The sequence below is a fragment of the Diabrotica undecimpunctata genome, chromosome 6 (assembly GCF_040954645.1).
Source record: "Diabrotica undecimpunctata isolate CICGRU chromosome 6, icDiaUnde3, whole genome shotgun sequence".
Classification (NCBI taxonomy): Eukaryota; Metazoa; Arthropoda; class Insecta; order Coleoptera; family Chrysomelidae; genus Diabrotica; species Diabrotica undecimpunctata.
This window is the reverse complement of record NC_092808.1, coordinates 26,216,376-26,277,323: the sequence shown is the minus strand read 5'-3', so window position 1 is coordinate 26,277,323 and position 60,948 is coordinate 26,216,376. Positions and strand designations below refer to the sequence as shown.

The window sequence follows — 60,948 nt, the reverse complement described above, 5'->3', positions numbered from 1 at the left end:
ATATGATTATTTTTGTCTCTTCTACTTGATGATTTTATGCGTCTGTTTACATTTGCTATCTTGTTTACAGTTTCTGTTGGATTTGAAGCATTGTTTCTAATATTTCTTCCTTCTTCTACTAGGTTCAGTGTCTCATCAGTCATCCAGTGTTTTTCTTTCCTTGGGGTTTCTTTGGGGTTTATAATATTTATTGCGTCTATAATCCACGTCTTTGTATGTTCCCATGTTTGATTGGGATCGCCAGTAATGTTTGGTGTGTTACTATGTATTAGTGTTTCTTTGTATTTTTCAGGCCCTTTAGGTATATATTTAATTGTTTTATTTGTTTCGGTTTTTTTACGAAATTTGATACGGAATTCTGATTGTAACAGTTTGTGGTCTGTTCCGCAATCAGCCGCTGGTTTTGTCTTTACGTTGACTACTGAACTTTTCCATCGTTTGCTGACAAGAATATAGGTAATCTATTTGGTTTTTATATCTTCCTCCCGGTGAAGTCCAAGTTGATAGCCTACGCGGATGATGCTGAAACATGGTGTTCATGATACTAAGTTGAGTGTTGATGACAAATTTTAATAGATTTTCTCCTCTTTCATTTCGTTCACCTATTCCAAACCCACCAACTGTTCCTTTTAGCAGATCTTCTGTTGTTGTTTTGCCTATTTTTGCGTTCCAATCACCCAATATTATGACTGGTTCTTTTTTTGGGTATATTAGCGAAGTTATTAGTACATGGATCTTTGTTGGCTGTCCATCGAGAGTAATTTTAATTAGGCGGTCATTTATTGGAAGGTATTCACACATTTTGCCAGGTTCTTCTGTACCAGTATTGCTACGCCTTTTTGACCAGTTTTATTGGCTCCCGACATGAATATTTTATTTGGATTCCCAGTGACCCTGACCTTCTCAGTGGGTTTCTGAAACTCCACATATGTACTTTTTCTCTCATAAGCTCTCGTTCTAAGTAGTTTTCCTGATTCTAACAAACCTCTAACGTTCCATGTGGCTATACGGTGTTTTGTACGTAGTTTTATTTTTGGGTTTCTAGTCACCAATTTTGCAGATGTAGCCTGGTTGCCCACATCCATCTGCCCGGTCGTCCATTTCACACCCGTCGACCCGGACTCGACTTGGCGCCTGTTGCTTGCCGGATCGCATAGCACTCTGTTACTTTCGTTTGTCATTTCATAACGTGCTCTGGAATATGTAATCAAGTGGTTTTCCGTTTGCCTGCTTAATCCTTATGCCGTTGACACCATCAAAGCTTGTCAAGAACCATCTCCCGTCTATGACGCTCGATGTGGTCGTTCTAATAACAGGTACTACCTCTATAACACAACTCTACACCTCTATAAGAAACATCTATATAGAAATAACGGGTGAGGGGGGGGGGGTATATACACTCTGAAGAAAGACTGAAAAGATAACAATCAGGGTAGTAGGTACGATGCCAAGATAAGGACCTACAGAAGAAGACGACAGGAAGACTCCAACCGAAGACCAGGAATCCGAAAGGAAAAATATCCAGAAGCAGGCAGTGCAAGAGCGGGACGTCGGAAAGAAGAAAATGAGATATTAAATTTGAAATGTAAATATTATTAGGGCAATAAACGTTTTTATTTTTATTTTATTATGAAAAGATAAATATGACATCATATCAGAGTATATATCATATTCAATATTGGCGGGAACATCGATGATATCGAAAGAAAAACGATGTTTTCGATTGTATAAATAAAATTACAAAACATTAATTAAGTAATACTTTTACAGCGATAAATAAAATATATTTTTTTTTATTTAAATTAATGTGTCTCGGCTGCAAAGACCATTGACACAAAATAAAATATTAAACAGTACTGTATAATATATAAGATTTATTATAAATGCATCAACGTTAGATATTCAAAGATATTTCTGAAAGTATTGGGTAAAGTGAATAAATTTATGAATACTTAAGTATATTAAAAGTCATAAGGGCCTTAGAATATAGCCACTGTTATATTCTAATAAATAGTTATGATCAATTTGTGAATCGTCGATTTGGAAAGGAAAGGTTAGATTAGAATTACCCACTAATCTTTTACAATTATCCAATCAAAGATACACGAACATGCATTTTTAAAAGGGCAAGAAATGGTTATCTTTTCTGTAATACGCAGACGCAGAATAAATAATTTACTCTGAATTACTTCGGGTTTTGTGGTTTTTTATCATCAATATGTTTCTAATATCGTATCGATGATAAACTCGTATGTCATCGATTATTTTCACAAATCGTTGAATGTGTCAAATGTCAAACACAATAAATGTCAATTTTAAACTGAACTGAAGCCTATAGGAACCCTAAAAAATAATCCTAATTGTAAGAACAAATTTAATAACATTAACTAAATTTAAACCTATGGACAGAACCAGAAAATATATTATTGAAAAAAGTGAAAGTGAAAGGATTAAAGTAAATAGTGAAGGTATTGTGTTTTTTTTTTAATTTGAGACTCAACTTCATCATTTGTTATTCAAATTTAACGAAAATATCAATTCTTGCTAAGTTAAGCCCAGGTTTGGACTGATTATTTAGTACTGAAAAAAGCGGTAATGAAAGATGATGCATACTTTTCCATTGATTTATTGTTTTAAATGGAAGTTATCTTCATTATTTACAATAATGCACAAGGGATGTGGCCATGGAAATATAGAATTGAAAGAATGGAACTCACAATTGACAAAATAAAAGGAGAATTTAGCAGTACTGTGCATACTAAATTGGGAACAGAATCATAATAATATTGACTTTTAAATAAGAGAAGTCCTCACAACATTAAGTCTAGTTAGTCTTGGGACTTTTTTCCTAAGAATACTTTAGAAAAAAAATTATACTTTTTGTTAATATTTTGGAAAAAAGGAAAAAAATTGAAGTTTTACAAATGAAAATTAAATAGAATTGACAAGGAAAATATATTATCTAAATGTTAACCTATACTGGCTACTGACAAAATATTTTTGCTATTAAATGTATCATTAAAAAAAATTGGTGTGGATAATACACAAAGCCAATTACTCCAAGATTAACAATTTAAACATTAATGTTGAACTATTCCATGGTATCAAACAAATTAAAATAGATTGATTCCAATCTTTACTTAAAAATTACACAAATTTAACTAAAATCACCAGTTTTTTTCAGTATGATCTTTTTAGGATTGTAGATTCATACATGATACCGGTGGTATTCAGATCTGAATTTAAATGATGAATATATAACTCAGAGAAATATACTGTTTAATTATAAATTATTTATTTTTGCAAATTAGAATTGAAATGACAAAATATTAGCCCAGTCTTCAGAGAGTTGACCACTGAAATTCATATGAACAAGCTGAATTTTGCCAAGAATATTAATTTTGAGACCCTAAAATAGATGCAAAAAAGTTTACCACTTTCACCCCACAGACTTCCCCCTAATGCAAAAAAATCAATTTACCAAAAATCTATATGCTGTAGAAAAAAATTTTTCAAATAAAAAATGTAGCTGAGTTAATTTTAAACAAAAATGTTAATTAGAACTTTTTGTGTAGGATGAATGGTTCTCTCAGAAATAACACTTGAAGCGACCGTCGATTTTGAATGTCAGTTACATGCCTGAAATCAATGATCAAAAAAAATTTTATCAGCTCGACGGTAAAAATTTGAGACAGTTTTTATAAAGGAGTTATATAAATAAATGTGGCGCTATTTTTGCCATTTTTTATGATTCTCGTGAGATCAATAAAATTAATGACTTTCATTGACCAGTTGTAGTAAAATTTCCATTTTTAGAGATCAATTTTTTAAATCTATGACATGAAATTTCAATTTTGAGTTGTGGCAACAAAGATGAGGCATTTTAAATATGAATAAAAAACGCAGAATTTAATGCTTTACATTTCAAAAGATTGTACGTCACGGAAGATGCTTTAAGAAGACGGTTTTGGGTGTATTTTATAGCAGATATTTGGTTCTTTTGAAAAACATACTAGGTTAATTGAAAAAAAAGTTTTAAACATTTTAGATTGTTTGTTATGTGAACGTTTAAATCCAGCGTTTTTTAAGCATATTTCAAATGCCTCACATTTGTTGCCAAAACTCAAAACTAAAATTGCATAGTATGAGGTTTTGAAGGTAGGCTCTAGTAATCGAGACTTTATAGTGGCCAGTCAATATAAGGGATATATTGTATTGATCTCATGAAAATCATAAAAAATGGCAAAAATTGCTCCATAACACTTTATTAAAATCTAAGTTTACTTGCAGCAAAATACAAAAATTGCGTAAGAAAGCTGAATTCTACCTTTAAAACATATCTTGATTTTTGTCAATAGAACACTTAAGTCAAAAGATATTGAATTTTTACCGTTGAGCTGATTCAAATTTTATTGAACATTGATTTCGCACACGCAACGGGCATTCAAAATCGACAGTCTCTTCAAGTGTTATATCTGAGAGAATATTTCATTCTACACAAAAAGTGCTAATGAATATTTTTATTTAAAATTATCTTATCTACATTTTTTATTTAAAACATTTTTTTCTATGATGTACGGATTCTTGGTAAATCGAATTTTTTACATTTTTACCCCTCTACTACGGGAGTTTTAGGGAGAAGTCTGGAGGTAATAGTGATAAACTTTTTTGAATCTTTTTGGGGTCCCCAAAATTAACATTCCCAGCAAAATTCAGCTTTTTAGTATGATTTTTAGAGGTTGAGTGGTATTTTTGTCTATGACGACTGGAGTATATGGGTTCTACAATCCATACCCTACGAGAGCTATTTAAATAGGAAAATATTTAAGGTAGTGGATAAGTCAGAATTTGGATTCTGTAAAGTAAAGGATAGAACCTCTATAGTTATATTCTTAAACTTTTGCACATTTTAAGATACCAGAGTATGGTATCTGGGAGCATAATGACATAGAAGCAGTTTTACCTAACATAAAGCTTCTAAATGTACCAAACTTCCTGAGAAGAACTGGGCTTCTTGAACTACTCTAACCACTGAAAAATCACCAGAGTTAATTATTTATTTATTTACAGGATTAACCCCATTGAAAAAATTGTTAATACAGTATATATCTTTATTAAAATATACAAAAAAAATTTGCTAAATTTAAACAAGAAAACTTTTTTTCGATCCCAATAAATTTGCAATATGTACCAACAATACAATAAATTGATTTGACAACTGACTAACAATCAATTAAGGAACAATCCACTGATACTTTTTATTCTAGACAGTCAATGTTATTAAATTAAAACTGGTATTTTAACAAAGAGATTGGTATCCACTACACTTAACTTCACCCTAGAAACAAGAAAATGTTCAGTATTTCATTACCATTCATAATGTTTAATGTTGTTTCAGTAGGTGTTTGTAATGCATAATTGGTATTTTGAAATGGTAATGGAAATATTTGATTGAATCATAGAGGGAACTTCAGGACAATGTAACAACTGACTATTTTAAATACAAATTGCAAATCTATGCAGCCATAATATGTTGTATGTATTATATGTTTCTGCAGTAGTAAAAAATGACTGCTTTTATAGTGTAATCTTTTGATTATGACACATGTAATAATATCCTAGAGTCTGCAAACAAATGATGCGTAATTCTTAATAGTATACACATTTATAAAATTTAAAGATGCAAGGCAATTGCATCATAGTCCAGTAAAATTACAACATTTAATGCAATATCTAATAATTATCTTTTTAAATTTTTTCACGTGCTATGGAAATGAGGTATTTTATAAGTTATACATTTAATATAAATGGGTATATATATAATTTAATTGTAAGTTGTTTGTGTAGTGTTGTCATTGTCAGTGTATTGCAATGAGCATAAGTTCTGTTGTGGCTGCAATAATTATTGTCGTGGCGTTAAAGATGTTAATGGGCAGCGCGAAACTGAAGGAAACATTGGTTTCTCTCATGTCTCTTCAGTGCGAAACGAGTATGCCGATGCGATGGTACGAAGAGACCAGTTGGCTTATTCGAAGACCTAGTTCAGGTTGAGGCAGAATTACTACAGCTAGAGATGACAGCTTTGTTGTTTCTAGTGCTTTGAGAAACTGAACGGCCACAATTATTTTTCTTCAAAATAGTAAGCACAATATCTCAAAAATTTATGCTGGACTCTTTCTATGGTACCAATATTGTTCTAAAAATAGGGTGACCAAATAACTGAACTTTATTCGAAAATAGTTCTAACTAGGCAACAATATACTAATCTTGTTGAATCAATGGGAAATACTTGCAATTCCTAGTAACGAAACCAAGAAATTTAGTTCCTTTATTGTTTTCTGATGAATCGACATTCTATCTTACAGGCTCAGACAAACATGTAAGACATTAGTCTTTATAGAGAATGGAACATTGACTGCGCATAGGTACCTGACACTGCTTCTAGAAGACCGTGTTTTACTGTTTATGGTTATTACTGAAGACGACGCAACTTTTAGGCACCATAATGCACAGTCCCTCATTACTGCTATAGTTACTGCGTATCTTGACGAGATTCAAATCACACGATTTGTTTGGCCTGCTCGCAGTCCAGATATCAATCCGATAGAACATTTTTGGATGAAATTGACGATGAAATCCCTCAGACATTCAAGAGAGCTTCGCGAGATATTCGTGCAGGAGTGGAACAATCTTCCGCAGAATGTAATACAAAAAAAATCTGACCCAAAGCATGTCCCATCCTTTGCAAGCTTAAACAAGTTCCTTAAAAAGAATAATAATTTCTAGAGTAAATTCAAATTACGAGGTGACCCTAATTTTATGCTCGGTAGTATATATAAAAATATGTTTTTAATTTTTTCAATTCTGTACCATTTGATCACATGATGTTATGTACATTTTCACTATACAGGAGAGCCTAAAAGCCGTTTATGGGACTTTGTGTTTAAGGTTTTACCTATGTCGTAGCAATTTTCTCAGAATATAAATAATATATAGTAGTTAATTTGATATGTTATAATTTAATCTATGATCCCTAAATAGCTGAACAAGAGTTTAAAAATAAAGAAAAATTTGAAAAAACCAATTATCATGTTTTAAACAAATGATTATTGTTAAAGGATATCACTTATTATCTTCGTATGTTGGAATAATTTGACTATTTTTTTTTAATTAATAACACTTAATTACGACAAATATATTTATTTATTAAAAAATTTTGCACACAAAATGACAATATATATAAAAAATATCTTTCATATTTATTATTTATTATTCATCGTTTTCGCTTTCGTCGCTATTACTGCCAACGTCGTTTTTCGTAATTGAATGTGGTAGGTTTTTATAAAAGGGATGATAAAGTGGGTCTATGAAAGGCAATATACTTAAAATGTCCTTATATTTTTCTTGGCTTATTCGAATTTGCTGTTTTTCATAGGCAAAAGAAACGATAATGTTTGACGAGTCGTAGTTATTCATTTTTTCTCTTCCAAGATCGATAATTTTAAACGGTTCATTTTCAAGTACTCTGCGCTTATAAAATAGTTTTCCAAAGGATTCTTTGCGGATTTGTATCCAAAATATTTGGTTCCAGGAAACGCTTTCATTACCTTCATCTTTCTTCTTTCTCACGAACAAACTAGATTTTAACATATCTGAAAAAGAGAAGAAATCTTCAGTTTTCATTTCATATACCTTATATTTCTGACTACTAATTCTCACCAAATTATACCAGTCGTGAGGTAGACTAATTACCCCATCGAACTGTTTCCTCTTTCTCTCTATATTGGCATGATCTAAGTCGCATTCTAAATGCGTATATCCTGGAACCAAATATTTGTGATCTATTGTTGTTACAGAAGGTTTATTGTTAAATACGTAAGTATAGAGCAACGGAATAATCTTAATACGGTTTTGTCCTGGGCATGTATCGGAATAGAATATGATATGCTCTGGCAACTGTGTTTTTCTACAAATTGTCTTTTCTGATTCTGTGACAATTATTCTGTACCGGTCCGTATTCCATTAGTTCTTGATCTTCGCAAACTTCTCTGAAACCGTCTTTCTCCACGCTTCCGTTTTTTAAATGGTACTTATGGCTCACTATCGTTTGGATCATTTAACGAATCAGTATCACTCGACTCTTGCGATTTAGATATCGTCCAAGTCCTATCTAGAACAGAATAGTCACTGGAATATTGATCATAATCTTATAATACACACTTTTTCGTGTGTTTATATTCGTCATGCATTTAGCAGCGTCTGTCCAAACGATAACGAATGTTGTTTTGATTATTTTTGTACAATAAACACAGAATGACTAAAAATGAAGTTATCACCGTCTGACCAAATGGTACAGAATTAAATATTGCGATGTTAATCAATAGTTACATTAGTTTACATTTTTAACTGATATTACTCATATGGTAATATTCAAGCAAAACCTAATAAATTTATGAATAGACATATACAGAGTTGGCTACTCAAAAGAGTCTACCATGATATTTGGGAACATTCATTGGATTTTGTGAGAATGCTTCAGGTCGAGTTTTATTCCAAAGGGGTCACCTTTTAATGCTATGTCATTTGTCAACCCTTAATTTCAAATAGGGAATAGACCATGTGTGGCACATCATTAGACAGTTATTTCGCTGGAGAATTCAGGCATCTATGATTTTTTTTTCATATTTACTCTGTTCCTGTGAAAAACTATCAATTTATTATAAGTGTTGCACCTCTTAAAAACCAAATGTAATTCCTATGTTTTGCTAGTGTTGGTGACCATTTTTTTCTGTTACATCAAAAACTACATTGACAGAAATTTTCAAAAAGTGTAGTTATTTGAGTTGTGTTGGTAGAATTTAACAGCGATATTAAATAAGTATTTTTTAAATTCGTTTGAAGTGGTCAAATTGCAAAATGCATTGAAATTATTTCTACATTTTTTGAAATTTAAAAATGTGTAAGGAAAACAGTGAAATTATTTAATCAACTTTATCAAGAAAAGCAACTTCATTACTCATACATATTAAGTAAAACTATAGTTAATAAAACAGAAGTAGCAATTTTAGGTCATGTTAATTTGGAAAATACTAAAAAAAAGCTGAAGAATCTGTTTTTCGCGTAATACTGTCCACGGTGTACTGTACAGATGAAACATTACAAATTTCATTTATACAAAATACACTTGGTACAGGAAATAAATGAAGATGGTCCAAACAGGTGATTACAGTTTTGTGAAATTACGATTAAGAAAATAAATAGTATTCCAAACTTTCTATTTAATATTTGTTTTTCAGATGAATGTTTTGAAAATTAAACATGGGTAGAAATTGATAGGGATCATATGGTTGGGCTATTCTTTTTACTTTTAGATTTTAACTGAAATATTTGAGGACGTTGTTGATCCCTTTTGACGGATATAATCGTAAATAATAACAGGTATTCAGAAGATGATTTTTTTCCAACAAGATAGAACTCCGCATTATAGCAGAGACGTAAGGCAATACTTTAATGAACAGTTTTCTATGCAATGAATTGGACGAAGAGGTTTTTTTGAATGGCCAGCAAGATCCCCAAATTTAACCTCCATGGACTTCTTGCTGTTGAAGCATTTCAAGGGTTATTAAAAAGCAAGATTTATAATACCATTCCTGCTTCATTAGAAGAACCAAAACGCCGAATAGTGCATGAATGTAGTTTCGTAACCTCTGAAATGTTTCAAAGTGTTAGTCATAACTTTGCAACAGCGACTTTATAAATGGTGGTGTAAATGTTTGGACGTTGGACGTTAAAATTAAAGGTTTGGGATATTGGAAGGGAGGGGATTGATAAATGTCAGATATCTATATCCTTACAAGGAAATGAAAAAACCACCTGTTTTAGCATTCTCACAAAATCAATGAATATTGCCAAATATCAGAGTGGACTCTTTCGAGTGGCCAACCCTATACTTATTTACATGTCTCCAAAGAAAGATCTCAACAGTTGAGTTGGGCAAAACAAAACTGAGACTCTTAGGTTCCTTAAGTACAACGGCATGTATATGTATATTGAAGTTAGTTGTTTATCAGAATAAATGTATAAATCTTTAATTACATAACAACATTAAAGTGCATCACGCAGTGGCGACCATAGTTCAGCTGAATGTAGGAGATCTATTCTCGGCACCGACAACGAAATTGGAGGCACATATAACAGACAGAGTCATGTCTATATAAAAAGAAGAAGAAGACAAAACCTTTGTCTGTCTCTTTGGTCTAGTGTTTATCGACACTATTTACCTGACACATAGTTAAATATGCAATCGGAATCGGAACAATCCGAAAGGATCTCTCCAACTAAAATGCCATACATTATTATTATAGTGTATCACTATCAGTAATGTATCCCGAATTAAATTTCTTTCATTTTTAACTACATTTACAAATTATTGTTCATATACCACCCGAACACATTATTCAAGTTAGTCTCTAATTGAATCAGTTGCTAATATTTATTATTTTAGGACTATAAAGCGGACAAAATACTAATTGATTAGAAAAATGGCATGTAGCTGGAAATTGGAAAATACTAAAACAAAGCAAGTAATTGACATTAAAAAGTCTGTATTTAAAATAGGAAGACATCAAGATGCAGATTTAAAAACAGAAAGTACTGTTATTTCCAGGGAACATGCAGAAATTTTACAAACTGAAGATGGTCTTCTATATGTTAAAGATAATAAGGTAATTCAATTTTTATAATAAATTTTCCTTTACTAGACAAGTAGTTTCAACAATTCCATGTATTGCTGTAATAGATTTTAATGGCAAAATATTTTTGACCATGATAAACATAATAAACGAAAATCCGTTATCAAGCTTAAGCACTAGAAATTGTATCGGATACATCAATAGAATCTTCTCAAGAGTAAGAGATCCATCAGATACAATTATGCAATGGAATCTTAATAGATTCCACGCCTGATTTGAACTTTTCAAAACTCTGAAGAAATCACAGAAGAAGCAGAATCATAGATTTTCAGAATCATATATTTTCCACCTATATTTATCACTAGAGTAGAGGAAATGAGTATGTAGGCGCCATCTTAATTTGATATTCAGAAAATAGAAAGCACTGTGTGTCTCTTAACTCCAAATTTCTGTTATTCAATTTATAGAGGGTGTTATCTTCGTAGAGGTATATATTAACATAGATCGAGCATACCGGCTGCGTGTGCCGACGACAAGATCCCTTGCGATTGTTCGATCTGTTTCCCTCTAGCTTATTGAAAGTCCTCACTCCCCCTCTCCCCCACCAAAAAGAGAAGATGCTATACTTACGTCTCTGGCTATCTTATTTATTTAAAAGGCATGCAATTAGTTCTATTTTCTGTCATTAAAGATAGATGACGCCATTAATGTCGTGCCTATCACTATATAAAATTGTCTAAGTAAAATATGATAAATAGAATATTAATTTTTTTATTTTTAGAGCCAAAATGGTACTTTCATCAACAGCAAAAAAATAAGTCCATTGAAAAACGTCCCATTAAAACATGGAGATAATATAGTATTTGGAATATTCGCCGTCATGAAAAAACCAAATTTTTCAGGACCTTATTTGACCTATAGGGTGCTTAGAGAATCTGTAAGTATACAAATAAAATATTTAGGAACTGATGCAAGACATTAACACACCACTATTCGATAAGTTTAAATTTTTGATTTTTTTATTTTTGATTATTATTTAAGAGCGTAAGCGCAAAATTTCGGGCCAATGCTTTTTAAATGCATTCATTTTTTTCGAATCCTGAGAAAACAAACAAATATTTTTGAAAAATTTAAACGCAGAATGAAAAATTACATTATTACCTAGGGCCGAAAGTCCCTTAGAATAAACAAAATTTTTTTTAATGAGATATTTGAAATTAAAAATCACGCTAAATTTTCTCTTCTTTTTCACCACCTGTAACTTAATAAAATAAGTTTTCAGGGACTTTCGGCCATCAGTAATAATGTATTCTTTCATTCTGCCTTTAAATTTTTTAAAAATACTTATTAATTTGCTCAGGATTCGAAAAAAATGAGTGCATTTAAAAAGCATTGGCCCGAAATTTTGCGCTTACGCTCTTAAATAATATTTATGTACGGTGAATGTAAATTTTTTTATTAAATGACCACACTCTAAGGTATGGTACATTATTTTGATAAATAGTTTTCGTCTAGCGGCCACAGCTAGGTCACCGTGGCTTTTTCAATTCTGATGGGTCCACACAAGTTTTTTTTTGCTCAAACAATTGTTATAAACAATTGAATTGGCTCTAGCTCGTAAACCAAAAGAGAAATATTTTTTAAATAAAATTTGTTCCTTAAAAAAATACAAAGAAAATGGGGTTTACTAAAGTTTAAATTTAACATTTTTAGGTACAAGATAACATTGCAGATTATACAATGAACGATGATGACATTCAAATCATAATATCCGACGATGAGGATGATGACTTATCTAAGAGCCAGATTTTTCAAATTTCGGAAAAAATAAAATCTGAACCAATATTTTCCGATGAATTTCTTGATCCATACATAGATATAAAGGAGGAAGTCAAGGAAATGGACTACTGCAGTCAGTTCTATCAAAAGGTAGATTTAACGGAGAAAGATCATTTTGACAGTACATCTGACCTCCTTCAGATATTGGTAAGTTAAACAGTATGCGAAACGTTTTATTATATTAGTGTTATTTCTAAACATTTTGTGTTGCATTCAAAAAATATAAAATGTATACAAAAACAAACAAATATACATATATCTGTAATCTAATAATAAATTGAGGAAAATCCAGGAAAGAAATATGAGGTTTATTTACTTTAACATATTCTAGAAACAAGATTCTATTCATCATATCTCGGTCATAAAGAGTATATCCACACGTGTCGCGTACATAATACTGAAGCGGATACATTTGCCTTCCACATTGGGTATCACTTATAGGTGGTTGAAAATGGGAACTGAGCAATTACTGGGCTGGAGATAGGGTAAGCAAACAAACCGAAACGTTTGAGAACGGCCACTCTTGGTATGGTTGGAGAACTGGGTCGTAAGTAAGTGAATAAAAGAGGGACTAAAAGGGGTAACTACAAAGGAAAAAATCAAAAAATTACTTACATAGATTTCCTGGGCAACACACACAAGAAGTTTCCTAAACTATTTGAAAAGGACGACGTTTACAAGAATCTTCTCGCTGAATGGAAAGAAAGGCTTTTCTTTCCTAAAAAATATTAGAAGGTGAAAATCTTTTTTAAAGGAAATAATTCTACAACTGCTGGTTTAGAGAGAAAATTACATATTTATTGTGACTTCACATTAACAGTTATTACAAATAAAATTAGCAAAATTTAAAAACAAAACACACCCACACATCCCACACACAAGCTGCAAATTGGTCTGAAGTGACCAGGGAACACAAATAGACAATTATTTGGAAGTTTTGGAAGGGCATTTATGTGACATTAGACGCAGGATGTGACATTTGACGTAGGAAGTGGCATTTAACACAGAACCTAACATTTATGTGACATTTGACACATGAAATTTAACGTATGACTTGTCATTTATGTGATATTTTACGCATAACGTGACATTTATGTGACATTCGACGCATGACGTGACATGTTACATTTGACTAGAACGTGACATGTATGTGACACACGACGCTGGAGGGGATATTTATGTGACAGGTGACGCAGGACGTGACATTTGACACAGCCCTCCTACTGTAATTTTTTTGATTTTTTTGTCTTTGTATTCTATACGGTATATATTTTTCAAGTCTGTCAAGAAACACCTCGTACGTCTGTACGTTAAGCCCTTTAGGCACTACAAGCTTAATGTCCCTTTGGAAATGCCTTCATGATTGATTTTATTATGTCTTTGTGTTCTATACGTTATATTTTTCCACCAATACCTCACACGTCATCATTATGTCTTTGTATTATATACGTTATATCTTTTCCAAAGACACCTTACACGTCATCCTAAGTTACGCCGCTTGGGCGCTATACGTTTAATGTCCTTTTGGCATGCTCCAATACACATGACGTATAGTGCATTCAACCCAGAACATACCATGCTTATCTACTCGTCCCTTTTCTTCGAGAGGCAAAGAAAACTCTTAACCAAAATAGACTACGCGGATGATCTAGTTATCCACGGCAAATTTAATGGCACAGTTAGAAATAGTTTACAACGGTTGTCTTCCGTAAAAAAAATTAGAAATTGCAACGTACTATACTGCAATATGAGGTGTAAAGGCACACATCAAATGTTGACAAACGATTGACAATTTTACGGGATATTTATATTTATGTGTCGCATGATGATCACGAGGAAGATATCCAACAAGATGGATCGACCAAATACAGGAATGTGCAAAAGACCTTTGCACGAGTTAAAGAAATGACCAGAGGTAGAGATCTTTGGAGACGGGCAGTACACTACTACACTCCATCTGGAGAGCATCTAAACATTCTGTATATATATTTCGTACCTAAGACCTATTGGTCCTTTGCGGTACGCGTTCCAACTACTTTTTATTAAAATCAGAAAAGGAGACTGATTTTAAAATATTTGTTAATGTATTATTAAAGAAAACTAAATCAATGCAATAGGAAATAAAACAAAATATATTTAAATGAATAATAAAAATTTTTAAATGTTTAAAATATAATATTTATGCGAAATGTCCTTCGGCATGTTTAGTTGCATTTGTTTGATTTGCTGCGTCATTGGACGAAAGATTGTGACGCCTTGTTAACCTTTTTTAAAAGGTTTATCTTTAGGGGGTCGTCCAAATGGTAATCTATTTGAACCTTTAGTAACTCCCAACTTTCTTCGACTGATTGAAGTTGGTTGCACTCTTATATTGGCCTTGTGTTCAAATCGCCTTGTCGAGGAACTTCCTACGGTGTTTAAAAAACTTTTCCAAGCCGTTTGGGATTTAATGTTAGATTAGATTTAGATTTAATCTTTCGTGCACTAATTTTAACATTGATGAATCAAAGCACGCGGTGTTCGTGTGTATTAAGGTATAAAAAAATTGCTTATTACAAGCTTAAATTTTTATTTGAGTGATTAGTGATCACTAACTGATTTTTCATACCATCTTTATATCAGTTAGCCCAAGACTCCAGAACAGATCAGAGGTAATGTAAGTCGAAAAAACTTCACCAGCTACAGGGGGTCATGTAAGATGCCCCCATCTTCAGTTTTAATAATCAATAAGTTAAGTCTATTGCATTTACCTTGATAAAACCATGAGGATTATATTCTAATACGGATGTCCTTCGAAAGTTTTTTTTTAAGTGGCCATACAATGTTTTTTAACAACTTTTTATTTAACTGATGATGGAATGATTTAATTCCGAAAAGATCTTCTTAAAATAAAAATTTAAGCTTGTAATAAGCAATTTTTTTATACCTTAATACACACGAACACCACGTGCTTTGTATTCAACAGGTATACTAGCCACTCCTGGATATTTCCACTTCATGGTTTGTTCCAGTTTCACTTTTAATTGATGAATCAGTTCCAAATGTAACATTTTCTACAAAATCTACTGCAATCTACAAAAGAAACTTCTTGTTGTTGAGTTGTTTTATTTTTGTTTAAAAGAATATCTTCTCTGGTTATTTTCATCAATGTTATCAATGCTGGTGTTAATATAATGTTCAGTAATACTTTAACTGAATCCTGAAAGCCCGCTATAAAATGAAAAAGGTTGAACTTTTTCGCCAAAAGCTAATTTATCTACTTCATATCGATCTTCATGATTAGTAGCTAGAACGTTGCAAAGAGATATATTAAAAAAGTTTGGTCGCAGCTTCCTGCATGCAAAATGCATCCAATATTCTAATTTCGCAGCTGCAAAATCCTGTTGCTATATCGACTTCGTCAAGCACACTATTATTTTGCCTAATAGGAAATTTGTATAACTTTTTAGATAATTTAATTATATGTTCCTGTAGTAAATATAAAATTTTTTAATTGCCTTCTAATCTTGAATTTAATTGGATTGCTGAGTAATCTTGAAGCTGCATATCTATAATTTGCAAATTTTCGAAGCCGTCTTTTATAATATTCTTCCAAGGCAGTACAGCTAATGTCATTAAAAATGCCATGAAAGCGAAACCTTCATAGTAAAAGAAAGAAATAATGCCTCGCTAATATATACCATTCCATATATGAATTTCGCACCAAAGTAACATTCCATATACGTGTTTGCCACCTCGCCGTCTATTGGTTGAAACATAACCGCGTGCCACAAAGGACCAATAGTAAAGTTCTAGATGCGAAATGTATATACGGAATGTTTAGATGCTTTCGGAGAGTCAGGACTGAAGAGAGATGCGTCGTACATATACGTTGCAATGATTACTACATTCCCTATTCTTTACAGAGATAACAATGCGTTAGCAAATTCGCGTATATCAACTAATTTGTGTAAGATATATATGATTAACTATAACCATTTTATTAATTACTAAGAGAAAGTGTAATAATGATATATTGACATGTTAGTTTTTATTTTTATGTATTTTAATCAATTTATATTTAATTTAAGGCGCTTTATCTAGTTATTTGTGGTGTTTTAGGAATCAGAAACAGCAAATAGTAAGGAAACTGTAACAGATATAAAGATTGAGCAAAATATTTTAAATAAATCTGATGAAAGTATTGAGCAAAATATTTTTGATCAATGTGAGAAGGAACTTCGTGTTGTCTTGGCAAATCTTCCTGTGCCAGAGGAGGTAATAAAGGTTGATGATACTCCAGATGAAGTACAAACGTCAAATGCTTCAGAATCTGGTCTGGACGAGTGTACACAAGTAAATGGGCACGAACAACAAAGTGACAAGAAACTTCGCGTTGTTTTGGAAAAGATTGCTGCACCAAAACAAATTAAACCTCCCTTGGTTGAGCCTCACTTTCAAGAAAGCCCAAGGAATAGAAATAAAAATCTTGATAGAAAATCTTTAGTTGATAGTAATCAGGAGCGAATAAGTCCAAGAGATAGAAAAAAAAATCTGAAAAGAAAATCTTTAGATGACAGTAATCAGGAACCATTCAAAAAAGTAAATAATAATACATCCTTAGAAATTGCAGAAATGAGAAAACAAAAATTGCGTGAGATTGCAGATAAGGCTGAAAAAAAAGCACCTTCGCCAAAATCCGCCAAAGGAATTGCAAAAGTAAAATCATCAGAAAGTAGAGGTTCATTTCTTATACAACCTAATAGTGTCTCTTCATCGACTAATGTTTCTAAATCTAAGGATCCTAGACTGAATAAACTGGAATCTAAGCCAGATAATAATACTACTATCCGTAAACCAGAAACAAAAGTACAAAATAATAAAGTCAACAATCGTTTGACACCAGTAACGCAGAATATTACTCTACCAGAAAAAGAGAAGGTTGGCGTGATCTATCAAATATCGAATCGTAATGCTTCAATGGCAATTCCAACGAATGTCAGAAGACACTATGACTTGAGCGACGACATTAACGTGATGCTGTATTGGAACGTGACCTGGCTTCTGGAACAAAGCAAAGGAGTGAAAAGTCCCCCCGTAACTAATAACAAACCCGCAATTAGGATACCTTCAATATTTCGTGATGTTCAGCATTACCTAGATGTAATGAAACCGTGTATACTATTAGAAGCTTGGCAGTTTATTTTTCAAAGCACATTTTGGAAAGATGAGGAAAAGTAAGTGATCGATTAATTCATTTTCTTTGTATGGTATTTTTTGTCTAACGTAGTCTTAGCGCTTTATATGACATAACACCTGTAAAGGTACTTCTTGGTAACATCTTCTTGATGTGCCTATCCGTTACGAATGTTGGCGATCATCATGGCAATCTTTATCTTATCTGCAGCAGCGCAGAAAAGCTGCACAGATGTTGTATTGAACCAGATTCTGAGGTTCTTTAACCAAGAGGTTGTTCTTCTTCCTGGACCGCGTCTTCCAAATATTTTTCCTTGCAGGATGGCTTGAAGGAGAGCATATCTGGATTTATTTCGCATATGTCCGAAGAATTGTAACTTTCGAGATTTGATGGTGGTCAGTACCTCTCGGTTCTTATTCATTCTTCTGAGAACCTCCTCATTTGTGACTCAGTCAGTGCACGGGATCTTAAGTATTCTCCAATATAGCCACATCTCAAATGCTTCCAGTGTTCTGCACATATCTTCATTCAAGGTCCACGATTCAACACCATAAAAAAGGACACAGAAGACGTAGCATTCTTACTTTTGTATCAAGAGAGAGGTTGTGACTCTTGAAGAAAGCCCCTATTCGATTGAAGGTTGATCTAGCTTTTCCTTTTATCTTTTATATTGGTAACATATATTGCTTTAATTGTAGAATTATGCATTACCCATTAAAATGGCTATGTTGTCTGGCATATTCTCACTTTCTGAGCTTCATTGTGTATCCATCTGTACGTTATAGAGAAAATCAGTCAGTAATTATCATGATATATACCAAAACAGCAACGTATGTGTGATAGAAAAAAATATCTATCTATCTATACAAGGATTTTTACAGCTGTCGCCGCCTTCCTTCTTTCAGCCAACGTCTCCAGTTCTTTCTGTTTTGCCATTCTCCATCTCTAAGGTCTCGTCTTTCCATGGCCTCGTCCACTTCATCCCTCCATGATCTTCGGGGTCTACCTCTTTTCCTCCTTCCTATTGGGCTCCAATCCGAAATCTTTGCTATCCACCTTGTATGATCTGTTCTTCTCACATGCCCATACCAAATTAAACGTTTTTCTACGATGTAGCTGAGTATGTCTTGTTCTATTGCATTTTGCCAATAAAATGGCAAAAGAAAAAAATATTTCTTTCATTTTTAATAATTTTTTCTTCCACAACCCGGCCTCTACTGCATGTATCTTAATATATTTCCATTACTCTCTAATACGGACCCTAGGTACTTAAAAATATTACTTTTCACAAACATTTCACCATCCAGAGATATTCTTTTATTTCTAGTAAATATGCCTCTTTAAATGAACATTAAAAATGATTTTGTCCTACTCTTTTTCCTCAAGAGCTTGTCTCCACTGTCCCAGTTTTTGTTCTAAATCGCTTTCACTATTTCCTACTAATACTACATCATCAGCATACATTAATCATCAGGGAATGTTACTCTCTAATCTCACTGTTTTCTCTCTAACACTAATGAAAATAAATAAGGACTGATCACTGAGCCTTGGTGCAATCCTACTTTCACATGAAATGTACCCCCCTTTAAGATAGGCAAAATGCCCTCACTCCCAGAATTTAATTTTTTTTACATTCTGATTAAAAAATTAGCTTCAGCGCAATTTTAGCCCGCCTACACTCTGATTTTTTTCAGATTTTTCTGTGAGGTGCGTCATCCCCAAAAACTCGAAATTTTTTTTTTTAGGGGTGTTGAAGGAATTCCTCCATTTTATAGATTTCAAAATAAATCAAATCACGGTTTTTTATAGGTTATTATATATAATTTGAAGTAAATGAGTCCTTTAAATGAATATAAGTGACATTTTTGTAAATATTGAGAAATCCGCATCGTTGAACTGTAAATCTTTCATTTTATTTGGAGGTAAAAAAAAAATGACGATTTGGATCACCATTACGACACGGATGTCGATGAATCATATTCATATTGAATCATATTTAAAGGCTTCCAGCCTTCTCATGATAATTAATGTCCAGGCTTAAACTCCATACAGACGTACTGACTAAACGTAGCCTTTATAGATTTATAGATATTTTGTTTCCATTTATTGTACAAGTTCCTAGCCTGTTCTATTTGTGTTTTTATTTCTATAGCTGGATTATTATTTAGTACTACTCCTAAGTATCTGAATTTGTGAATTTGTTCTAATTGAGTGTTATTTAGGTCAATGCGACAACTCTCATCGGTTTTACGAATCACCATTACTTTAATTTTTTGAAGATTTATTGTCACTTGCCCATTGCTTCACTTGCAATAATAACTTCTATTAGAACGGTATCGTCTGCATTCCAGATATTCTTAATATATTTACCGTTTATTTTTATACCAATTTCGGCGCCGTCTAGTGCTTGTTTGAATATGCATTCAGAATACAAGTTAAAGAGCAATGGAGACATGACACAGCCTTGTCGGACACTCTTTGTATACGGATGCTTTTAGTAGTGTGGTTGGAATATTTTAAGGTTGCTTCTTTGTTCTACTAAAGGTTTTGAATTATGTGGAGATCTCTTGTGTCTAGCTTCATTTTTTGTAGTTCATAAAACAATTTTTCATGCAGGACTCTATCAAAAGCCTTCTGGCAGTCGATGAAACAGAGATATACCTTTTTCTGGCGATCGAGGCATTTCTGAATGAGTGTTTGGAATAAATACTATTTATTCCGACTTTGACGGGTCTGTCAGAAGTAAACAACGTATGCTTGGCAACAATGCAGACGAAATATACAGCGTAACTTTGTTGATACGCTAGCAGGTGGCGTTGAAAGCAAACATAATAATTTATTGATAATTTGTTGTATTTCTCACGCGCGGTACCTATCGTTTTATTATTGTAATATATGTTATGAATATCTTGAAAATATGAAAATTTTTATCGAGAAAGCTCCGAAAGAAAAGGGTAATGTGCCTGTCAATTTTAACCGATTGTATCTCAGGAACCACTGCTCTTAATTGAACTTCTTTTCTTTTAAAAGAAGTGTCTTGCCGAGTATTTTCCTTCACCGTTTTCTGAATTTAACTTAAACTAATAGTTACCGAGATATTCTATTTGTTTATAAGCCAAAAAATTGTTTATAACTTTAAAACATTCCTGAGGCCGCCCAAATAATCTGCTTTTAAGTCTCTAAAATACGCTAGATAGGTGAAGTGCTTTTTTGTATTTAAAAAAATTGTCAATTTTGTATATGGTCTAGTTTTTGTTGTGCAAGATTTTAAAGTTTCAATTTAAAAAAAAAAAAGAGATTGCAAAATTATTATGTGAAATCCATTAAATCCATTTTTCTTTGTAATGATTGTATAAAAACTTTGTAAAAAAGCTACAAAGCCGGATATCTTTCCTGCTTCAATTTCGCGGTCCTCCTTTTCAATATTTTTGATGCTAGACAGAGAAACTCCTGAAAATCCAACCAAAAAATTTGAAAATATTTACTATTTTTTTTTTATTAGAATATTTATCAAATTACCTCTTATACTTGCCACACGCTCTTGCACTTTGAAAGTCAATAATAGGTTTATCAGCAGCTGCTTCTCGAGCGAATTTTAACACTAAGCGTATTATTTTACGAGCTTGAGCATTCCAAATTTATCGCTTCACTTTATACTGTTGATACATTTTTTTGGATTAAATGAACAATTACAAGATTCAAAATCACTATTAGTAAAAATTGAGATTTTACTCGTCAAAAATACTTGTCAACGTCGTGAATCACTTCTACAGTTAAACTATCTACATAATCAGCTAAACGGTTCTCGATCAACTATTCATCTTCTTCTAAATGTGCCTATCTTCTAGAGATGTTGGCGTCCACATTGACCCATCTTATTCTATTCACAGCAGCTCGAAATAGATCAGTTGACGTTAGATCAGTCCACTTTCACAAGATTGACCAGCCAAGATATACGTCTACGTCCAGGGCCTCTCTTACCCTCAATCTTGCCTTGTAAAATCAACTGTAGAAGTCTGTATTTATTACTACGCATTAGTTGACCAAAGTAAGCCAATTTTCTGTTCTTTCTCATATATTGACTAGCACGAAATCACCTTTGGTTCTTTATTTATGAATATTTTGCGCAGTCTCGTTTCACTTGTTTTAAGGATGAATATTTATTTAGTAATCTAATTTTGAGTATACTTTGTAGACAAATTATATCAAAAGTTCGTGTACAACATACCAGAAGATGTGAGAAGACAGTGACTTTTGATTGCGTATGTAAGTATTTTTGTTTTGTTATTATTGCTGTTGCTACAATAGTAATTTAATATATTTTTTTCTTAAGCCCGTTGCAAATCATTAACGCAAAAGCATTCATATTCGTTCACATATTACCACATAGTCGAAAATGTGATCGTGATATTTTGGTAATTTTAGAATTAACTTGACTTATGTACACCATATTGTCAGTAAAATATATGAATTGGTACTTCCCTGTGAGAGGTCGTTCTTTTGAACTCTCCACTTACTGTCTGTACCCTCTAGCATCACGATAAACGTCTGTTTTTCAGCAGAGTGCACGACCTTAACTAGATGGTGGTCATTGAGAGTATAGTACAATTTGTATAGAATTGTCCTGCCATTTCTGTGTCATAAGCTGCTTTCCGATCTACGAAAGCAGTTCCCCGTTATAAGTTTTTCTTCAAAACTATCTTCAATGTGTTGAGGTGCTAATCAACATTTTTTTCTATTCTCGCCAGGGTTAGCCTCTCGTATAGTTTGTAAAAGTGACACAACAAGGAAATATGTCTGTAGTTACTCAGATTTTCTAGGTCCTTCCCTGATTTTAACAAGACTATTATTTAAGATTTTCTCCATGATTTTGGAATTTCGCAGGCTATACAGAACGTCTTATTGAGCTGCAAGATCCATTTTTTTTTTGTTCCTTGCCCTAGCTGCTTTATTTGTTAACTGCATATAATATCATCTACACCTGCAGCTTTCCCGTTTTTGGCCTGTTCATACTATGGCGCAATTTTTTTAGTGTAAATGAGTTCCTAGGTGGTTTACCTCCTGATTCAGTCTCTTTTTACTTTTTGGATCCTTATATCGGTAGTTAGTTCTTCCATTCACAAGGTGTTGAGTAACGACTTGTTTTGCTGTAAGCTTGCAAGGTGGTTAATGTTCCTTAGGATTGCCGCAAAACAAGTGTTTTAACAAGGTTCCATGCTACTTTGGCTACTATTTGTCGTGTCCATTTTTCCATGGTTTTCAGTTTCTTTCTAGTTTAAAAGAAGGGTCTTGGCTAAAAGGCCTTCATAGAGGATTTCTTATGTTTTCATTAGTTCTTTGGACTCGCTGGACATCCCGAGAATATATTTTTATCTAAATCCTCTGGAGATAACTTTCCAAGACACATTTTTTATTAAATCTACAAATTTTTCGTAGTTGGTCTGGTTTTGGTTCAAGGATCAGCAGCTCAGATTCTAGCACGTCCGCTTACTTTTCCCAGGTTGCCTTCTTGAAGTTAAATCTCCTTCTTAATGGGATAGCCAGTGGTCTGACAATTGGAAAGATGTTTATACCAATTTTTTTATGCTGAGTTTTTGGTTTGGGGCTATATACTACTTTGGTACATTGATCTTCGAGTTTAGTACTTGAAAAACAGATATCCGGGTTATATTATCTTTTCCAAACTGTTCTGAAAGGATGCCGGAAGTTTAAGATCATGGATTAATGAGAGGCCACTCCTTTCAGCTCATGTTTCTACTGTGTACGAATATGCGTAATCCAAAAGTAAATTGTGAATGTTAAAGTCTCTCAGTATAAGCTGATTGGGAAGATATGTGGGGCTAAAAGTATAAGAGTTTATATACTGGTTTGGGTGTTTATATACTGAGGTTATAGTGCATGTTTTAATCCCAATGGTTATAATCTCTATACTGTTTATGTTGGTTGTTCCCACATATGAAGATATGGTTTGAGTCCTCACAAATACCGCGCTCTCATGCTTGTTGTGTGGTATCTCCGTAATCAGTTTTATATCTGAGATGTTCCGTCTCGCTGCATTTGGATCTCTGAGGGTTTTTTGGGTGCACAATATCTCACATTTCGTGTTGTTGTAGAATTCTGCACGACGTCTTTTTTGGCAAGGAGTATTGGTCCGGAGAAGAGCCGTTGTGGCTTAATGTTAAGCGGACATAGACGGCTTCCTATGATTCGCGTTACCCATAAAGGGAGTGAGGAAGATGGTTAGGCGAGACATGTCTCAAGTGCATATCGTCGTCAACACAAGAAAAACTCGTAACTACATTTCTCTTAATTTTTTAGGAGAGCCTAAAAACAGTAACATTTTCACGGATATTTTTTATTTGATAAAGAAGAACGATTAAACAACTATATTTTGAGTTTTTAAGTCATATTAAGCTGAATTATATCAATTTTAATTTCAAAAACTAGCGGATATAGGTAAAAATACAGAAAATTTGGAGTTTTTCTTCTTTTGGAATGAGACGTCCCTATGGAGTAACGTGGCTTTCTTTGTAACGCTGGATTGGAAAAAATTAATAAAAAGCATTAGTTATCGATTTATAAAAATATATTATCTGACACACATAAAAAATATCCTAATAATGAAATACAGACCAATACGTTTGAAAAACGTTTAACATAAAATTTAGTGTTATTTTATTACCTACGTTAGAAATGAAAAATAGCCTCTCTTTTCAACAACAATAAATACAATTTTAATCTAAAATAAATCTAAAATAAAATCGCATAAATATATTATGTACAAAAACAAGTTTAAAAACAGGGATATGATAGGACTTAAAATAACATAGTTAGTGTGGGAGATTGTTATAAAATGAGTGGTAATCGAAATCAAGGGTATTTTTTAAATACTGCAAATGTCCGAATTTGTCTTTTTTTAAGAGTGTAGTCGCAAAATTTCGGGCCAATGCTTTTTAAATGCATTCATAATTTTCGAATCCTAAAAATCTAATAAGTATTTTTGAAAAATTTAAACGCAGAATGAAAGAATACATTATTACTGAGGGCCGAAAGTCCCTGAAAACTTCTGTAATGTTTATTTTAATAAGTTACAGGGGTGAAAAAAAAAGAGAAAGTTTAGTGTGATTTTTAATTTCAAATATCTCATTCAAAAAAACTTTTTGTTTATTCTAAGGGACTTTCGGCCCTCGGTAATAATGTAATCTTTCATTCTGAGTTTAAATTTTTCAAAAATATTTGTTAATTTTCTCAGGATTCGAAAAAAATGATTGCATTTAAAAAGCATTGGCCCGAAATTTTGCGCCTACGCTCTTAATGGTATTTTATTTGTGTAAAGCTTCGGCAGATCTGCGAAATTCTTGGGTATCACATTCTGATTTATTCGACAGGGCAGTTCAATCCAATTTTCACCAAATCTCAACTTGTAATGAATACCTTATGGTGAATATTTTATAGCTCTAATATCTGTCACAACTGCATCACCCTTTTTTTTACCCGGTAGGATACTGCTTACATAGTTTACTGCTCTCTGGGTGTGCCCTTTCTTAAGGTCTTTTTGTATAACTGTTACCTTCTGCTTTAAACAAAAATTTAAAATTGCATTAGCTAAAGTAACATTACGATTTTGTACATCCATCGCTAAAAATAATTATTTCACGTACATTTTCCTCAAGACAACTCCCTTCAGTGTATTTTTCTAAAATATCTACTTACGATTACACCAGCAAATTCGGCACTGGTAAGATTCCCCTCCGACTCGTCCCAAAGAAAACAATGTCCTTGTTTTGTGTGTAAGTTATAGAATGTGAAATTGTGGATTGTCAACTTTTTTCTATAATATAGGGAAGAAACATTGGACTTAGGACATAAAAGGACTGTCTGTAAATCCATTGTCAATACAATGCTTTCACTGTTTTTATCTTTAATTTTCTCAAGTCTCGCTTCTTGTTTTTTCAACTGATGTTCACTAAATGTTTCTTGGTCAAGATTTCTTGTTTTAAAAGAGACACATATTTCACACAAATCTTTTTTGCGTCTATACAAAGCCAACCTCTTTTCCAGAAAACCGTTTTTAAAAGAAGATAAAGACAGACTGTTGATTCCTTTTTCTGGGCACCATTCGTTTTTGTAAACATGGTAAAGTTGACATTTGCTTTGCCATAATGGTTCTAGATAAGATAAATTTACTAGTTTATTGCCTGCAATAATGCGATTCCATTTTCGGCAGGCTATCTAAAAAACTATAAAGATTGTCCAACTCCTTCTTGTGAAGCCCTTTAGGCGCTTATTGTGGTTCATTATCCAAATTTTCTATATCAGCAGAATCATCTTGTTTGCGATTTATTACAAACTAATCCTTAAGGTCCAGAGTTGACAAAAACATTTTTTTGCGTACCCTTTTACAAAAGATGTAAAATTGGAACTTAAAAACCTCTATTTCTGACTTAACAGAAAATGCGCGGAGTTGCGGGTTTTACAAACATAATTTTTTGACAAGGGAGATACCTGCTTTTCTAGTATACATTTTAAAATTAGAAATCTACATTTAAATTACGTATTAATTGTCGGATAACTAGAATAGACGATTTGCTAATATATGGCAGTAAAATCTCATTTTAAGTAAAAATTGGAGTTAACTGGTTTTCTTGTGTCGACGACGATATGTTAATTTTGTATGACCTAAGATAGAAAAAAATGAAGAAGTTAGTTAGTCAAACTAACTAAAAGGATCACCGATGACAATTTTGCTATGATATTGCCCCTTAGGAATAATGTTCAACATTTCGTCTTATTCAGGCGCCTTGTGTCACGATACTGCATACATCTTCTACAGTGTAGCATTACCGATGTGGTTCAATCCGAGAACTGATTATGTTTGATGTTGTTAAAACATTTTTTAGATTTAATATGTAGTAGATTTAATGATGTAATAATAATTTGGTATTTTAGCCGAAGATACTTCTTTTCGACCTGACGATTTCTGTCTTGTACAATATTTTGTATCAATCAATGGTTCACGGCATAGTAAGGATAATTTCGGATATATTACAAATGTATATAATAGGGGTAAGTATATATTATACAGGGTGTCCAGAAACTCTCCTGACAAACGAAAACCGGATATGATTCAGATAATTTAAGACGACTTAATCCAATTCACCTAGTCCAAAAATGCTTCCTAAGAGAGCTAGGGCTCTTTGAAGTTAAATCGTCCGTGTCCGTCCGTAGGGCGTCCGTGTTGGGTAGGTCTACGGTTATTTTAACGCATAACTTTTTTTGTTTTTAACTTTTAAGCATTCGTGGTACTAGATTATTAAATTTTCAGGTATTTTACTAGTAAAAGGTACTCTTAAAGTCTGTAGGACACACCGTTTTCTAGAAAAATCGATTTGAAAATTTTTCGTTTTTTCTTTATAAAAGTTAAATTAATAAGGACCTTAATTAATGTTATAAATTAGTTTGTTTCAATAAATGCAGCACACAATTTGTTAAAAAAGTTTGAGAAAAGAAGCAAAAATCAAATAGAAACAAAACTTTTATTTAAAAGTTTTTAAAAACAAAATATTACGATGGAACGAAACTATCAGTAACACTAAAGAACAAGTATCAAAGGTAGATAGTAACACAAGATACTCAATGTGATGACCATTAGTCTCTATGTATAAATTTTCCATTTTGCTTAACACATTCAGCTCCGTCCCTTTTTTTAAGTGAAAACAGTGGGCTACTGAGATGTATTCGTGTAAACAATTAATTTTTAAGGTGCACTTTAAAAAGTCATTTATAATAAATATGGGTACAAAAAAAATTAATTTGGTCACAAAAAAAACTCACCGCGTGTGTCGCGTTGGTGGCCACAGGGCAGAAAATGTATCGGTTGAACTTAAAAAAAATAATAATAATAATCTGATTGAGAAAAAATATAATTATGAACCTAGATAACTAACATAAGTAATTATTAAATGGCAACAACATCAAGAAAACAAACTAATTACCTAATTTTCAATTTCTTTCGTGAAAACGTCTAAAACAATTTTCTAAGCACAATCTCGGATGTTCAGGGCACTCCGCACAATAAAACAATGAGTCCTTTCTTTCTTTTTTAGTTTGCCAGCAATATTTACACCGTCGTCGTTTTGTAATACCATTAGGTGATTTAGGGCAATGGGGTGGCAAATGAAACGTAAAATTTTTCTTGACTTAAGGGATTTTTGGGTTTGGTCCTAAAAGACTATCAATCACCGACAATCGAAATTCATACAATGACTTTTTTGTATTAAAATTATTATAGAAATAGTATGCGTTGATTAGCATAATTTGAAAAATATGTATGCCTATTCTTTTGTACCACCTCATAGTTTTGTATCGCAACTATAATAATTTAACATCTGGTCGCCTAAGTCAATGCCACCTTTGTTTTTGTTATATTCAGCGACTAAACAGGGCTTTTCTTTATTTAATTCCTTTCCTAGATATTGTTGAAACTATTTCTGACCAAATTCGGAAGAGATCATTAAAATATCTCGCTGATCTTTCCATTTACACACACATATCCCTTTATTATTGTAAGCACTCACCAGTTCATTTTGTTTTAATTCTCAAGAAACAACTTCGTGTGGATTTTCCGCTCTTCCTGTTCTCAATGTTCCTGTAAAATAAGTTTTAACCGAAAGTAGTTTTTTACACAATGGAACACTATTATAAAAATTATCCTTATATAAGGAGTTTATACAGTTTCGAATCCATCAAATTTAGCACTACTTTTTCCGTATGATTATGTCCTCCAACTACGGGGTCACTAGCTCCACTATAAACTAATATACGTTGAATCATTCCGGTACATTCTGCCAAAGTATACAGTTTGACACTATATTTTTGTCGTTTGCCCTTGAGAAATTGACGAAAACTAAGTCTTCCTCTCCATAAAATCATAGATTCGTCCAGGGCTAATTTTCTTTCTGGATAATAAAGATTCTCCATTTAATTATTAAAAAAATCTAACAATGGTGATATCTTGGCAAGTCTGGACTGGTTATTGTCACTATTATTGTTAAAATGTAAGGCACGCAAAATTAACATAAAGCGATTTCGGCTCATATATTGTCCAAACACTGGAATACTAAATAAATTATTTTTCTTCCAACAATCATTCATACGATTAATTTTTATGGTTCCCATGTGAAACAACAAACCAAGAAAAATTTTGAATTCTTCTACAGTTATATCCTTCCAAACTGCAATTCTACTTTTCTCAGATTTACTTTGAGAAAGAATATCAACGGCTTATACATTGCTATTTTGAATAATCAGGTCATAGAATAATTCACATGCTAATAAATTGAAGTAATCAATAGGATTGCTGGCACCCACATGAACTTTCAATCCTGGTATTGCTGTAAATGGTAGCACTATAGGATGTTGAACCTCTGAAATCCATTCAATAATATTTTGAGACTCATCATCACCATCATCATCTTCAGATTCTTCTTGTAAATTAGGATCGTCTGCCCGATATCTTCATCACTTTCATCATCTGAGATTGGCTGAGAAGTTTCCCACCTACCTCGATTAGAAGTCTAAGGTTGGCAATGTTCATCACTCATTTTAAAAATAATTTAAAATTGAAGTATTTAGCAAAGACGTGCAATGGTTCACAGTAAAACCAAAAGACATCCAACACCGAAGGCGTAAAAAATATTACTGAATGCATAGTAAAATAAACCGATGGGATTTGATTATGATACTACAACAAATTATTGGAAATGCAATATAATCTAAATACATCTGGTGATTCTTTCAAAGCTTACCGATGCTTTTACTTTTATTACTTTACAATCTTTTATTACAGCTAATTTTGTCGTTTTGGAGCACGTCTAGCTTGAATATTTGAAAAGTAAGCAACGAAATTACGGATTTCATATTTTATCATCCAATTTATCAATGGGACAGAAGATATTTGTTATAATTTGTGAAAAATCCGCCAAGATAACATTCATACATTGTCATATACTCAGAATAAAGTTTAATATTAAAATTCGAAAACCAAGCACAAACTCCAGTATATGCCAGTGTTTCCAAGCGGCCAGTAGATATTTGTTGTAATTCGTGAAAACTCCGCTGAGATAACGTTCATAATTGTCATATAGTCAAAGACCGCGCGACTCGCGTTGGTGGCCTCTGAGACTAGATTCACTGAACGCGGCAGTCGCGTTGTCGGACTTGAACGTGTAAAAAACGCCGAATTCTTGCAAACATTACAAAGTAATTTCTAAATTCGTTGCAATCTTCTTGAATCCTTAGACAGAGTTGTGCACGATTTTGTATCGTAACGGAATAAACAATTACTTTTATATATCCTCAAATACAATAATCGCGAGGATTCAAATCCGGCTACCTTGCTGGCGAAGCAACTTAACCGCCTCTTCCAATCCAGTGGGCTTCGTAGTATTAACAAGAAAGTCTTATACATTCCTGCTTAAGTTGGCCGGACAGCCGTCATGTAGAAACCATAAGTTTTGCTGAATATTTAAAGGCACATAATTTAACAAATCAGGTAGAATATTATGCAGGCAGTGTAAGATCAGGCAGGACGAAGTAGGGTACCGAAATATACACAGTCAAATTCGTAAAGAAATTATAGCGGCGAAGGAGATCTGGATGACTACACTTTGCGCCGAGGCTGAAAGCCTATATAAACTCGGCGACAACTTCAATCTTCACAAGAAAATTAAGGAAATTGCTGGTGTCTTCAAGAAAAAACAAGTCACTGGTATACATAATGACCAAAATGAATTAATAACGGACCCTAGCGATATACTTAATACTTGGAAAATGTACACAGCCAATTTGTTCAATGATGACAGAACACAAAAACCACCACAACTGGGAGACCATTTGTATGGCCCAAGTATTTTGAAAGCTGAAATTGTACACGCTATCAAACTATTAAAAAGTAACAAAACCCCAGGACCAGATGATATGTACGCAGAAACAATCAAGTTACTTAATGAAGAAAACCTAGACATTATTGTCAAGCTCTTTAACGACATCTACGATACGGGCCAGATTCCAAAAGATTGGCTTCGATCTACATTTATCGCCCTACCAAAAACACCACGTGCGAACTTCTGCAAGGACCACCGACTAATAAGCCTAATGAGTCACTTTTTGAAACTTTTCCTGAGAATATTTCACACTAGATTGTTTAAGAAATGTGAAGAGGTCAGTGGATGGAGTCAGTTTGGTTTCAAAAATGGACTTGGCACGAGAGAAGCGATCTTTAGTATGCAAACATTGATACAGAATTGTTTAGATCAAAGAAAGGATGTTTTTATCTGTTTCATCGATTACGAGAAAGCATTCGATAATGTAAAACATGAATTGATGATAAAATACCTACAAGAGTTGGGATTGGATGCAAAGGATATAAGAATCATTGCCAATCTGTATTGGAATCAGACAGCAACAGTACGTCTTCAAAATTCCAACGAAACAGAAGATTTCTCCATTAAAAAAGGAGTAAGGCAAGGTTGTATACTGTCTCCAATGCTGTTCAATTTATACGTAGAAAAAGCCTTCGCAGAAGCAGTGGAAGACTCTAATAAGGGTATTAAAGTTAACGGCATATTTATTAATAACATCAGGTATGCCGATGATACAGCCATAGTGGCAGATAACATCGAAGATCTTCAATGCCTTTTGAATGATCTAACTCTTGCAAGTGAAGCTCGGGGTTTGAAAATAAATATCAAGAAGACAAAATCAATGATTATAAGTAGAAATGATTACCCCAACGCAAAGATATATGTCTCTGGAGAAGAAATCGAACAAGTCAGGCAATTCAAATACTTGGGATGTTTGCTGAATGAGGGTTGGGACCCCGAGAATGAAATAAAGAGCAGAGTTGAACAAGCCAGAAATGCTTTTTTGAGGCTTCGTAAGTTTCTGACTGATCGCAAATTGGACTTCAACCTCCAATACAAGATGCTTAAGTGTTACGTGTGGCCTGTTCTCCTGTACGGAATGGAAGCATGGACGTTAAAGGCCAGTTCCATTAACAAACTTGAAGTGTTCGAAATGTGGTGCCTGCGTCGAATGCTCAGAATATCATGGACGGACAGGGTCAGAAATGAGGAAGTACTCAGAAGAGCGGGCTTACAGGATAGGGAACTTTTTAATTATGTAAAAAGTAAGAAGACTGCATACTTGGGGCACATTATACGAGGAGAACGATACACTTTTCAGCAACTGATACTCGAAGGGAAAATAGAGGGTAGGAGAGGTCTCGGACGTAAAAAAATGTCATGGCTAAAAACAGAATTATTTAATCCAGAATATTTAACATCTCACCTGACAAGACGATGTACGGTGGACGCCTACGCAGAAATGCATGGCACCTTAAGAAGAAGAAGAAGGTAGAATATTTTGCAGGAAATGTAAATACTCAGCACCATTTAATGGAGCAGACAAAATAATAATGTGCATTATGTACAGTAAAAATTACATTCTTTGTGTATCAAAATGTATCTGAAAAATCTTCATTTTGATTTTTCTGATTTTGTAACCATATAGCGACTTCTTCACGAGCAGGAAAATATCCTTGTAGCAGTGCTTGTACGTTTGTAAAAAGAAAAGTATATACATTTTCGTTGTGTATTCGAACGCTTTATAAATTTTGTCCAACTTCCATTAAAATAACATCTTCATGTGCATGTTACATCATTATGTCGCCCTGTTTCATTATTTTTTGGGAACACTGAACTTGTTTCTCTTAATAGGGAAATTTTTCAGCGTATCAAAGTTACTGTTCGCGTTTAAGATTTGATTTCACGTACAGGGCGCTTGCGCATCCGCTTATACGTATTTCGGCCTGATAGGCCTCATCAGAACGGTTTTCGCAATCGCTCTGAACGTGAAAATAAATCTTTTCTGTCTTAGGAAGCAACTCTAACATGGCTTCGTATAGACGCAAATAGCGACATCTGATAATAAAATCGTAACCAAATTTTCGAAACCGAATTCAGAATTTCGCTTTAATCTGTGCCTTCTAAGAATTGCAAGGCAAAACAGACGTTGATAAAGATGTTATGAGAGACATGGGGAATCTAAAAATTGCATTCCACAACATATTTCCTCAACTAAGCAAAATTCTTAGCGAATTGGTTTCTAGTACTCGTACAAAGTATATCGAAGTAAAAACGAAAAGACAGTTAAGATTTGATTTCACGTACAGGGCGCTTGCGCATCCGCTTATACGTATTTCGGCCTAATAGGCCTCATCAGAACGGCTTTCGCAATCGGTCAGAAGGCACAGATTAACGCGAAATTCTGAATTCGGTTTCGAAAATTTGTTTTTACGATTTTATTATCAGATGTCGCTATTTGCGTCTATACGAAGCCATGTTAGAGTTGCTTCCTAAGACAGAAAAGATTTATTTTCACGTTCAGAGCGATTGCGAAAGCCGTTCTGATGAGGCCTATTACGCCGAAATACGTATAAGCGGATGCGCAAGCGCCCTGTACGTGAAATCAAATCTTAACTGTCTTTTCCTTTTTATTTCGATATACTCTGTACGAGTACTAGAAACCAATTCGCTAAGAATTTTGCTTAGTTGAGGAGATATGTTGTGGAATGCAATTGTTAGATTCCTAATGTCTCTCATAACATCTTTATCAACGTCTGTTTTGAATTGCAATTCTTAGAAGGCACAGATTAAAGCGAAATTCTGAATTCGGTTTCGAAAATTTGTTTACATTTTTGTTGAATTGAAATTGTTGTGTTTCAATGCCACAAAGTAAAAACTAAAAGGGAAACTTCAGGAACTGACAACAATTTGACAATAAAAAACGTAGGTTATACTTCTGTTGTCAGTTCAAAGCCAACTATAAGTTAGACTTAAAATAAGTAGCTTTTTGTACTAGAATACCTGAAAAATTAATAATCTAGTACAACGAATGCTTGAAAAGTTAAAAACAAAAAAATTATGCGTTAAAATAACCTTTGACCTACCCAAAACAGACGCCTATGACCAGTACTAGAAATTGGCAATTGATGGAATCGATTCAATTTTGGAGTATAAATAATCGTACTAGTTCTCGTTTATTTAAATACAAGCGTTCTGTAGGTATTAAAAAAAAACTAATTAAATTACAAGCAGCTATTGTCAAGGAGCTCTAGCTCCCTTAGGAAGCATTTTCGGATTGGGTGAATTGGGTTAAATTGTCTTAAAATAATTATCTGAGGAATCTCCAGTCTTCGTTTGTCAGGCGAGTTTCTGGATAACCTCTTTATCTTAAAATTACTGTAAACGTCATATAGGAAGATCCAACCTCGCGCATGTGGCGAGTGCCAACTGTACCCGAATATTCTTAAAATGTTTTCATATGGCATGTTTAATTACTATTTAAATGGGAATAAGCCACAATTAAAGGTTAAAATACGTTTATTGACGTTTCAATTTCCACTTCGGAAATCGTTCTCAAAATACAAACATTAGTAAATTAAACAACTTTTGTTTTTTGTTACTTAGTGAAAAATTCTTCTAATAATTTAATTTTATCTGACTCATCTATATTGACAATTCAGACATACATTATACATTTTAAAGTAGACGACTTTAAAATATATAATGATATTGCCAATATTGTTGAGTTGCGTTCCTGGGACGACTTTACTTATAAGATAGTTCATTCGATTACATGAAATCAACTTTAACTTGAGAATATCCGTCAGAAAAGATCATAACATGTAATTCGTCTTTAAAAAGACAAATACATGCCATGATGACAGTAAAATTCTCCTATTAGTGATTACACGTTTTTCGGACTCATACAGCGAAACGAAAAGTATCTTCATCGCTTGAATATATAAAGGTGTAAAGGAACATAGAGTAATATTTTCAGGGTTAAACTACTTGTTTATTTTGTAATCAGTCAGAGGCCTTCTTCAGGTCAATAAAACAAATATACCTTATATTTACCTTATACTTTATATATAAAGCAAATATGTCGTATTATCATCCATAGTATCACGTGATATGTCGTATGTCGCTATACGTTCATTAATAACTAAAATGATGTATAGTGCCCTTTTGGTAATATCTTTGCTTGTGTTTTCTATCTGTATATATTCGTTATATCTTCACCCTTAATTTGCTATGTCGCTTGATAGGATTCGATCAGTTGTTTATTTTGTACTCAGGCTGAAGCCTTCTTTAAGTTAATAAATCAAAATTAGTCTTATGGTAAATCTATTTTATCCATAGTGCACTATAATATCTCGTATGTCGCTATACGTACATTAATAATGAAGACACTATGTGGTGCCCTTTTGGTAGTCGCCTTGTTTGTTTTTTCTTTATTAATATATTATTCGGTATATCCTTCACTTTCATTTAACGCATCACACGCTTCTTTCTGTCTCAACATATTCACTACCCCCTCTCCTTTCCAATGATGTATCGTACGTCACGATCAGATGAACTATTCTACCCCCACCACAAAACGCTCAAAAGATGAGAAGAATGAACCTTAGTATTTTCTTATGGAATTTTACATGGGAAATAAAGCAGAAACGGTATAGCAGCCTTTTTACAGGTATAGCTTTTACTTAATTTTTATGTATGATTCAAAAACTTCAATTAAACTAATTTTTTATGTATTTGCTTTTTCGTTTGCTATTTCGTCACCTAGTAACATATCACCTATAACTCCATATAAATTACCATTCCATATTCACGGTTTCTGTATTCCCGGCATATTTACGAAACATACCCGCGAATATAGAGTTTCTACTGTATGGCATTCTCTTGTCTGATGTCATTTTTTATAATCGTGATGGTTGTACTAGTTGTGTAGGGTTTAAATCGGGGTGATATGGTAGTAAGCGTAAAACAGTGTGGTCATGTTGTAGTAGAAGGCTATGGAATCTTATGAAATTTGATTAGCTTATACAATTCCGATTTTAGGCTGTCATCACTTCTTCTTCTTCGTGTGTTTCATCCTTTAAGAACATTGGCGATCATTTGGCCCATTTTACTCTGTGTGCAGCAGTTCATGACTAAAATATATATTCTTCAGTATTAGTCATTCGATCATTTTATCTTTCTCAGAAATTCTTTTAGGAGCTGCATTAACCTGTATGTTATGATAAGGAGAGTTATTACATACAATTGCTCAGATAGCAGGGAGATTTGGAATTAGCTTTTCCTGTAACTTTTTCAGTTTTTCAGCTTTTCAGAATGGTAATCGCCAAATTTGGTACCGGACTTCGATATTAATGAGGCATTTTTGAATGTGTGTTTTTATCTTTTTTTATTTATCTTTCAAATGTTTAAAATGATGTCATATTTTTTAGATAAATTAATGATGTTATCTATAGTGCTAAAAGCACCTAATGGACCGTTAGTAGGCGATAAACTTACTGTGAAAGTAATAGTAAATATCGCCAGCATTTTGCGACAATTTCGCACTCTCAGGTATTTAGAACAAAGTCCATTAGTTAACTATATCATGGAACCAGAAAGATTAACTACATTAATGCCAATACATGGCAGAATCACGAGAGAAGAGGTAAGATATGTTTAACTTTTGCTTATTAGTCATCTATCTCAATTCTAAATAGACAGGGTTGAAGTTTCAAGAAATGAATGAAATAGATAGAAGTTCATCTACAACCCACCGCTACACTGTTATCAATGTTATCAATGTATCAAGATAATAAATATATGTATATGATTAAGTTTAGTGTTACTGATCGCTAGTAGAATAATTGTCACGTGTACTAGTTAAAGACGAAACATAAATATTACATCGCTTTAATTTGCTAAATATTCTTGTATTAATTTTTAGTCGCTATTCTGACTGAAACAAAAACACTTTAAATAAAGAAAATAAAAACTAATCTTAAAAACGAAGTAAAGAGAACTTTATTAGGAATTGGACTTAAACGTTACCGACTTTTTATCTAGGGACTACACAAGTAAACTAATTATAAATCACCCACAAAAATATCTCGAATTACTCTGGAAAAATCCTGTATACCTTTCTGCTTCAGAACGATATAATCAAATTCTTGTATTTTTTAGTTTCCGTTAAATTATATACAACAACAAACATGCGCTGAGGCATCCGAATTGGCGTTAGGTAACAGACCAGGTATTTATTTAATACACGGCCCACCAGGTACTGGAAAGTCATCTGTTATAGTTAGTACAGTATTCGAAATAATATTTAAAGCCGTACAACGCAATGAATCTCCTAATCTACTAGTAACAGCTCCTTCAAATGCTGCTATAAATGCATTAATTGAAAAGCTCTCTGAGGCCAGGGCCAAATTAAATGGTAAGTTTTTCTTTAGTATCCACAAGGAAACTAAGTTCCTGTAGCTCGCTGTACACCATGTATCACAAAAAATTTATTTAAAAATCCTTTATAACAGGTATATAATTAAAACACCCTATCGGGCTACATCACAGAACGTTTTCGGAATTAATATTCCATCATCAGTGTTATCTAGATGTACATGTTTTGAGTCACTAAATACCTGGGTAAAAATCAGTTAAATGTTGTTAAATTGAATTTAAGTTACATTATTTGGTCTTATATATTAAGATGTTTAAGTTAGGATATATATATATATATATATATATATATATATATATATATATATATATATTAAGATGTTTAAGTTAGGATATATATATATATATATATATATATATATATATATATAAATATATATATATATATATATATATATATATATAGAGAGAGAGAGAGAGAGAGAGAGAGAGAGATCTGCCGACGTCCCGAGAACTTGTATAATTGTTGGCTACAATACGACTGATGTAGAACACAGACGTCTTCCAGGGGCGAGAATCCCCTAAAAACGTTTTCCATTATTTTTCCTGCTGACAAAACCGTTTTGGCCTTCTTTGATCACCTATTAAAAAAGCTTATACATATTAGTAAAAAAGATTACACTGAATTCATGCCATATCTGTGTTAGGAGATGTAGTTTTTGAAAAATTCTTCTAATCTAAAATCTTTACAAAAACTATTTAATTTTTTAGATAATGATAGAAGACATATTAAGTTAATAAGGGTAGGCCCCGAAGCCAGCATGAACGAATTGGCAAAGAAATATTCTCTTAGAGAGTTTGTGCGAAAAAATATATTGACCAGTCACAAATTACACCAAAAGTACTCTTATGTTGCCCATCAGATGGATTTAAATACATTTTTCAAACAAGAATTAGGTGCGCAGTATGACTATATCATCAGAAATACAGAAGAAACGTTACTCATGGGCGCTAATATAATTTGTACGACACTTAATAGTAGTGTCAGCTACATTCTGACCAACAGGCGGTAAGTAGGAGCTAATTAATTTTTTTAGAAATTACCAAAGGTTTTCAGACGAGAGGCACTTGTGTTTTTCACTTATGTTTTGAGTGTACTAATAAAAAATAGTAATTTGACACTGAAAATGAGTTTTTTGTTTTTCAAAATATTTTCTTTTAAGATATATACACTTTTACATGCGTTCAAACAACTTTTAGATTTGACAACAAGATATGATTGTACAGAGGTTGGTACATTACTTCGATTTTTTAAGTGGCCAAATAATCTATGTTGCGACCAAGCTTGTTTGTTTCGGGACGACATATATTCATTTTTCTCACTTCAGTGACAGTTCACAAAATAGCCGTCTACTCTGACGGCCATAAGCGAAAAAATTTAATAATTGTTTTCAGTCTTTTATGCTAAGATGTGTGTAATGCAGTCTATGCCTCAGATGTACAATGATTTGTCCGTCTTGTTATTTGAATTTGTAAACACCAGCATGTTATCGCGATTACATATAAGATTATTGCATATGATTAGACGTACGCAAGACAAAGCTTTAGATAACAAAAAGGCACAAAGCTTTACTACACATAGTTTTCCACTATTCATTATTCTTCCCGTTTTTTGCAATTATTAACTTGAGAGTTGACGAAAGTCTTTAATTGTTTTAAGTGTGCCTCTTCATCGTCGATGCCTCCAGCAGCTATTTTGTTGTTCTAGTGTTGATCTTTTCTAGAGGTCTTTGTACATGTCGCAGCCACCGAAATATTTGCGCTCTGATTACATTAAATTTGTTATTTGAGGGCTCGCTGTACAACTACATTAGTTCAAGATTAGTCCTTGTCCATATATCTTTCTCTCTTTTTTTCGCATATTTTCCTGACGAATTTATTTTCTTCGATTTCCAAACTTCTTCAAAACTATACAGAACAAGGAAGCTCATAACTTTATTGCACATAATTCTCCACTATCCCGTATTCTTCCGCAGTAGTTTCCAATTATTAACTTGATAGTTGATGGAAGTCTTTTTAAGCTGCTTTAAAGCACTTTGTTTTAGATCTCATCATTCAGGTTTTCATCGTCTCATGTCGATGCCTTCGTCAGCTATTTTATTGCTAAAGAAAAATCCGCAGCCATTTCTGAACGCCTAGTAAAACCTTTTGAACTAAACGGGCCAGATCCCAACGACAATTATAGCGAGATTTACCGATTAAAAACTTAACGCTTACCAAATTGAGAAATATAATGATGAAAAATATAAACCCATGTTTGATCTGATAGCAGGCAAGACAATAACACCAAGAAAATTGTCTATTGATCCCATTCTTAGAAAAAACTAAACTTATTCCGGACCACCAATTCGGCTTCAGGTGAAAGCATGGGACAATTCAACGAGTCCACAGAATAGTAAAAATATCTCATACGCTCAGGAAAGTAAATCCCACCTCTTGGCAGCCTTCCCAGATGTCAGTCAAGCCTTCGATAAGTTTTGGAGTGAAGGGCTACTTTATAAGATAAAGAAACAGTTGCCATATCCTTTCTTTACATTCCTAAAATCCTACCTATCAGATAAATACCACGTATTCCACGTTGCAAAAGACAGAGAAGCTTTTAAAAATGTGGTCGCCAACCTCCGTTAATGGGGACGGCATAGAAAGAAGAAGAAGATAAATACCTCCTATCAAAGCAGGTGTACCGCAAGGAAGCCCACTTGGACCTTTTTTATTCCTAATGTAGACTGCAGTCCTTCCAATCCTCAGCATTCTAACTTTTGATTCTATTAATTTTGGCGGAATCCGTATGTGTTCAAAATTGCAAACAAAAAAAAAAGGGGAAAAGTAATTAGTGAGAATTATCTGTCATCTACATTAAATATACTTAAAAATAACATCAAATTCTTATTCTTAATATTTTTTAGGTCGAACGTGAAATACACTGCTTGCATTATCGATGAAGCTACTCAGTGTACTGAAATAGAATCTCTTTTTCCCATTATGCTGAACGTAGATAAATTCATTCTCGTTGGAGATCCCCAACAATTACCTGCAGTTGTGTGCAATAAAGTAAGTGGCTTCTAAATTAAATTTTGGTTTGATCATATATAAAAATAAAACTTCCTAATAACTTATTTTTAGTAATATAACACATAATATATTACTAACACAAAAAATGTAATAAATTACAAAGCAGATATGAATCAGTTAAGCAGCATCTACAGCAATATCCTGCAATCCATTTAAGTCAAAATTAATTTACCATGTACCGTGTACCTGCTACTTTATTTTATATATACAAATACAAAAAAAAACTCGTCTATTCCACTATACACTTTTTGTTGTTTTATGTGTATTTTAACTTATTTTAAAAATTGTCAGTCTGATTGTGAAAGTGTAAAACAAATGTTTGTCTTGTGTTTTTTTGTGAACAGTTCTACCTCTAAGTAAATATTTATGTAATTTTATCTTAATGTTGCTTAATAATTCCAGACCGACAGAACCTGACATATACCAAAAAAAAATTAGTTTAAATAATATACGGTCGATACCAAAACAAAAAATTGTATATATATATATATATATATATATATATATATATATATATATATGTTATATATATACTTACTGTAGTTTTCCGGGTTTGACTCCGCGTTGAATAATTTTGGTTTTGATAAAAGCCATTATTTTGACGACGTTTCGGCAAGGTCGCACTTGCCACAGAATAAATTCATATTTACGTTATAGCCCCAGTACACGTTGGGACAATCAGTTGGGCCAGGCAGTTGGGCCAACGTGTACAGGACCACTTGGCATAAATTTGCGATTGACGGCCAGCGTTGGTCTACAAACCGAATGTTGTCGGTTTTTCGTCCACAAATCAAACGATTTTTGGGGCTTGCGTGATCTGCCAAACAGCTGTTGGTCATGTTTGGTTTGGTTATTGACAGCTGATCATTGAGTTTAAAATATTTGTTTCCTCATATACTACTGTTTATAAGTTTTAACGTTGTGGTTTTAATATTAATATTTTTGCGGTGTAAAAAGTCTATTTACGAGCTAGAATGGCGCTACAATTTTGCACCATACTGTATGCAAACTGGATGTATTCTTATAATTACCTTGTCCTATTTCGATGAATACTCAGCATCCAGCACCGTCTTTTGCGCCATTGTTTTTTAATTACCTTTGTTTGGTACACTTTTCTATACAAATTAAAAGCGCAATACAAATTAATTGAGGAGGCTGCTACAGTCTCCACATCCAGATCCATAATCAGAGTTTACTCTACTCACTGAAAGGTTAATGCAGACTGATCAACTCCACCAACGTGTAATCACTGTTCTTACTTGGCCCAACTTATTGGTCCAACCCATTGGCCAAGTAGTTGGTCCAACGTGTACTGGAGCCATTAGACAAAACACAAACTGCAAATAAAAATGATGCTTGCTGAATAATACAAAACATGAATCGGGGACTCCCATGTGTTAATATTTCAAATTAAAAATAATCTATCATTGCAATATTCAGAAAGTCGAGCATAAAAGCTGCATCTTCTACAAATGTGCATTTTTTGAAAATAAAATTATTACTCTTATACTAGGAAAATAATTTTAACTAAGAAAAAGACTTCTTAATTGAATATTTACAATAAATAAATCCTTTAACGAACTATCAATAAAGATTTGAAATCGAAAATGTAGATCAATCGAAAATCGAAACTCATTCATCAATCGGAATACCTACGTAGTTATTTTATTTTCAACGTCAACCGATCGCCCGACTGTTCACCGTCCGGAAAGAGTCGGGATGCTATTTTTGGTTTTGTAGTAGTCTCTCAGATCAACTAATTGTCCTCATCGACGTGAATTGTTTGTTGTTCCTCTGTTTACGTCTACACAAAATCTTTTTTTGAATCAACCATCAACTAGTTGACTTTCCAGAGAGAAACCGTAGATTCGTTAACGACAAATAAACGGTTGAGTAAAACAGTTCGTTGATTTAACGCTCATCTCTACAGAACAGAACTAGTTTGTTATGCCATGCATATGGGTTTATAGTGGGTTGGTCTTTCATAAAACATAATAAATAAAGACAGTACTAGTAAAGCATTAGGTAGGAGAAGGTGTATTATATTAAATTTAAACTGGACGAAAAATTACGTCTTTAAATAAAAAATAAGATATTATTTGGTATTTTCCAAATAATATCTTTGAATAATTCTTTTTGAGGTAGTAAGTGTGAAAATAAAAATTAGTTCTATAAAAATAAAATCAAATAAAAAATTATTCCAAGACTACTGTTTAAATTAAAAATAATTTCAATTAGAAATTCTAAACCAAATTCTTAGGTAATTAAATGTTCAAACAGACCACCAAATTGTAACGAACAGTAACCAAATTTATTATACAACGCATTTCTCATGGCGTTGAGTTCATCTGTCGATATGTTTTGGCTAAGTTGGACTATCTTTTCCTTCAAATCCTCCAAGTTGGTGGCTCGCTCGAACTCATGCCTGTACAATTTCGTTTTTAGCATCTCCCAAAAATAAAAATCTAGAGGAGCTAGATCGTTCTTCTGACGAAGTCAGGTGACCGAGGGTGCCATTTTATTGTACCGTCTTTACTAATGACACGTTCAGCAAAAATTAACGCTAAATAGTCTCTAACGGCTTTTGCATTATGTGTAAAACAGCCGTCGTGTTGAAACCAAATTTCGTTGAAGTTAATTTGAAGACGTTGAAGTTAATTTGAAGACGTTGAAGTGCAGGAATAATTTGATTTTGCAGTAATTGGAGATATTTGACTGCGTTTAAATTGCCTTCAATAAAAAAAGGACCAATGATATGGTCTCGAAAATTCCATTCCAAACATTCAACTTTTGTGGATACTGCGTACGCACAGACACACTCAAATGCTTATTCTCCTGAGAACAATAATGTACAACGGATGGATTATGTTTCTTGTGAATTGTGAAGGAGGACTCATCTGTAAAAAAATATTTTTTTAAAAAATATTTACATGGCATCTCTCCATCATAATTTCACAAAATTGCATCCGTTTAAATTGATCATCAGGAAATATTTCTTGAGTTTTTTGCACTTTGTAACAATGGTAGTTGTTTCTTTTCAAAATATTCTTCACTGATTTTGCATTCAGATCAACTTCATCGGCAATTTGTTTACTTGAACATGGCGTCGCTTCAGCCAATGCACAAACTTGAATTTCTCTAATTTCTCGTTCTTGAGAAATTTTCTTTTCGCGAGGTTGATCTGATGGGCAGCATTTTTTAGATCGGCCATTAGTACAGCCAAACTTTTCAAATTATTTATGAATAATGGCAAATACAGTTTTTTCTATAGGTATTGGCCTATTTGAAAAAGCCATAATAAATAAATTGATAGTTTCTTGTACTGAATTGTCCCCAATGTACCATTTTATTATTTGTACCCGTTCTTCTATTGTATAAACAGTCGGCATATTTAATTTTTATCTTCGCACTTACGCAGTTACCTCCAAAAAGAAATACATAGCTGTCTCGTATGCATTTTACCATTCAAGAGAACGGACGAATGGCGATGTTGCGAATAATCGTCTGTCGTTCACTAATGGGCGTGCATAAGGAATGTGGATGGGAGACCAAGAGGAAATATGATTGTTTTCTTTGCCTATTCGCTGAAAATATGATTTTATATTTGTGTTAGATATCCTGTTAAATTCTACTATACCGACCATAAAGTTTTACCTACACACATATATATATATATATATATATATATATATATATATATATATATATATATATATATATATATATATATATGTAATATATTATATATAATCCTAATACAGCTTAACTAGACGAAAAAGATTACACAAAGTAATCAACCTACTGCTGCACTGAACGAAACGACAGAATTTAGTTGCCAAACGTTTAGTTGTCGAAATATATTTTGTCACTTTGGATCGGGTCATAGGCATCATAGATATTTTATATATGCCTGTGGCATGGGGTAGATATGGGATCTGAAATTGAAATAAAATAATTATTTAAAGAAAAATATCAAACATGTGACCTTCATAACGTTAGAAGTAGTAAAAGCAGTCCCTTGCGTATTTCGTAACAAAAATAAATTAAACTAAAATATATCGAATAGAATCGAATTGAATTTAATTAAATTAAAAACCATCTCTAGTATGCACAGTAGTTCCACGTCTATTTGTATTCTTGTTCTATTGTAGATGACATCATGGACGTATAAACATAATCTGTGTTTATACGTCCATGGATGACATCAAAAAAAGGTAATCTGACGGAAAGCCAATTTAGAAATAACAATCGAAAGGTTTCGGTTTTTCTCTAAATTCGTCCAATTTTGAAATAATAAATGTATTACTTTTATTTATACCATACTGTATGATATTTATAATATACATCAACAAGTGATAGTAATAACGTTTGTATCACAACACGTGTCTCAGTTCACACTCCTAAAGGGGCAAGTTTGCTTTAAGTTGTGTTCTCTCCCACATTTCGATTTAATCATAGCGATGCGATACTTTCTCACACTCACGTTTTCTTAATTAAAAATATTGTTCTATGCAAATCTCGACAAACTTCAAAATATTTTGACGTGACAACGTCTTAAATTAGGTTGTGGCTCGGAGTCACTCATGAAAAAGTGTAACGCCCGCTCACGTCTGTTACGATGAGTCACCGAACGAGAGAGAGGCCCGCCGGACCGGCGAATGCCTTGCGTCTCTCTCCCACTCAAACATGATCGGTCCGCTGGTGCGATGCTATTTCTCCTATCATCGTCCTATCCTCAACAAAATCACTCAAATAGAAATTAGTTAAGTTTAAGTTTACATGTACAATGTTTTAGTAAACAAAATATATTTCTATAGTTAAAATTTGTGCAATTCTTATTTTCATTCAATTCTATTCTATTCTATTCAATTTCTACCGAGAAAAAGACGTTGTCACGTAAAATCTTCGCCCGTAAAACCGACTTTACAGGCAACCGATTTTTTTGATTAAATTTCTTTGGTAATTATTATCATCATTTGTCACATCTCGCCGTCTTTTTTTCGAATAAAAAAAATATTTTTACAAATTTTCTAAAAATTTATACAATTTGTTTGTCTATAAACTAGGGTATACATTATAGACTAGGTTCGTATTTTTTACATAACAAGACGAATCTACACTATGTTCATTTATCGGACTTCCAAGTGTTATATATTTTGTATAATGTAAGACGTTTTTTTATGTCGAAAAATTCTAATTGTAGGAAGCCCAAGATGTCGGATTTGGCAAATCTTTGTTTACAAGGATATACGAAAACTTTTTAAACAATCGAGACAAGAGCCCAATGAAAATGCTATGTGAACAATATCGAATGAATCCAGCCATATGTGATTATCCAAATAGAAAATTTTATGACGGAGCACTGAAATCTTCTCCAATATGCACTAATCCAATACAGCCACGTCTTAAGCCATATTTAGTATTTAACCTTATGAATCCTTCAACCTCATATAATAACAGGTATGTTTAATAATCAGAATAATTCATTGGGAAATAGGCATCCTACATTAGGGGTAGATAAGGAACACTAAGGTGGTTCACATCACATTTAGGTTAATTATGAATTGTGATAATTAGTTTTGTTTACTTTATTTCTTCATTACTTACGAATCACACTGTATATCGTTTCCGTATTTAAACCACAGTCAAAAGCTAGTTACGGACTTACCGCCGTCGAGGTGCCTTTTAAGACACGCTTCAATTTTAAAACGGCCAAGTTTTCCAGCTTTACAAACTACCTCTATAGTCTTATTGTCTCGTTACAACCAAGGGTAGAATCATATAAAAGCTTTTGTCAACACTCCCTGGCGCTTTCGCACTCAGTATATCCCTGGTCTTACTAACAGTAACGACTTCAAAAAGCCCGTGCAGAAATGTAAAGAATTGTACGAGACTGATATATTTTCTGAAGACACCTTCGAAGCAGGCGAGTTTTTATTGCAAATGCTAGCTGCAAATAAAAGAGAAAAGTGAACCTTATAGAGAACTTGGACATGAAAGATAATAGTAGAAGGACTTGGAAACTTTAGATTAATAACCTAAATCAAGATGAGCCACATGCAACAACTCAAACAGGCAATGTGACTGCTAACTTGGTACCACACTAACTGCTATTAAATGGAAAAACTAGCACAGGGCCACAGAAAATTAAAATCCAAAAAGATGAAAACAACGAATATCACATGCTACAACATCCTTCATCCTCGACGAATTTCGTGAAAAATAACAAAGCCTCTGGCCCTGAGGACATAAGGACTGAACAAATCAAGTAATTCAGCCAACGCAAAGCAAGCCAACGAAATATATGGATGTCATTAAGTACTGGAAGCTCGCAATTTGATTAAAACTGAAGAAGACACGGAAACTAAAAGTATTTTTATAACTATTATAATAATTAAAACTGGTTTGGGTTAATTTTTTAACTTATTTATATTCACCAAGCTTACATATATAATTTGAGTTTCATCATCATCATCATCATCCAGCCTTCATTTATCTCGTCCACTGCTGGACATAAGCTGCCTTCCTTAAACTCCTCCATTCTTTACGATTTTGTGCTCTTTGTTGCCAATTTTTGCTGATACGCCTGATGTCGTCAGCCCAACGTGTAGGTGATCTTCCTCTACTACGTTTGTCTGCTCTTGGCCTCCAATTTGTAATTTTTCTCGTTCATCTTGAGTCGTGCATTCTCACTACATGGCCTACCCAGTTCCATTTCAGTTCCGCTATGCGTTCCACAACATCAGCAATACTCGTCCTTCTTCGCAGATCTTCCTTTCTTATTCGGTCCCGCAACGTCACTCTCAGCACAGACTGTTCCATTCGTCTCTGTGCCACTCTCAATTTCGAAGCCATAGTATTGGGTAGAGTCATAGTTTCCGCCCCATAGGTCATGACCGGTAATACACTTTGATTTGAGTTTAACTGGTAATAATACAATTTACTTATTTTTTAGCTCAGAATATGAAAACGCCAATGAACTAGATGTTGTTTCTTGTATACTAAAAGCATTGAATACGCATGTATTGTCGACCTGTAAATACAGTATTGGAATTATTACTCCTTATCGAGCGCAAGTGTGTTTAATTTCAAAATGTATAAGGGAAATGAAGTAAGTTTACTTTTATATTAAGTTCAAATATATTTTACATGAAATTTTATGTACCTTGGGGTTTATCGACATGAAGTGAAAATTTTAAATGTTTTTTTTTAATTATCACATATTTTGTTAAATCAAATCTTTTTGTGAATATATTAAGCTATAAGAAAAATGCTCAAAAATTCATAAAATATGAGATTCTGAAATCATAAGTTTATCATGATGATCAGTTAGTGAAAGTTGTGTTATTTGATACGAGAGTTGCCGCATCTCTTTTGATGTATATAGATCGTCAAGCGTCAAGAAGAAATAATTCTAGACCAGAGCTGATAAACCGTAGGAGATAATGTATCACTACAGTATATTTAGAATTTCAAATAATTTTCTATGGCTTTGTTTGCAGTACGCGGTCAATTTAGTTTAATTTAAATTTAATAAAAAAGTTTTTTATTCTTATTTCAGTATTTTTTTAGGATGAACGAAAATGTAAGCGTCAATGTAAATACGGTAGATTCATTCCAAGGCACAGAGGATGACGTAATCATTATTTCCTGCGTAAGGTTTAGCCAAAATTGCTTTTTAGCTAATGAACATCGTTTGAATGTCGCTCTTACGCGAGGGAAAAAAGCTGTTTATGTTATAGGGAATCATTCTCTTTTCAAGGTAATTTTTTAAATTTTTTTCTTCACTTAACCTCTCCTTTATAAAATCTTTTAAATTGATATTCAAATCTGTATGAGCTGAAGATATGTGATGTCGCCTACTATCGTCAACATTTGGGATATAATTGTCTTCATGAAATAAATGAAAAGAACTACACAGTGATATAAGAACGAATGTAACGAACGCACTTTATTTACATAGGAGCTTATTTCCTGGTTATATGATATTACCCTTAACAATTATCCTTAGTTGATGGTTTGAACAAAGATTTTGTTATCAATTACTCTATATGTAAAAATCCTTAAAACTCTTCCCCTGCTCTTTTTAGTTACTGTTCATATATGTAAATGTATTTTTTGTTAGACAAATCGTAGGCCGATACTTAACCCACCAACAATTCAGTTGAATTTGCATTATAATTATGCAAAATAATTTTATACCAATTTCCACCCACTCATAAATTGTGATATTAAAAACTAATTTGTTAGTACATTCGGATCAGAGTGATGGTAGAAACATCTTTTTAACGTTTTAACATATAGTAAAAGATTACGTTTTTATCTTCACTTCACCTACATTCTAATATGTACAAAATTATTGAGTTAGCTTCCAGATCTAGACTGACTCGGCAAATCTACCTATATTCCTCGACGTAGAATGCAAATGCTCAATTTATATCTTTTAATTGGCTCAAAGCCAATAACAACAGCCAAAAGTTATCGGACATATTGTTCTGCTGAAGTTTGACTTTGTAAGTGTGTGTAGTAAGTGAGTTAATAAACGATTTATACAAACAATTATTTCTAAGAGAATTATGTAATATTCCTTGTTCCCGATAAGAGAGAGGTACGTGCATACTTCACAAAATATCACAACCGATAATTTTGTAATACATTTTTATTACAAAAAAAAACAAATAATGAAGTAGCAAAGTTAATGATATCTATTTATTTCAAATGCTCAAACAGGCTGTATAGACCTAGGGCTGAAATGCAAATAAATCATTACATATTTCAACAGTACATATACATATTGTTCATTTATTGTTTTCCTCCATTCTTCTCCGTTTTGTTATCTTTTTCTCCAGTCATGAACTCCTATGATAAACGTGGTTGAAGAGACCTTAACCTTTTAATAATTCTGTATCTGATTCTTTATAAAATGTAATCCTAAATGTTCCTGAGTGTGCCTACCACTTCATCAAGTCACATTTTGTCATAAGATTTTTTGTCGTTGATATATCTTGGTAAATTTGAAAAGTATACACAGTAGTATTTTGCGATTCATGTAGTTCACACCAAGTATACATCTAGATTAAATATTTATCAAATCAACATAGACCCCGAAACTTTTCGTTCTTCCTCCCTAACCTTTTTAGTTTTCTCTTCTACCTTTACCACCGAATCATGCTTTTTTACTTCAATTTTTATACAAACTAGAAGGTAAGCACAAGTGGAGGAATATTGTTTTATAAGTTGGCAGCTCAATTTCCATCCATCCATCCAATGGCGCTACAGCCCAAATCGGGCCTTGGCCTCCTTCAACAGGCTTCTCCAACCATCTCTATTTACCGCTGTTCTTTTCCATGAACGCGTTCCCAGGCAGTTCCTGGCATCCTCATCGACTTCATCTTCCCATCTCTTTTTAGGTCTTCCAACAGGTCTTTTTCCCTGCATTCTTGGATTTAATAATTTTCTGGGGATTCTATTCTCATGCATGCGGACCACGTGCCCTGCCCATCGTAATCTCTGCAGTTTAGTATGTTGTGCTAGAGTTGGTTCGCTATATTGCTCGTATATTTCTCTATTGTACCTAATTCGCCAGTTGTTGTTTTCACTTATTGGGCCCAGGATCCTACGTAATATTTTTCTTTCAAACACATCTAATGCATTGGCAGATTTCTGTGTCACCACCCATGTTTCGCAACCATAACTTACTATGGGCCTGATTATTGTTTTATAGACCCGGAGTTTTGTTTTCCGGTGTACGTCTCGCGATTTGAATATGTGGCCCATCGCGAAATAGGCTTTATTTGCCAGCACAAGCCTTCTATTTATTTCCGGTTGTTCTTCATTGCTTGCGACCAGATCCATTCCTAGGTATGTGAATCTATTTACATGTTCTATATCGTCAATAAAGTGTTGTTGCACCGGTCTATTTGATCTGGTTTGTATGAGTAGTTTTGTTTTATTTGTATTTATTGCTAGCCCTACTGCTTCTGCACTCTGTTTCAACTCAACGTAGGTTTCTTCCGCTGCATTCATTGTTCTGCTCATTATGTTTATGTCATCTGCGTATGCTGCTAATTGGGTAGACTTGTTTGTAAGTATGTTATTTCCGCTCACCGTCAACCGTCTAATTACATATTCCAGAACAAGATTAAAGAGCGTTGGAGCTAGTCCGTCGCCTTGTTTCAGTCCTTGCGTTATCGTAAACGCATCAGTGATCTGTCCCTGAATACATACCTGTGCTTCTGTTTCTGTCATTGTCATTTGCACTAGTCGTATTAATTTTGATGGTATGCCAAATTCTTTCAGTATATTAGGTAGAATTGTTCTATCTATTGAATCATAGGCTTGTTTAAAATCTACAAAGAGATTGTAAACGTCCATGTCATATTCCCATGCTTTGGCTAGTATTTGTTTAACTGTAAATAGTTGGTCAATGGTAGATCTATTTTGCCTAAACCCTGCTTGATATTCCCCGATGATTTTTTCCGTGAGAGGTTGTAGTCTTCGATTAATGATGTTTGTGAGTATTTTGTATCCCGAACAAAGTAAAGAGATGCCTCTATAATTCTGACACAACAGTTTGTCTCCTTTTTTATGAATAGGGCAGATTATACTTTTCTTCCATTGTTGGGGAATTTCTTCTTCTATCCATATCTCTCGTATTAGCTGGTACATCTGTTGTGTCAAATTCCTTCCTCCTTGCTTGAGTAGTTCTGCCGGTATTTTATCTATTCCCGGTGCTTTATGGCTTTTTTGTATGTGGATTGCCGTTTGGACCTCCTCTAGCGTTGGGGGTCTAGTTAATTCATTTTCTTCTCCATATTTCCCCAGTTCTTGTTGTTGTACCTCCTGTCGTGCCTGCTGCTGCCACTGTTGTTGTAATGGTAGTTGTGTCCCTTTGTTTAGTAATTCCTTAAAATATGTCATCCAGGTTCTCTTAATTTCGTCCATATCGCTAATGATTTCACCTTTCTTATTTTTGCAGAGGCTAGTCCTCGGTTTGTATCCTTGTCTTAGATGTTTGATAAATTGGTATGCGCTACGTGTTTCGTTTTCCTTAAACTCTCTCTCTATGTTTAGTATCCGTTGGTTTTCATACTTTCTCTTTTTCTGCCTGCACAGTTTATCTGCTCTTCGTCTTTTGTTCTCATGTTCTGTTTTTCTCTCTCTAGTACGTCTGAGTATGTAATTCTTATGCGCTTCATTTCTTTCCTGTATAGCTTGTTTGCATTCTTCATCGAACCATGTTTCTTCTCTCCGTTGTGTCTTTGTTCCTAAGACTTCTTTCGCTGTGTTGAGTATGATACTGCTTATTGTGTTCCATTGGTTTTCTATTGTGGAGTCTGCTCTGTTTTCTTCTAGTAATTTTTCATCCACTGTTCTCTCAAATCTTTCTTGTACCTCAGAGACTTTTAGGTTGTCTAAGTTTAGTTTTTCTTGTTTTGTATATTTTTCCTTTACCTGTCGACTGATTTTGCATCTAAACCGTGCCTGTACTAGCAGATGGTCTGAGTCACAGCTTGCACCACGTCTGCTTTTTACATCCAATATACTCGTCGCCATTCTTTTTTCAGCCAGTATATGGTCTATTTGATTGATCGTATTTCCGTCAGGTGATATCCAGGTGCCCTTATGTATGTCCCGATGTGGGAAGCATGTCGAACTGATAATCATATTCTTTCCAGCTGCAAAATCTATTAGAAACTGACCATTCTCATTTGTGTCTCTATGCAAACTATGTTTCCCTATTACCCCTGTGTATTCTTCTTCTTTTCCGATCTTGGCGTTTGTGTCGCCTATCACCATTTTCATGTCGTTTCTTGGTATTGAGTCATAGATTCGTTCTAAATCTAATAGATTTAGAATAGATAAAACTCTTTCCCTGCTCTTTTTAGTTACTGTTCATATATGTAAATGTATTTTTTGTTAGACAAATCGTAGGCCGATACTTAACCCACCAACAATTCAGCTGAATTTGCATTATAATTATGCAAAATAATTTTATACCAATTTCCACCCACTCATAAATTGTGATATTAAAAACTAATTTGTTAGTACATTCGGATTAGAGTGATGGTAGAAACATCTTTTTAACGTTTTAACATATTATTGAGTTAGCTTCCAGATCTAGACTGACTCGGCAAATCTAACTATATTCCTCGACGTAGAATGCAAATGCTCAATTTATATCTTTTAATTGGCTCAAAGCCAATAACAACAGCCAAAAGTTATCGGACATATTGTTCTGCTGAAGTTTGACTTTGTAAGTGTGTGTAGTAAGTGAGTTAATAAACGATTTATACAAACAATTATTTCTAAGAGAATTATGTAATATTCCTTGTTCCCGATAAGAGAGAGGTACGTGCATACTTCACAAAATATCACAACCGATAATTTTGTAATACATTTTTATTACAAAAAAAAACAAATAATGAAGTAGCAAAGTTAATGATATCTATTTATTTCAAATGCTCAAACAGGCTGTATAGACCTAGGGCTGAAATGCAAATAAATCATTACATATTTCAACAGTACATATACATATTGTTCATTTATTGTTTTCCTCCATTCTTCTCCGTTTTGTTATCTTTTTCTCCAGTCATGAACTCCTATGATAAACGTGGTTGAAGAGACCTTAACCTTTTAATAATCCTGTATCTGATTCTTTATAAAATTTAATCCTAAATGTTCCTGAGTGTGCCTACCACTTCATCAAGTCACATTTTGTCATAAGATTTTTTGTCGTTGATATATCTTGGTAAATTTGAAAAATATACACAGTAGTATTTTGCGATTCATGTAGTTCACACCAAGTATACATCTAGATTAAATATTTATCAAATCAACATAGACCCCGAAACTTTTCGTTCTTCCTCCCTAACCTTTTTAGTTTTCTCTTCTACCTTTACCACCGAATCATGCTTTTTTACTTCAATTTTTATACAAACTAGAAGGTAAGCACAAGTGGAGGAATATTGTTTTATAACTTGGCAGCTCAATTTAGTTTACTTTAATTTCACAAGTTTTAAAACTCTAAAATATTTACTGTCTTCATATATATAATCATTATATTTTTATTAAATTAGTTTTGGATTACAATGGTGATTTAATAAAACAATTTGGTTAAAAAATATTAAAATTGTTATAGTTCATGCGTTACAATTTCGCCAATAAAGATTTTTTATTAATTTGATTTTTTTTGTCATTTTCTATAAGGCTACGATTTTTGTCACTTACTATAAGTACGTAGGCGCCATCTACCTAGGTGATACGAAATAGTAACAAACTTTGTTCTCAAAAAGTATGTGTAGACGGTAAAAAATTAAAAAATGCAATATTGCAAATCTTTAAAAAAAGTTTGTTAATTTGAATTTGTAGAGGGCGACACATCTAAACGGTATGAACGTTCCGCCTTGTGTTTCTAAAAGGTATATGCATTTAGACCAGGACGGATCTGTTTTGAGGTGTATGTGAGGGGTGACATTCTGATTTTTGCAGAAAAACGTAAGAGATAACGTGCGTTATCATGCGTTACAATTTCGCCAATAAAGATTTTTTATTAATTTGATTTTTTTTGTCATTTTCTATAAGGCTACGATTTTTGTCACTTACTATAAGTACGTAGGCGCCATCTACCTAGGTGATACGAAATAGTAACAAACTTTGTTCTCAAAAAGTATGTGTAGACGGTAAAAAATTAAAAAATGCAATATTGCAAATCTTTAAAAAAAGTTTGTTAATTTGAATTTGTAGAGGGCGACACATCTAAACGGTATGAACGTTCCGCCTTGTGTTTCTAAAAGGTATATGCATTTAGACCAGGACGGATCTGTTTTGAGGTGTATGTGAGGGGTGACATTCTGATTTTTGCAGAAAAACGTAAGAGATAACTTCAGTAATAATAGTTGACTTATCCTCATTTTCAAATAGGTCGGAAATATTAATAAAAAAATTAAAATACTTAAAAATTACTAAAAACATTGTTTTTACTACTGACCTTGATTTATAACTTTAAAACCTATTTTGGAGCAACAAAGTCTTGAGCTGATTTTAATTGGTATCTAAGAGCTTGATCAAAGTTTTGTAAACTGCTGAAATACGGATGGCTCAGTACATTTTGAATTGCTGTAGTAACTGCGTTGTATTGAATTTTTTTGTCTAATTATTCCTTTATCGGTAGTAGTCTGGAGAAGTGTATAAAATCATGTGTGCTAGTGTGAATCTTTGCTTGTTCCAGGTTGAGGGGAATTCATCTTCACTTCCTCTCTCATCATCAGGGTAATCCTGTGTGAACGGTTCATAATTACTTTTTGACTTAGTTGATGTTTTATATTTTTCTTATGAACTGTTGCTTTTCATGTATTAACACCCACTTTGCGATTTTCTTATATAATTTTTACAAAATATCACGGAAATAATTTGTTTCTGGTGACTTTTTTCCGGGTATAAATTTTTGTGCTTGGTTTTACGTAATGGGGCCTTGTTTTGATTTGTTTCTGTTTTAGATTACTTTTTCTTTATTTTCTAGTATATGCCGGTTAACTTCCTTGTATAGTTCTTTAGTTATCTCTCTATCATTTTATATATATGTAATTATTTAGTATTATTTTCTGTATGTCAACATCAAAGGGATCTTTTGCGTCGATATGCCCGTTTAATATATCAATAGGTTTTAACTTCGTTGCGTTGCTGAAAGTATACAATTATTGTACCCAATTATAGCGTAAACCATTTGTTGGTACTAACAACAAAAAGAATGTATAAATTTTTTACTTCAAATTATGTAACTGCCATATTTTTAAAATTATTTATATTTATAGGTGATTCTCAGAGGAGTCTGATATAAAAATCTTTTACAATAAATATAAATCATATAAATTTTCAATAACTAAGTAATAAAATTCGATTTTGACGACTTCTAATTCTGTCGGGCGAACTCTCTGTAGGCGGTTTGATTAGAGTAAGTCTTGGAATAGTGGACAAACACTTAAAAGTGGCAAGGATCTTCAGAGACTCTTGCACTATCCTACTGACTGCGCCAATTATGAATGTTCTTTTGGAAAATACTTTTTAAAAACAGAAACACTCAAAATAAACTTTTATTTACATTAGCAAAGATTATAGTTACAATTTAAAATATAATATTCAGACTGAAAAAAGTTGAAATACACTTGCTGAATTTACTCTTCTAGTAGCTCCCAATTGGTGTTGCAAGATTCCAGAATGTTTGGTGCTGATAGGCGGTAAATTCTTATTGAACGATCGAATATACTGGATTCTAGAGGTCATTGTACTATAACTCGCGTGAAAAATATCAAAAAACTAGGTTGAAGAAAATTGAATTTAAAAGTTCAAAATCGGTATACGTAAAGAAAATGTACTTTCTCGGCTTCCAATGCAGCAATTTTCTTCTTTTTTTTTAATTCGATGTAACTCGAATAGAGACACCTAAATATCGCATTACCAAATCCCAAAGATGCTTTAGTTTTGTTATAAATAAATAAATTTATTTGTAACAAAATAAGACTACATATTTTTCCTAGTTGTAAGCAAGGAGATTTTAGTAATAAGCGATTGTTGTAAGTGATGTTTTTAGTAATTTTTAAAAATTTTAATTGTGTTATTAATACTCCCGACCTACTTGAGAGATAGGACAATTATTATTACTGATGTTATCATAAAACTTTTTCAGCAAAAATCAGAATACCACCTTTCACATAATGTAGTAGTTTTTTCACAGATCCGCCCTGGTCTAATTATTATGTGTGTTCTTGAAATATATTTTGTTTTTTATTTTTTAGCAATGTCGACCGTTATATGATCTTAGGGAGAATGCTAAACAGAGAAAAGTTCTTCTTGATATACCAAACAATCCACTTTCGATACCGTCGTTCCATAAACTCATATTAGATGTACGTTAAGAATAAAAAGAAAAATAAGTTTGTATTTTCCAAACCGCTAATTTTTTTGTACATAATCCAGTGTTGAGCCAGTTTAAGAAAAATCGAAGAATAAATGATCTATTATAAATATATTTTAATCGTATTGCGTTTATTGCTTGCGACAATATAAATTATGTGATAAGAACAGATCTATGATGCTATATGTTTAATTATAATATGGAAGCAACATATGAGCTGTATTAATTTGTAATACCTTTTTGTAAAATAAAATTCTTAAGTATATATTATATTTAAGTAGCTATTATACCAGTATTATTCTGAAGGTATTTTCTTGTGGCATCTTAATGCAATTTACTATTTTTTAATCTATCTTGTGGCATTTAATGTTGACGTTTCGATTTCCACTTCGGAAATCGTTCTCAAAATATAAAATATTAATAAATTTATTACAAACATAGATTATACGTTTTAAAGTAGATGACTTTAAAATGATATTGCCAATACTGAAAAAAAAAGATGGTAAAAAGAAAAAAAATAAAGAAGCGGCTCTATGTCGCAAATTTCTCGGTAGAATGCACAGGATTTGGTTACCCACATAAAAAGGGGAAATCAGTAGAAAGAAAATACCATTATTAGTCACTAACATATCGAGGATACATCATTTATGTTTTAAAATACCGTAAACCGGGGTTACTTTGCGCCCTCAGGTGTTACTTTGTCCCATTACGAAAAAAAGTTTATTTTAATTACCTACTAGAAATATGCGCAAAATACCCAACGCAACTACGAGTTAACAAGGTTGACAATGTGCCTACATGGTAACGCCACACCGGGTGTGATACGTGCACTCTAGTTCTTTCAACAGCGGAGATAAGATAAACTCTAAAATTCATCGTAATTTTAAGTCAAAAAATTTGGTGTTTAGTGAAGATTTCGTTTAATATCTTACAAGTAAGTATTGTTAAGTTGGTAGTGAATTGTATTATTATTGCTGTTTACCTCAAAAAAATATTCTAAAAGCCTACATATTAGTTCAAACCGATAAAATATTTTGCCATGCAAAATTTAACAATTTTGAGGTTAGTTTTCCAGTATTATTACCAGTATACCCAAAACACGTTGTTAGAATTACTTTGGAGAAACACGTTTTTGGGTCTACTTTGCTCCGAGGTAAAGTAACCCCAAAATATGTGTGAATTTTTTTTGTTAATTATTTATCAGCTTTTGAGTAAATTTTTATGGGTACTGATGTTTTAAAATAAAAATATTCATGACCAAAATCAATATATTATAAGAAAGTAATTTTGTTTCAGACATGCGCAGAAACTACATTAGAAGGCCTGAATCAAGAAGATATGCAGACTACACTGCAGATACATTGCAGGAGTGTTTAAATGCAATAGAAGCAGGAGAAATTTCACACGGAGAAGCAGAGAAAAAGTACAACATATCAAGAAGAACAATTTTAAATAAACTTAAAGGAATATACCTAAGGAAACTTGGAACACAGCCCATATTTTCTTTACAAGAAGAAGAAGATTTTGTTCAGTGTATTGTTGCATTGGGACAGTTTGGCTTGCCTGTAGATACAACAGAATTGCGTCAGATTATTAAAGTTTATTTGGACAGATGTGGTAGGGAAGTTAGGATTTTCCAGAGTAATTTGTCTGGTCTAGAATGGGCCAAATCGTTTATTAACAGACAGCTACATTGAAAATTTAACGACCGAAATATTAGAGGTGCCTTCAAGAAACATATGGAATTTTGACGACACAAACCTTACGGATGATCCAGGAAAAAAGAGGGTACTCGTAGAGAAAGGTTGCAAGTATCCTGAATTAATTCGAAATGAATCGAAGACGGCTGGAGAACTGTTGTCTCCATATATTGTTCATCGAGCCAGCAAGATGTGGACCACGTGGACAGAAAATGGGCCAAAAGGATGTCGATATAACGCTAGTTCTTCTGGTTGATTTGATAGCAATATATTTACTGATTGGCTGGAGCTTCAAATGATACCTAGGCTAAGAAAATTAGAAGGAAAGAAAATCCTAATATGCGACAACCTTTCTTTCCATTTGCCTAATTTGTTTACCCCCCAATAGTACACACTTAACTCAGCCTCTGGACGTGGCATTTTTTCGCCCAGTTAAAATAGCCTGGAAAAAAGTGCTATCGGACTGGAAAAATGCCGAAGAAGGCATTAAAAATACAAATATTCAGAAACGGAACTTCCCACCACTGTTAGTAAAATTGATGGAAATTATTGCACCAACCATCAAAGATAATTTGATATCCGGTTTTCGCAAATGTGGGATATTTCCTTTGAATGTCGAGGAAGTTTTAAGCCGTATACCTCGAAGTTCAAACAACACAGATATTGTAGAATCCGCATTTCTTCAAATACGTAGATTCTTCAAGATTGTAGCCTTGTATCACATGTGCCGAAGAAGGGAAAAAACGTAATTTTAGTATCTAGTATGGACTTCGATGACATAGTAAATTCAGATACGCACAAGCCAGAGATAATCAATTATTACAATCAGACGAAATCAGGGGTTGACACTGTAGACCAAATCCATCCATCCAATGGCACTACAGCCCAAATCGGGCCTTGGCCTCCTTCAACAGGCTTCTCCAATGATCTCGATTTACTGCTGATTTCCATGAACGCGTTCCCAGGCAGTTCCTGGCATCCTCATCGACTTCGTCTTCCCATCTCTTTTTAGGTCTTCCAACAGGTCTTTCAACAGTGGTCCAACTGTAGACCAAATCTGAAACATCAGAAGGTGTCCTATGGTGATATTTTACGTCGTCTTGGACGTTGCTGGGATCAACGCACAGTCCATTCACATGCTAATCAGAATTCAAAAATACGACGTAGGCTCTTCATTCGAAACCTTTCAAGTCAGTTATTGTCAGAGCAAATAAAACGGCGATCGGATATTACTACAGGTGTTCACAGACCATAGCAGCTTCAGAAACATAAGGAGGAAAGTTCAACCAGTGGGGCAGATCCAGATGTTGCTAAAACGGCAATAAAAGAAAAAGAAAAATAAAATTCTTGCTATGCGACAAAGACGACGCGTTTGTCCAAATACTATTGTAAATGTTGAACCACATTTTTATGTCTTGAGCATAGCAATATTGTTTGCAACAGTTGTTATAACCGTTTTACTAATCCTTCCGCTGATGAATCTGATTAAGTTTAGCTAAATCTAATTATGTGTTTGGGTTATTTTTGCCTTAGATTAGTGACAATAGTAATAGTTATTACATGTTTTTATTTTGTTATGTTCTTAATACTGCATTTATTTTATTTTCTCTCGACAATAAATTAATTTATATCCGCTTATTTTTTGATTAGTTATGTTCAAAATAAACGTTTCTTCCGATCTCGATCAGTTTTTTTTTCAATCTTATTGAAACATTAAACTTAAACGAATGTATCTCTGAGATACACCGCGACCTATACAGTACACTTTATGACCGCGACTCCGAAGGGTGAATATGTCGGAATTGTATCAGGAGGTTTTTTTTATTATGATTTACCATGGGATCACTAATAGGAGAATTTTACTGTGATCATTGCATTTGGTTGCCTTTTTATTAAAGACAAATTACGTGCTGTTTTTTCTGATGGGTATTCTTAAGTTAAAGTTGATTTCATGTAATCAAATGAACTATCTTACAATAAAGTCGTACCAGGAACGTAACTCAAAAATATTGTCAATATCATTTTAAAGTCATCTACTTTAAAATGTATGAGTCATGAATCAGTCCGATAAAGTTAAATTATTAGAAGAATTTGTTTAGCAAGTAGCAAAAACAAAATTTGTTTAATTTATTAATGTTTTATATTTTGAGAACGATTTTCGAAGTGGAAGTCGAAACGTCAAATAAACTTATTTTTTAAAGTAAAATTGTGGCTTATTGCTAACAAAAATAGTAAATTGCATTATACCAGTGATTCGTAACCTTTTGAATAATTTAATGAATCGGAATAAATATTATCGAATCCTTCGAGAAGGTTTCTATATACGTTCAATGTCATTTAGATTACTACAATTTCAAGTTGGAGGTTCCATTGGGCAGTAAGAGTGTTCGATCTCTCAAAAGGCAACAATAAATCAAAGGTCTATAACTTCAAGGTGGTCAAAGAATTAAAATACCTAGGAGCAACAATCACCAACGACAATAAACTAGAATGGGAAGTGCAAATTCTATAATGGAGGCAGACAGATCTTTCTTTGCAATTCAACGTCTAACAATTTTTATTGTTTTCATCTTCCGAATTTTCCCGTTGGAGTTCAACGTGTTAAGGGGTTACGTAGGTCTTGAATTTTCAAAAAATCGATTTCTTTTTTATCCCATATGAAAATATAGTACTTCAAGAGTATTCACTGTAAATTTGAAGTAGATTCTAGCAATATTACCTGAGTTATAGATATTTGAATATCGCGCGGTCGGTACGTGCGCGCGCGTTCTCAGTTTAAAAGCTTCAAAACGCAATTTGTCAACTCAAAACTTTATTTTTCCGTGCGATATGCTCGATTTCTCAAGAACGAATCGACCGATTTTGCTGAAACTGTACACAGTTCATCTTTATAGTATTATTTCAGGATAAAACGAGAAAAAAGATTAAAGGATTTTCAATTGGTCGACTAGTAATTGTTTTATAGAAAAAAAAATGTTTTAAAAACGATGAGAATAATAAAAATGTTAAAAAATATGAGACGAAAATTCATTCAAACTTATTTAAAAACTTCATTTTTTTTTCAATTCCTTCAGTCTATCACGAAACAATACTATAAAGATGAACTGTGTAAAGTTTCAGCAAAATCAATCAATTCATTCTAGAGAAATCGTACCTACCACACGGAAAAACAAAGTTTCGAGGGTGGAGCGTTGGA

The 60,948-nt window shown here is 33.1% G+C and overlaps 1 protein-coding gene across 1 annotated transcript; it reads left to right on the top strand.

Annotated features, from left to right (window-relative positions):
* The first annotated feature begins 2,308 nt into the window (after nt 1-2,308).
* On the top strand, nt 2,309-56,317 carry LOC140443312 (uncharacterized). Its single transcript, XM_072534504.1, has 15 exons — nt 2,309-2,468; nt 10,505-10,724; nt 11,473-11,628; nt 12,405-12,677; nt 16,632-17,746; nt 21,902-21,972; nt 26,656-26,772; nt 36,062-36,276; nt 36,792-37,047; nt 37,779-38,076; nt 39,974-40,118; nt 45,343-45,599; nt 47,095-47,250; nt 47,712-47,901; nt 55,934-56,317. The coding sequence occupies exons 2-15, from the start codon at nt 10,542-10,544 to the stop codon at nt 56,051-56,053; spliced, it is 3,552 nt and encodes a 1,183-aa protein (XP_072390605.1). The 5' UTR covers nt 2,309-2,468; nt 10,505-10,541; the 3' UTR covers nt 56,054-56,317.
* Nucleotides 56,318-60,948: the final 4,631 nt, after the last annotated feature.

Bases quoted from the DNA above. Each gene is read 5' to 3' on its own strand.
- LOC140443312 (XM_072534504.1), top strand. From the start codon at position 10,542: ATGGCATGTAGCTGGAAATTGGAAAATACTAAAACAAAGCAAGTAATT. The intron at 10,725-11,472 runs GTAATTCAATTT...TTTTATTTTTAG, and splicing joins TATATGTTAAAGATAATAAG to AGCCAAAATGGTACTTTCAT. The intron at 37,048-37,778 runs GTAAGTTTTTCT...TTAATTTTTTAG, and splicing joins GGCCAGGGCCAAATTAAATG to ATAATGATAGAAGACATATT.